We start from the raw sequence: 60,216 nt of genomic DNA on the forward strand, positions 1-60,216 counted from the left end.
TATTACACAGTTTAGCTTCAACTGCTATTTTTTTAAACCTAAGGCATCACTAAAGAGTTTGCTTTTATCAATAGAAACTCTGGTTATGGTTTTGTTGTGGTATTTGTTTATTTGTTTGTTTGTTTAGCCTAATTATGTGGCCCATCTCTTCTAGGTGACTTACAATCAATAAAAGCAACAAGACAAAGTATTAAAGCATTAAAATAATCAGTATTAACACAAAATTGACTTAAAAGTTAACGAAGGTGGCAAGGAATTGAGAGATGATACTTCTACTCTCTGCCTAACCAGGGATCATTCCTTTTTTTATTATTAAAAACAAAACAAAACACACCACTAGAGAAATGCTTAAATATATGATTTCAAAAATAGGTCTCAGTTACTGCCTTTCCCATCTTTCAGAACTGCAGTGTCTAGCAGAAACCAATTCACCCTAAATTTAATCTCCATTTTGAGAATGGAACTAAATTGAGACCTTGTAGCTACATTTACACGTGTTTATACTTTCTGTCCTTCCCCATCCACTGGTCCATGTATCATACAGTCCGATGAATAATACCGAAGAATTTCAATATGCGCTGTTTTGTGATGGGTTTATGCTTCCCAAGGGATCTTCCCAAAGAATAAGCAAACAAAAATGCATGCAGTGCTGAGATTTTCTAGCCTGTTAATTCCAGCGGAATCCAATCTTGGAGATGCTCACTCCTTAATAAACATGAACACATGTTGCATTTGACTGTGCACACGTATTGATACAATTTCTTAGCAGCCACATTCTAGGGCAGAGCAAGGTCAGGGTAAAGCATCACACTGAGTGGGAGTAGCCCCAGGTTACATATCCCTGGCAAACACAATGTGAGTCAGAGGGTGGATGGCCGAAGTATGTGAGAATTGCTACGGTGCTCTCCTTGTCTCTGGCTCTAACAACTTGCTGCAGTATCATCTTTCATAATACCGAGGATGGGAAAAGCAAAATGATATGTATGCAAAGGGCATTTCAGATTATTTTTCCTACAGTTGACAGTGCTGGGTTTATTCGGCATATGTGCCTGGAATATGCAGACTGCTCATTTTGCAGATAGCCTGTCAGCAACTGCTACGGGCTAAGCATTTAAGCAGTTGCAACGTGGCTAATGGCTTCTGTGCCCAATGCTTAATGTGTTTTAGACACAATGAACACATTACAGCTGCAATTTCTAAAGAGCTTATTGGAAACTAGAGAACCCTGAATCTGGCCATATTCAGGCATCCTGCTAGCTTTAGATTTGCCACTTGCCTTCCCTTTATTTAACAACTATATTTGCCAGCTGAAAACTCTGACAGAAGCTTTTGTACTTTGGTTATCTGCTTTTTTAAAAAAATGGGCCTGAAATAATAATTTAGAGCCTAAAATAACAGGAATGAGAGTGAAATTCAACCCCCAGAAAACAAATGTTTCCAATGAGCTGCATTTGATGTTTGAAGGCTTTTAATGTAAGAAATAACTCCAAATTGCACATATCGATGCAATCCAGAGGGAAGTGTTGGTTTTATTTCATGTATTGGGAATGGTTTGGGTCTGAAATTATCTGACTAGCTTTGGTGAAAAGTCTAATTGTTTTATTTACTGTAAAACTAGCTAGAAGGAAATATGACAAAGAGTGTTGTCCCACTCCTGTTGGCCGTTATGGCCAGTTTGCATATTTTCTGTTGCTGTCATTTAGTAATAAAAGATTGCATGACATTCCTACTGCAGTTTAATGAACTATCTATTCCTCTATCATTGATAGAAATTGATAAAGAATACCGGTGATGCTGTATTTACTTAAGAACATCAAAATGTATGTCTAAATCAGCCTCAAGGACAACAGAATGCTACAAAAGTTGGGGGGGTGGGCTAAGCTAGTTCTCCAAAAGCCATATAAATGTTTCTAATTAAATGGCATCCAGTTGCATATTTTTCATCCTCCAACATTGCTTTCACACCAAAGCACTTCAAAAGGTTGCCAGGAATCTTCTTCTTCTTCTTCATCATCCTCATCCTCATCATGAACTAAAAGAAGGAGGAATGCTAATTAACTTCATCTGCTTCCTGCCTTTCCTCTCAAAACATATCCTCCCAGCTGTTCCCCCCTCCCATAGGAATAGAGTTAAACATATTTTCAACCTTGTTCTTCCATACAAACATCAAGACTAATTTTGTTTGTAGAGGTTTGATGTCCTATTTTGTTTGATTCTTAAGGAATCCTTGAAGAACATGTCAACAACTTAAAAATAGCTGTAGAAAAAGATTTCTCTGGCACAAAAAGTAAAATCTAAGGAGTAGTGCGATGGCCTAGGGGTGGAACTCTCACCTCACAATCAGGAGGCTGTGAGTTCGATCCTAGGTAGAGGCAGATATTTCTCTCTCTAGGCACAATGATAATATAGCTGCTGAACAAAATTCCGCATTGGTGACAGGAAGGGCATCTGGCCAATAAACACTCTGCTAGCTCCATTCAGTTGCCCAGACTCCTTCTCGCAAGGGATTATGGGGTCATTAAAAAAAGATGATGATGATGATGATGAAAAAGTAAAACCTAAACCAAGAAAAACTTTTGACTTTTGAAAGACATATTGGAAAATTCTGCTGTGTAATTTCCAGTTTAGTTTGTATCCTGCACACTCCTATTCAATTCCTTTATCTACATCAGAGCAAGCACAAATATCAGTCTGTTCAGCTAGAATATATGTGTGTGTTTGTGTGTGTGTGTGTGTAGATGTAGATGTAGATGATGTAGATGTATGTATATAAATTAAACATCGTAAGACCTGAAAACAGTTAATTGACAAAATAAGATAAAAGTCAGGCAAAAACAGGAAGAGAGCTAAGACATGAACAACAGGCAAGAATTTACATTCTCTTTAGTAGAAGGCACAGAACTTTCCAGAGACACTGGAAACAGTACTGTGAATAATTAGCATGGGAATCCCAAAATGAGTGGTCTTTAGTTACTCCAGTTTCAACCCTTTTATATAGAGAGCCATAACAGGATAGAGATAGAAAGGAGAAGACAGGGCTATCCTTCCTCCCTTCTGCCTCATGAAGTAAAACAATACAATGAACAGGAATGATGCATCCAATAATAAGGAATAAGAGAAAAACATAGAAACCCACAACAGCAGCTTTGTTAATGCCAGACAAACTACTGATAAATTCTAGCGGGAGCCCTGAACCATCACAAACCAGTGTTATTCTGCCAGTTTCTTTGATAACTGCCTCTAAGAACTGAGGCAAATTACCTCTCCCGTCATCACCCTTCCTGCATGCTGTGAAGATGGAGAGAGAACATTACAATGATGAGAGATCAGAGAAGGGAGCAAAATCCTATTAATGATGTGCCTGGAAGTTTCAAGAATCACTGGCTCCTTTTTAATGTTTCATCTTGGATTTTGGGGAGAGAGGACAAGAATTCCTGCTCTTGCTCTAAGGAGCTTCACAATTACATTGATGAGGAAACACTTTAATAAATTCAATTAGAGAGAAAGCAACATTTTCTGCTTTTACTTGGCAGCCTTTTGGGAAACAGAAAAAGAACCCATGTGCTGTCAGGACTCTTGTGGGGGGGGGGGGAAAGTAATAGGTAAGGAAAAAAGCTTAAATTTCATCCAGACCTCTTTAATATTACTGAAGCCATTTGAAGGGAAAATTCAGTTTAACCTTTTATGTAATAGAGCCAGCTCAATAACGCAGCTTAAGATAAGTGGACATATTCCCTCTTGTGGAAATAGCCCTTCAAATAGTTTTTGCAGATGAAATTTCTTTTAACCAGGGTCAGAGGAAAATGAAAAAAAAAAAGGAAATGGTCTTCATGGGGGGGGGAATCTGGACACATTTTTAAATTTAAATTACTATCATCCTTTTTTAATTTGTGGACATGAGCAAGAAACACTTTTGTATTTATGTTAGAGAAAAGTAATCCAAATGTAGATGAAATCTGAAAGAGGACTGCATAGTCTAACCCATTTTCTCTCAACTATTAGCAATAGCAATAACACGTAGACTTACATACTGCTTCACAGGGCTTTACAGCCCTCTCTAAGCAGTTTACACAGCCAGCATATCACTGCCAACAATCTGGGTCCTCATTTTACTGACCTCAGAAGGAGGGAAGGCTGAGTCAACCTTGAGCCGGTGAGAATCAAACTGATGGCAGTCAGTAAAATAACCTGCAATACTGCATTCTAACCACTGCACCACCATGTCTCTTTTTACATGGCATTTGGTGAGGAAATTTTAGGACTGGAATCAGGGAATAACAAGTCTGTCTCAGAAAAGAGTAGCAGTTGCAATCAGACCACTCTTGGTTGCTTCAATGAGAACAGTTCTTATGCTTAGGTCATCTTCAACACTCCATCATAATGGCTTGAATGGAAGATGAATAGAAACAAATGTCACACTTTGTTCACACTATCAGCAAATTGTGACCCACTCCTAGGGCTGATGTAACTTCTCCACATATCAATCAACTTAAACAGATTGATTATTATTTTTCAATATCTCAGGTTACATAACCTGTTCATTTATTTCGCTCTTTCATCTAGGCTTTCTCCCAATGTACTTACACAATAATTTTTCAGTTTCTTTAATCAATCCTCCCACAATTTATAATATTAATTAGTTTTTCTCTGACTGACTGTCTCCTGTTGGATCTAGCACTCATGTTTCGGGTCAACATTTCATTGTATCATTTGGCATATGATCTAAAGCTTATTAGTTTATTTTAGACTGATTTCATTTCTTTCCTGTTTATAAATACTATAAAACAGTACTGTTTCCACACTTTGCAAAGGAGCCTGGATAGCTCAACAGACAGAGCACTGTAATTTAACACCAGCTGTCTGCAATTAAAGTAAGATCGAATCTCGCCAGGCTCAAGGTTGACTCAGCCTTCCATCCTTTCTAAGGTAGGTAAATTGAGGATCCAGTTTGTGGGGCAATAAGCTGACTTTGTATAAATATACAAAAGTATGAAGGTATTGCTTAATGCACTGTAAACCGGCCTGAGTCTCCAGAGAAGGGCAGCATATAAATCAAATAAAAAAAAAAGTTTCATGTGAAAGATGGCATAGAGACAACATAAAAGATCAACAGCCGAGAAGCCAAATCATTCTAGACATGGTGTCTGCAACCTGCGGCTCCAGAGCCATATGTGGCTCTTCATCCCCCCTGCTGAGGCTCCCTGTCTACTGAAACCACCACTGGCTGGCCCTGCCCCTTGTCCTCCCAGACACTCCTCACCTGAGAAGATAAGGGCAATGGCGGGGGATCGAGACTCACTCCATATTCCAGAATGGGAGTGAAGCACCCCTGTACTTGCAATATCTCTCAGGTGCTTATTCCAGCCATTGTTGGTGCTGCGCACACCTTGGTCACTCGGGGAGATACGCAACTTGCTGTCTGCCCCGCCTGGCTGTGGCCAATACTCTGCATCGTAATGGGCTCCAGGAAGAGGACACTATCTCCCCCATTGTGAAGCATGCTAAATTTAACTGTGCTGTGCAAGGCATTGTGAGAGCAGCAGGCAGGCTATGGAGGTGGCAACAGCAGCAGTTTCAGCCACAGCCAGGCCAAACCAATGTTTCAGGGTGGAGGGCAAGTTGTGCATCTCCCTGAGCAACCAAGGTGTGTGTAGCACCAACAAGGGCTGGAAGAAGCACCTGCAAGATATGGCGAGGAGTGACTGGGAGGGGATGGCGGGGGGCAGGGCAGCAAGTGGTGGGTTCAGCCAACAGGGAGCTATAGCAGGGGGACAAAAGAGCTTCATTTATCTGGGAACCTGAAATGACTCTTGATTTTTACCTTTTGCAACCTTCTGACAAGCAAAGTCAATGGGGAAACCAGATTCACTTAACAACCGTGTTACTAATTTAGCAAATGCAGTGATTCACTTAACACAAGGTATCAAACTCAATTTTTATTAGTTTATAATATAAAATACAATCAAAAGCAAATAATAGGAAAAATGGGGGAGGGAAAAGGGAATAGAAAAGTGTAGAAAAGAAATGAAAAAAAGAAAAGAAAAGGCATTGACTTCCGATTCCCTTTGTTTGGTGCAGTAGAATAAGATAGTAAGATCAACCCTCAACTTTATAACTTTATATAATAGTATAAAATAGCCATTTCTATAGCAACAGATTTATATAATCAGTAAAACCCCAAATCAAAGTTTCATTTTTTCTACATCTAGTACAAAGTCCAGAAGGGGTTTCCAAGTTGAAACAAAAGTAATTGTTTTTCCCCCTTTAATTCAAAGCAGTCAGTTTAGCCATCTCTGCTAACTCCATCAACTTCTGTAGCCATTCGTCCATTGTGGAATTAAAGTGTTCTTCCATTTTTGTGTATAAAGTAATCTTGCTGCCATCAATATATATATAACATCAAAGTTCTAATTCCCCCCCCCAAAGTCCTTTTCCATTAAACCCAAAAGTTTCTAGTTTTATCTTTACATTCACTTTAAGAATCTTCTGTATTAGGACATGAATCATACTCCAATATCTCTTTGCTTTATTGCATAAGTGCCTACCATAAGTGATTATTTTCCCCTTTCTAAATAGTTCGCTATAATGTGTAAGCTTGGGCAGCTTGCTGCTTGCCTCTGAGTTAAAAGCTTTATAAGCATGTTAAAAATATTGATTTTAGTTCAAAACCAGAGCAAACACACTTTTTTCTTTCTCTGGAGAAAATCCTATTCTTTGCTTACTGATTCCCCCCCCCCCCAGTTATCAATCAATAAATAAGCAAGCCTTATTATTCCATGATTCCTTTATTTACTGAAAAAGCCTTCATGAGGAATTTTACCACAAGCATTTTAAAAGTTCAAGTATACAACATCAATCAAATTTAACTATGTGTGTGGGTATCATTTCCTCCTGTCCCCCCAAAATTATACCTTTACATGTTGATGGGACAGGATTTATTTTTGAAAAATCCAAATGCATACATACATACATACATACATACATACATACATAGATACATACATAGTCCATGGCATAGGGCCTAGCTATCTCCGAGACCGCCTGCTGCCACCGACGACCTCCCATCGACCCGTGCGCTCCCACAGAGAGGGCCTCCTCGGGGTGCCATCAGCCAAACAATGCAGGCTGGTGACCCCCAGGGGGAGGGCCTTCTCTGTGGGGGCTCCCACCCTCTGGAATCAGTTGCCCCCTGAGATAAGGAGAATCCATGACCTCAGTGCCTTCCGCCGTGCCCTTAAAACCTTCCTTTTCCAACAAGCCGAGCTGGCCTAATTCTTTTTAAATGTTTTTTAATTGTTTGGTTTATTGTTTTAATTAATGGGGCCAAATTTATATATATTTTTTAACTGTATTTTAATATTTGTATTTGATGTTTTTATTTGGCTGTTCACCGCCCTGAGTCCTCAGGGAGAAGGGCGGTATACAAATTCAAAAATAAAATAAAATAAATGTATATGTATTTATTTATGTATTTATGTATAGAATATAATAGTATAGAATAACAGAGTTGGAAGGGACCTTGGTGGTCTTCTAGTCCAACCCCTTGCTTAGGCAGAAAACTCTACACCACTTCAGACAATGGTTATCCAACATCTTCTTAAAAACCTCCGGTATTGGAGCATTCACAACTTCTGGAGGCAAGTTGTTCCACTGATTAATTGTTCTAACTGTCAGAAAATTTCTCCTTAGTTCTAAGTTGCTTCTCTCCTTGATTAATTTCTACCCATTGCTTCTTGTCCTAAAGGTGCTTTGGAGAACAGCTTGTCTCCCTCTTCTTTATGGCAGCCACTGGGATATTGGAACACTGCTATCATGTCTCCCTTAGTCCTTCTCTTCACTAGCCAAGCCATACCCAGTTCATGTAACCGTTCTTCATATGTTTTAGCCTCAAGTTCCCTAATCACCTTCGTTGCTCTTCTCTGCACTCTTTCTAGAGTCTCAACATCTTTTTTACATCGTGGCGACCACGATGCAGTATTCCAAGTATGGCCCTACCAAGGCATTATAAAGTGGAATTAACACTTCATGTGATCTTGTTTCTATGCCTCTGTTTATGCAGGCTAGGACTGTGTTGGCTTTTTTGGCAGCTGCTGCACACTGCTGGCTCATGTTTAAATGGTTGTCCACTAAGACTCCAAGATCCCGCTCACAGTTACTACTATTGAGCAAGGTACTACATACCTGTGGATTTTGTTTTTCTTGTCTAAATATAGAACCTTACTTTTTTCACCATTGATTTCATTTTGTATGTATGTAAGTATGTATGTATGTATGTATGTATGTATGTATGTATTTAGTGTGCTGCCATCTCATTTAAATTTTTTCTGTTTTAAAACTTATTACTGTATGAACTTGATTTTTTCCATTGATTACAACTTTCACCAGTTTTCATGGAACAGACATTAAATTGGCTGGCTAGTAATTTCCCAGGTATCCCAAGCTCCTTTTCAAAATTTGACACTATATTAGGTATACTACCTTTCAGTCCTCTGACATGAAGCCTGATTTGAGGAGTCAATTGTATGTTTTTGCTAGGAGGTACACAATATCCATTTGAATTCTTTAAGAACTCTTTTGGTGGATGCCATCTGGCTCCTGGAGATAAGTCACTATGTAGCCTATCATGATGTTCTATGATATTTTCTCTTGTTATCTAAATTGGCTTTAGTGGTTCTGATTCTCTTCCTAAGAAAATCAATACAGGCTCAACTATCTCCTATATCTTCTGCAGTCCAGACAGGTGCATAGAATTTATTAAGTTTCTTAGCCATTTCTATGCCTTTCTTCAACATCCATTAACTTGATTTTCATTTAATAGACCAACTATCTCCCTGGCAATTTTTCTGCTTTGATCATGTTTTAAGGAATTCTTATTGTTTCCCAGCATTTGTATTCCTTCTTGTTTTCCTTGGCTAAAGCAAGTTTTCTATTTCCTGAGGAAAACCTTCTTAATTTTTATAGCTTCTTGATCACTATGAGAAAGCTATGCTGCCTTCACATGTCACTGAACCTTCTTTATATCATAGAATATATTCAACTGAGGTTCACTTATTGTGATTCAAAAATAACCTCCAGTCGTTATGCACAGATTTGGACCAGAAAGATAGATGAGTATCTCCATATTTAATACTTTTAGGAAAATACTGCAGGAGAATATTAAAAATTCTTAATTCACATCCCAAATTCATCTCCAGAAGTAGGTTTTGACCAGGCTGAAGTTTTTATCAGTATTGGGTTGAACTTACTTTGTTGTCACAGTGGTGAAAAATATCTATTTTTCAGTAATGTGCTTTGAGAATATAATTGTATCTATAATTTTTCCAAGTTCAAGCATTTGATGAGAACATCAGAAAACATATACTAAATAACAGTAGAGGTTTGCCTAGTCCAATCAACTTTACCATGAAAATTTACTAGGTAGATATAAAGCAATAATTTAATTTGCATAATCTCAATTTAAAAGCCATTCATCCCACAAAATGGTGGCAACACTTTGTGAAAAAAAATCCACATTGTGACTGTCAATTGTGTTTAATTGTGCTGCTGAATATGCATAGGGCAATTATTTGATATTTGTATACAGTAATGATATTGTATGACCTTTCTTTCTATAAGGATATTAATGCAGAGCATACTTTTAAATAATTGATGTCTACATTAGAACTCCTGGAAGGGGAAAATAGTTTTTGATAGATTTATCAACTCTTTATTAAAACAGTATTTTTTCCACGGAGAAAAGAAAAACCACACAAAGATTAGGAGCTGATATTGTGCATGAGTAGTAAATCAATTTATTTAATAGGAACTACTTAATCTCAGAACTCAGATCAAAATCTCAGTCTTGATACTGATTCAGTCATATGAAATATAGCCCCTGGTGTGACATTTTTTCAGATAATTTTGCAAACTTGTTTGTTTTGTTCTTTATATATTCATATTTCAATTTTATATTTTATTACATCTATCTATCTATTATCTATCTATCTATCTATCTATCTATCTATCTATCATCTATTTATCTATCATCTATATCTATCTATCTATCATCTATCTATCTATCTATCTATCTATCATTATCTATTGTCAGAGTACACAAAAAGTGATGAAAAGATGTTAGAAATAATGAAACAAAGAAAGGTGTGTGATAACAAAACAAAAAGGAATTTATTATAAATAATATTATTTTAAATAATTTTCAGGATAATTTATATCACTATATTTGTTGTAACTTCATAGTTGACAGATATGTTTTTGAATGTCTATGGCAAAAACATGTGACAGTTGTAATTTTAATTTTAATAGTGTATTGTTATTTTTCAGCTTCATAGAATTGATTGTATAGATTATGGTATATTCTTGAGAGAGAAATGAATTTGTTCATGTTCAAATGCTTTCAAGATGCTTAAGCTTAATTTATAACAACAAAGCATTTAATTTTATGGACTACTTAGAAGAGATTCTGGATTTTGGGAGCCTTGAATATTTGCTAGGAGTTTCTTAATGCATGCGTAAATAACAACAACAACAACTGTTATCTGTGAAAAGATTTAAGTAATGTTTTGCTTCCCTGTCCAAGTTTTAAAAGTAGCTTAAAGTAATTTTTAAAAGTTATAGGTGAGACATATTGAAGGTTTCTTATTAATTTACTATAAAATTTTTACTAGTTAGAGCTGCATTAACAAAAGAATGGTTAAATGAATAATGTGCTATTTTTTCCTATTATGAAATGTTTCTCTCTTCTTACACTATAGAAGCAAAATGAAACCATCATTTAAAACATTGGTGAATTAGCTCTACATGAACAATTATTTTCTCTATATGCTATTTAATATTATTTTTAAAAAATGACCTGAATCTTGATTTAATAAAGAACAAGTTTTACCTGCATGTTATCTGTAATTGGTTTGAAGATCTATTATATGAACTTAGGTTTTTAGGCATATTTATAAACAAAGTATTCCTAAAGCCAACTAATATTTATTTTTAGCTATAATTTGAAGAAAGGATTAAGATCTGTATCACCTGTCCTGTCTAAAATTTTATATTTCCTGTATACAGATGACAGAAGAATTACCAGAGAATAACTGTTTTCTATCAAAGTCAAACAATGGTTGTAATTACCAGTGATCTAGGTCTCAAATATATGTCTATGGAGATTCTCAGTCATCCAGGTCATGATTGTTCCAAAGGTGCTTTTTCAAAAGGTAACTGGACTTTCTGGTTTTTCTTTGAAGACATTTTGCTTCTTCAGCTCTTGGTGAAGAGAGCTGAAGAAGCTTCTTGCATGAGAATGGAAACATCTTCAAAGATAAACCAGGAAGTCCAGTTGCCTCTTGAAAAAGTCTCAAATACATAAATAAAAATAAATAAATTATATTGATAAATAAGAGCAGTGGGATAAATGACAATAAGCAGTAATTTATATGTTTATTAGAACCTAGCTTGTTTACAATTCTGGATTACATGAATATGTGGTCTTGATCTCATCCATGTGCTTGCTAGTAATAGAAAAAAAAGAAAACCTTATATCTTTGTTAATATGATTTTGTTTCATTAGTGGCAATTTGTAGGGCTGACCAAAATTGTCTCCTAGATGTCTCCATGCTAATTTTAGAGGAAGGAAGGAGAAGTGGGGATATTGTTATTGTTGAATTTTTGGTAAAGCAAATAAAGGTTAAGGTTTTCCATGTCTAGCTGTATTTGTCTCTAGGGGATGGTGCTCATTTCCATTTCTTAGCTGAGGGAGCCAGCATTGTCTGAAGACAACTCCTTGGTCATGTGCCTGGCATGAGCCAAGGAGCACAGAACACCGTTAGCTTCTCACCAAAGTAATACCTATTTATCTACTTATATTTGCATGCTTTCAGACTGCTACGTGGACTGGAGCTGGGGCAGGTAATGGGAGATCACTCTGTCACATGGTCTCAGGGGTCATATCTAAGCTGTTGTCTTAAATCAGTATCTTAACCACTGAGCCATCATGCCTATAAAGCATGTAAAATCCTCCTAATAGCTTGAAAAGACAACAGGGAGTTCTCCAAAATTACCTTCTCCAAAATATTGCATCCATTAATGTTACATAAGACTATTTTCTCCTTCTCCTTCTTTCTCTGCCATATGCAGAGTAATGCTTATAGTAAAATTAGGAAGAATGGCACATAATCCATCAATGAAATCAATTCCTTAAAAGGATCCTCCTTTTTCCAGTGGGACCACCAATTGATAGTACAGTGGGAACATTTTACATGACATAGAAGATACAATTCCATAGAAAAAAGTGAAAAATGTTATAAATATGACATTGGAACAATGGTATGTGGATGCAATTTCTAGTCTCAAATTAGGGATAAATCCTCTCAATATTTTACTGCCTCACTAAATTGTATCCACTAAATAAAGTCACTAACTGCAGTTCAGTGACAAGTATGACAGACAGGTCTTTTGCATTTAAATAATAGTTTATTGGAAAAGTGGGGTGGGGGGGAGGGAATGACCTCAGGCTTGCCAGTTAGCCTATTAATTTTTTTCTTCCACAAGCACTCCTTCCAAAATTATAATTCAATTCCCATAAGCTTAAAGCAACAGCATAAATACAGGAAATATTTATCTTATATTCATCTATTCTGACAACGCTAAGGAAGAAGACTTATGGATTTTTAGGGTTGACACAATAGTACATGCCCTCATGCTAGAGATTAGTATCTGACAAAGTTGTCTACAAGAAATATCATTCTTTGACATTTTCATTCCTACTTAACTCATAAATTTTACATGGGTTATAGTAGGATTTCATTCACATCACAACAGCAGAAAAAGCCAGAAAGAAAAGCACATTGTCTTGACTTTCTAAAATATTTCTCTTTTGTTAGTTACCATCAAATATGATACAAGCCATGGTTTCCCAAACTGTAAGTTGTACTTCCCTTGGGAAGGTGACACAGAGTGCAGGGAAGATGTGAAGGACCTGCTAGTTGTATTGTTGCAATAAATCAACCATTCCCAAGATTTTATGCAATTTAGAAGAGGTGTATACATTAAGATCACAGTAAAGGGAGGTATAATGGCAAAAAGTACAAGAACCCCTGGTATAAATGATTAACTGGATGCACTCTTCTATAATCCAGTGCAGAGCTGTCTAAAGGGCTACTTAATGCTTTAAAATCATCTCTTTTGACTTATGCCCCCCAGATCTGCTCTTCGGTGAAATGATTTTCAAGGTGGCTTACTAAAATAATGAAACCATCTCACATTTTTTCAGGAAGGCAGTGTACTTTGCTGAGCTCAATGGAGTCCATTTAATCACCAAATCATAACTCCTCTCAAATAGGAATTGAATGTGGTATCATTCAAAGTAGTTTTGTATCAAAATGACTGTGTTTCCAGTGCTGTCATTTCCTTTTTCAGACATGTCTATAGAATTCTTCTTTTAGGCATAACTTAAGGTCAGGCTCAAGGGATGTGGTGGCTCAGTGGCTAAGATGCTAAGCTTGTCGATCAGAAAGGTTGGCAGTTCAGTGGTTCGAATCCCTAGTGCCGTGTAATGGGGTGAGCTCCCGTTACTTGTCCCAGCTTCTGCCAACCTAGCAGTTGCTTGACAACAAGAACGCTGACTAGGGATTGGTTAGGAGGAGTGGCTAAAAACAAGCGGGAGTTCTGACTGTTCTGATTGGGTAGTTAGCTGACAGCTCGGAGTATAAAAGAGCTGTCATCTACAGACAAGCAGTTCTGTTACGTTACTGTTGCTGTTGGTTCCTGTTAATAAATAACGTTAACTCATGCCTCAGTCGCCTTGTCCTTGCCTCAGCTATACAACATAACAGAAAGCATGTAAAAATGCAAGTAGAAAAATAGGGACCACCTTTGGTGGGAAGGTAACAGCATTCCATGTGCCTTTGGCATTTAGTCATGCCAGCCACATGACCACAGAAATATCTTTGGACAGTGCTGGCTCTTCAGCTTTGAAATGGAGATGAGCAGCGCCCCCTAGAGTTGGAACAACTAGCACATATGTGCGAGGGGAACCTTTATCTTTACTTTTTAAGGTTAGGCTACACAGGGGGATGCATTGCCTGAACAGTTTGCCCATGGTACTTTAAATGTAACAGTAAAGATAATATTATGAATAGGAAGCTGAATTTGAAGATTTTAGCTGAAGTCCCTTTATCCTTCTCATCTTTCCTATTATTTATTCCTTTAGCATCTTATGACTATCACTTTGTTGTTTGTATCTTATGATTTAAGTTGATTGTTTTATTTAGTATCTTATGACTGTCACTGAGGGTTGCATCTTATGATTTATGCTGTTTATGATCATGATTTATCACTTGTTGCTTGCACATACACTGAGAGTTATGCACCGGAGACAAATTCCTTGTGTGTCCAATCGCATGTGGCCAATAAAGAATTCTATTCTGTTCTAAAGATTATTAGTTATATTCAGCATGTTTTACTCTGCTCTGTGAAAACTTCACAGAGGAGGTGTTCAAACAGAAAAATGGCAAAAGAAGGAATAATCCCTCTTTTTCCCCAGTCTAAAATTGGTTGGTGTTAACATTTTAAATTATTCATGGTTCTTTCAAATCTTCAACAAGTAAACTTAATGCAAAACACTGCTAGGCACCTACATCCACACTATTAACTATGCCTATAAGTTTACATTAGCATTCTTTTTTCAATTAATATTTCCAGTCTGATGTCTTAATTTTTAAAAAAAATTACAGTATGAGTTGTCTAATTACCACTGCATTTTAATAGAATTTGACTTTCAGTGCATTATCTGATACTTAATGCATACCTATGTCTACTCCAAAGGTTACTCTGTTTCCCCCAAAATAAGACATCCCCTGATAATAAGTCCAATTGGGCTTTTGAGCGCATAGCAATAAGGCCAAGCTCTTATTTCAGGGTTCAAAAAAATATATGACAGGGTCTTATTTTCGGGGAAACATGGTACAAACTGATTTTTTGAGAAACTCCTTCTCTGTAATTTTTTTTTAAAAAAGAAATAGTAAAATGTTAAATGTATGACCACAGTGCCAAAAGAATAATTTATTCTGATGAAAAGAAGGCCTTCCATTGTGTTTTTCTCATTTATTTTCTCAATCTAATGCTGTGGTAACATTTTTTTTAAAAAAATCTTGAGCAATAACAGATCACATTACATTGCAAAAAGAAGCAGAACATGATTAAATAAAGATTTTTATTTCCAGACTTAATGGAAGGATGGAGTAATACCAGACAGATATTGCAGCACTAAATGAATACTTCCACTAATATAAATAATCAGGAAAAATATCCACAAAGGAATGGAATAAATTAAGATGTTGTACAACAGCAGCTTGTATGAGAAGTTAAAATAACATGGATACTAAACTGTTTGAAGCCAGAAGGAATGAAGCTGTTTGAAGCTGGTACTATCCATGGAAGTACTATTTTTTAAAGAATAAATTGTTTTCAAATACCCATTTTATAGAACAATAAGCTGAATATAAAATGTCAATGCTTGTTGCTTTGCTTTATTTATTTATTTATTTATTGCAAGCTATCTTGAATCCCTATGGTTATGTAGCATTGTAGGACGAAAGCTGTGTTAATCTGTGTTAGCAAAAAGGAGTGTGGCAACATCTTTTCTGGAAAAAAAAAGTTTTTAGTCAAAAGGAAAAGTTGTTAGGAGTATCCTCATGGTGAGATGAATGGCTGTATAATTTCTTGAAACAATCATATTCAGACAAAACTGCAAAGTTATTTTGTCCATTGGATTTAAAAGAAAACAGCGCGAGAAAATTAAAGCCAGACAAGTCAGATCTAGTACAATATTATCCGATCTAGTGCAATATTAATATTTCAGGATTAGGGTGTCATGGTCGGCTCAGCAATTCTTAGCAATTTTGTGTGCTTTAGAGGAAACCTGGTGATCAGGCAGCCTAATGTTTTAAAAACATTATTTTAAATATTTGCATAAGGCTGTCTGCTATTCTGCATATCATAACATGTTTGTGTGTTTGAGGGAGGAACTAAACCATTGGAAGTATGAAGCTATGGATTTGTTGTGACCCCGACTCCCGAGCCTGTCCTAACAGAGGAAGAGGACTCAGAAGGTGATGGGGAGGAACTGATAAGGCCTCCCTCTCCAGGACCCTCCTCTCTGGCAATGCCTCAGGTTCCATCTGAAGGCCAAGAGGAACAGCCTGGGATATGCCAGGAGGAAAGTATATCGGAACAACAACAGATAGGGAGCGAGGATGATGAATCCTGGCTTGATCCCAGGCAGTGTCGGAGGGAGAAGCGTGTGCAGCAACGAAAGAGGCGTGGGAGGGCCAGAGATTGAGCTGAGTCACTGAGCCACACCCCACAAGGAATAAAAGTGGATGTGATTGCTCTTCAGGCTTTGTGACGGTCAAAGTTAAAAACCTGAGAATCACATCATGTTACCTGAAATCTGGCTTGTACATATTTGGATTGGACCTTGGCGAACTATTGCTTCGTGGATTACTTTTTGCTACTGAATCGGACTGAGGATAAACTCTCTCTTGCTTACTGTAAGTGAAAACTGACTTGGCAGGCATTTCGCAGTTTACTGCCAATTATCTGCAAGGGTTTCTAGTCTGATTGCTTAATAAAATCTTGGCAGGCATCCCTGGTTGTGTGTTTGCCTGTGTGGGGAAGGGGGACAGAACAGGATTAAGAGAAAAACATTCTTCTTTCCTTTTCTTGTTTTTTTTTAAAATATGTGTAGTCTCTTGGGATACTACAAAAAAAAAAAAAGATCTTCCAAAAAAGCCAAAAACAGATCCACAACTATGCAAACGTTGGAAAACCTTGTATTAGAACTAGTGCTTCTTTTTATTAGTTACATTGAGGCCCTAAATTTTCTCTGCAGACTATTGGTTTCCTCAACATATTATATTTTAAGATTTGTCACTATATTTTCCTATTTAAGACACACAGATACATTTTGCTCAGTATCATACCTGCATTTGTGGAATTGCTGAGATTTCAAACTATCGCTTAGTCTTAAATATGCCAAAAGAAAGCCGAAATGGAAGAACTGAAGTATGAGAACTATTTTAACCATCAGCATCTTCACCACTGCAATTTAGCACCATGAAAAAAAAAATATTACTGCTTACTAAATCAAGGCCATTGGTACTTTCAAATAGATTTTTTGCCCTAGAAGTTGAATATAATTTTTTAAAAATAAACAAATAAAATATCTTATTTAAACAATGAGCTTCAGATATTAAAGCTACCTAGCAAGATAGAGAGTTATGTTGTCGTTAAAACAAGTGATTTTTTTTTTTTTACAAATACGTAATAGAGTTCAAAAATATATTGCCTATTAATTATAAATGATCGATGCATGGGGAAGTAATTTTCTTCTATTTTCAATACCTACACAGGGAGACCATAAGGTTCAGGTAATTATAACAGATGACAGACGTTAACATTCATATAGAAGCATGCTAATGTCAATGCAGAGAGCTGACATCCCATTATAAACAGAAGTTCTTCCAAAGGAAGGAAATGCTCAGTGTGCATTTCTACTCTGTGCACATTTCAGAGTCTGAGTGCCTGACAAAGATGCCTTGTTTTAGCATGCACAAAGATGGCTTTGAAGCACTCAAGGGCAAGGTGCTTGTTATATATGAAATGCCTGTGGGTGATCAATTATTAAAGGTACATTCTTCGTTAGTAAAAAGATGTCATAATAGCTTGGCATGAGGTGAATATTCTTATTAATCACCTATGGTGCTTTGAGGATAAATGTCAAGTTGCATAACCATCTTAGTGGAGAAGATTAATCTTATATGGTATGTGTATGTAGGTGTGTGTGTTTCTCATATGAAATTAATTAGCTATTTCATATCAAGAAGTACACATTTTCCACCTTTAATAATATGCATAATTTAGCAAACCTACACCTATGAAATGAAATCATTAATTAAAAAAAGAACCAAAAGTGTGATTTGGAAACAGCTGGAGTAGCTTGGTTCCAGAAATAATGACTTTTTCCCAACCCTCAGTGGCTTTGAGTCTTACTCATTTATCCAACGTGCATCATTTCCTTTTTATTAAAAACCATAGTATTGATAATTTGTGCTAGATTAATATTGTATATTTCTCCTTGAATAGGATGAGTGTCAGGGTTCCAAGTAACACCCCCAACGAAAGAAGACTTTGAGGCTAGAAGTCTGAAAGATCTGTGTGAGTGACAAAAATAATGTTCCCAATACAGTAACATCAAAAGTTATGTTGTCCTTCTTTGCCATGGGTGAGGTGCCTTTGAATTACGGTTGGCTCCTGGTGGGTGCCTACAGGTTTCTTTGGCAAGGGTTTTTTAGAGATGGCTTGCCATTGTGTCCTCCATAGGGATGAGAGAATGACTGGCCCAAGGTCACCTTGCTGGATTTCAGGGCTAAGGTTGTACTAGAACTTATAGTCTGCTGCTCTCTAGCCTGGTGCCTTAACCATTGGACTAAACTGGCTCTATTATTGCACAATATGCTTAATTTCACATGCTATAAAATAATGTTTAGGATAATCTAATGCACATTAGAGCCTACACGGAAAAGGTTGATGCCAGATGTTCATGCTGGTTTTAGAAAAGACCAAGGAACAAGAGACATAATGTTATATTTACTCTCTTAAAAATGGTTTAAGCTTACCCCAGCTTATCATTTATATTTAGCCTTTGCCATTGATGCATCAGGTTATTATTATAGATTTTTCTTGTTAACTGTACAAGCATTAATGATCCAGTTCAACGTACTCTTAAACATAGCCAACAAACTGAGATAAGGTGAAAAGATTATTTTTAATATTGAAACTTTCTCCCAGATAACCTTTTTGATACTTCAATATTATGCTCTATTAGGTAAACAGTTTTGGTACAGAAGATAATTGCCCAGGAATTCCATGATAAATTGTGAAAGTATTAAGTAAGCTATGCTTTTTTTCCAGGTTACATTTTAAAGAAAATTATTTGTAGGTTGCAGTTGCTTAAAATTAACTTGAGGAATATTTATTATCGTGGTGTTAAATAGATTCAGCTGCACTTCTGCATTATATGATACTGTATATGAGATTTTTAATGCCATTTCTAATGAGGTTTTTGGAGGTTGTTTTTGAAAAAAATAGATATACAAAGTCTGAAATTCAAGGTTTATAAAGCACAACTAATATAGGAATATCCTTTCTTGGCATCCTGGTTAGATGGGACAGCTTGTTGAAAGCAAAAATTTTTCAGTACAAGTATGTCTGATGTGAGATCAATATGGAATTCAGTGTTGCAGATTTAGAAAACTTTATTTTTCATTCTTGATATTTATCTGAGTTGTTTCCATACTGTCCTTAAATGTTAATGGGTTAAATTATTCTTGAAAATCCATTTAAATTTCACCCTAATTGTTGTCTTCCCATTCCTTTTACCATTAAACCAATAGTGCATTCCAATTTTTATATCAGTTTCTAATTATTTGGGGAACTTTCTTGCAAGTTTTATTTAAATGAGGAGGAAGTTGTACTTTGGATTGCATTTTTACTTGGATAGCATAAATATGTAAACATTTAATATATAAACTTCCAGAATTAACACGTAAAGGTTTTTGAATTTTTCAGTGATGTTGTCATTTGAAAAAAATGCACATAAGAATGCACATATTAGAAAAAATTCCATCCAATGATGTATGCTAGAGAAAATAATATTGAAAAGTACATACATATGGGGGAAATAAATGTGATCAAAGTATCAGAATAAATGCAAAGTTTCGTGCATGTTCAAAATTCAGACTGATGCAGATGTTGGACAGTAACAATGAATACACAGGGAACAGTCATGAATCAGTCTGAAATGTTTTTATTCATTTTCTAAGTACACCTTGAAATTGCTTGTCTTGCCATCCCATTGTCATGACCTACTGTAATCTGCTAAATCTATTTTTTTTCTAACGAAGTTATAAAGTTTATACAATTAGACTAGTGTTGTTGGCAGAAGGAAGAGGACAAGAAGGGAATCCATACAAATCCACAGCAACAAGGAACAGCGATTCTAACCCGAAAAGGAGAAATTCATTCCGTTAGCACTGACCGCAAGGATTTTGATTAAGAATTTCCTCTCCATACAAAGCAGAATTAATATCAGCATGTCAGGTCCCTGTTGGAACTCTGCCATTCTGAGGGGGGGGAGGAGGCTTCATGGGTTGAATGTTTTGCATGCTTTCGCTTTTTCTGTAACTGCTTGAGAGTTTGCAAGGCGGGTGGGGAGGGAAATCAGCCATCTGCACAGGCTCCCTCTCAGCCATTTCCAGTCTGGTGTTCAAGGTTGTGGCACTCCGAGGATGACCTTTTCTCACCATCCTACCTCAGAGTTTTCAAAACATCTTTGCAGCATTTTATTGGTTACGAATGGACATGGGGTATTGGGTGGGGGTGGGATGAAAGGGAAAGTTAGCCTAACACTTTGTACATGAATTTCAGACCCCGCCTGACTTCTCTGCAATCACTAAGTAAAAGTTTCTTTTGAAATACAAACCGCGTCAAGAGTTTTATTTTCTTGAGAAGGTAGCTGAGGCAGGTCCTTACACAACAGTAGATCCTGTGAATAAAGAAAGAACTAGCCAGAGTTGAAATGCTCCCAGATCGAACCGGATCGCCCGGTCTGGTAGTGATCTTGGCCGGTGGTTCAGCGATCCAGTAGCGATGGTGGAACAAAGCTCCACCCACCTGCCCTGGTGTTATTACTTCCTGGTTTTAACCAGGAAGTAATGTGTTTGTTAACCTTCTGTGCATGCACACAAGTTTTGCACATGCGCAGGTCTTTGCGCGCACATTACACATGCACAGCATGTGTGTTCCTGAACTGGTAAGGAAGGTAAGTAGATTTCACCCCTGGAACTAGCTATATGGAGTCATGGTAGATGTTAGTATAGTTTTAGATGATTTAAAAGTGTGAATGATAGGTTTGAATAGGAAGCTGCACCAACGTACAATAAACTTATACTACCCATATCTCCATTAGTATTACTGTACAGAAAAATGTGTGTACAATTCAGAGCTCAGTCTACAATTCTCATTTCATCTGGGATCTCCCTCATCATGCCAGCTTCCTAATAATAGTACAATAGTTGTATGCGCTCACTTATGCACACAAAGGCCACATGCTGAAATTAAAACAGTGAGAGATTAAGTGTTCTATATTGGTAGGAGAATTTACTTGCTACTTCTGAGAAAGTTGGGTTATGGAGTAGCCGTTTCCAGCTTCTTACTGCTACTGGTCCAGCATCCATCATTTGAAGCTTCCAGTTCAGTTTTCCTAAGAGAAGAGCTGGTTTGACATTCTTGAAGCCCTCTTGATAAGGAGTAATCGGAGAACATGGAGTTCCGCCGACCTCACCTTGTGTAATTTTTCAGAGATTCCATAGGAGAGAAATAACAGCTGTCATCCAGAAACTGTCAGGAGTTCCTTTTAAAAGTTACACCAAGTGCAAAATTAATTAGAATAAAAGTATATTTGAATATGAGTCAGAACAATTACCTGGGGTTAAAGTGAAGATGATTATGTACTGCTGACTTTATTTCTTTGGTCTGAAAAATAATATAGTTTTGTTTTTTGTTTTTTTGCAAAATAATGTATAATGCTGACATTTTCAGGATATTTTTGGATTGACCTTTGGGCCAATCTTTTTCCAAGCTACTACATGTACTAATAAAAACCTGTGAAAAACATTACTCTGTTTAATAAAGACCACTGTTAATTATAGACTGTAGACTCAACTAATATAAACTTGCTATCAGTTCCATTTCAAATAAAGTGTTTCACAATTAAATTAAACAGTAATGTCCAGCAGGCACATCCGCAAAATATATGCTGTTCTTGTTGATGTTATTCCAGCTGATTTATTTTAGTAATACATGACAATTTCTCTGGAGTCACATACCATCTAAAAATTATTTTTATATAGTTTTTTCTGTAATTTGGATGAAGGTTTGATTCTGTTAGGAGGGAAAGGAAGGCTCCGTGGGAGTTGGTGCATTCCCAAAGCAGTAGATACAAATAGCTTGGAATTTGAAAAAGAAACAGCATCTGTTCCAAAACTACTTATTTGTTACTGAACTTAACAATGGTTGGGAATTATATTGTACAATGTTGTACCATAAAGGTAAAGGTTTCCCTCACACATATGTGCTAGTCATTCCCGACTCTAGTGCTCATCCCCGTTTCAAAGCCAAGAGACAGTGCTGTCTGAAGACATATTTGTGGCCATGTGGCCAGCATGACTAAATACCAAAGGCACACCGAACGCTGTTACCTTCCCACCAAAGGTGGTCCCTATTTTTATACTTGCAATTTTTATGTGCTTTCGAACTGCTAGGTTGGCAGAAGCTGGGACAAGTAACGGGAGCTCACCCCATTATGCAGCACTAGGGATTCAAACCGCTGAACTGCTGACTTTTCGATCTACAAGCTCAGCGTCTTAGCCACTGAGCCACTATGTCCCTCTATGCTGTACCATACGTGTTCCTAAAACATATTGATACCTACAAACTTTTAACATGATTTCTAAATATTTCAGTTCCACGATAAAGTCATGTATGTAAGATGGACAACTATACAGAATTTTCTAAATAAATTTACAAAAATAAAAATAAAGGCTTCTAGTTGATTGTAGCTCATATTTTCTCTCTACCTTTTGGTCCTGTAATGTTGAATATTAACAGAATAATAGAATGTTTAATTTTTCTTCCTTCCTTTTTCTTTCACAGTAGATTTCTTTCAGGCCTTTCCTAATGTCTTCGTTCCCTGCTTTCCTCTTCTTCTGTCCTTCATTCTAGCAAAGCTATTATGTTTTTTTAAAAAAAATAATTTTATTAAGGATTATATTATACAAGTAAAATTTATACAACAAAATAAAGATGTATTTAAAAATCTAAAAAATGAAAGGAGAAAAAGAAGAAAAAGAAAAAAAGAAAGAAACCACCCCCTTCTTCCCCAGCAAGAATAGTCAACGTTATCACCACCTCTTAACATAAAACTAAACATCTTTTCATTCCATATCGTACTACAGTTTCTATAAATTCATCTCAAAAACCTCATAGCTCCTTATTAAAAAGCAAAAGTCTAGCAGGGGTTATCAGAAATTATATTATAAATTTTAAGTTAAAAGTGCTGTGCAGGCACAGTGCTTAGAATGCAGAACTGCAGTCTAATTCAGCTCACTGCTAGCAGTTGGAATAGAATAGAATAGAATTTTTTATTGGCCAAGTGTGATTGGACACACAAGGAATTTGTCTTGGTGCATATGCTCTCAGTGTTCATAAAAGAAAAGATACGTTCATCAAGAATCATAAGGTACAACACTTAATGATAGTCATAGGGTACAAATAAGCAATCAGGAAACAAATCAATATAAATCGTAAGGATACAAGCAACAAAATTATAGTCATACAATCATATGTGGAAGGAGATGGGTGGTGGGAACAATGAGAAGATTAATAGTAGTGCAGACTTAGTAAATAGTAAATGAATCTCACCAGTCTCAAGGTGGACTCAGCCTTCCATCCTTCCAAGGTCAATAAAATGAGACCCAGATTGTAGAGAGTGGTAGGATGCTGCCGGTTTAACAACCGGTTACGTGATCACGCGCTTCGCTGTGCACGTATGCACAATTTTAAAAATAACCTTCTGTGTTACCACTTGGGAGTAACACAGCTGAGGCGTGGCAATCCATTCTGCGGTGCCAATCAGCTGAGAAGATAAAGGTAAGTAAAGTTCAGGGGTGGGGGTGGGGGGAGACCTGATCATTGGAGCAAACCAGTTCACTCCCAGTTTATGGTCGGAGCTACCGGTTTGCCCAAACAGGTCCGAACCGGTAGAATCCCACCTGTTAAGGGTAACTACTTCCCTCAGCTTAGTATGCAACGGACCGGACAGCAAAGAGATAGGTTGCTGGTTAAACACACAGATACTCACGGACTCTGAATGGTAAAAAACCATTCTTTACTCTTAGTGAAAAAACAAACTTGGTTTCTCAAAACAATGATAACACGTCTTCGAATAATCACTCTCCAACACAAAACATAGTTTGCTTACAGTTCTCTTCAATCACACACAGTCCCTCTTCAGGAGATCAATCATCAAATAGCAGGAGCAGGAGCTCCCGGGCTTCCTGCCTACTTTTATGGCTGCCTGATCATAGCACAGCCAATCATTCTTATATCATTTAAAGTCACAAACATAGTTTTCTATATATTACCTACCCAACCGTAGGATAAATATCCAACACCACCCCTGAATTGTTGGGGGCAATATGTAAATCACTTAAAGAGTGCTGTAAAGCACTATGCACTATGCACTATGAAGTGCTATACAAGTCTAACTGCTAGTCCTACTGCTATTACAGTATACTTTCCCTTTAAATAAATCCCATTCCCATTTCCTCTCTTCAAATAATCAAGATTCAGACCCAGTCAAAAATCAAGTAAACATTACCAGAAATATCCATTGTCATCCAGCTCTAATCAATAAAGTATTAAACAGCCCCTCAAACAACAGTCCATTAATTTAGTCTTAATCAGATACATTAATTTTGCCTTCTTTCTTCTTTCTGCTGGCAATCTTTAAAATTTCAAAGAACATTTTAGTGTCTGTCTTCTCATAATCTCCTTCTCTCAGAATTCTTCAGCTTTATCAAAACTCCTTTGTACTTCCAATGTAGTAACTCTAGCAAACTCCTCTTGTAGATTCAGTTTAAGGGAATAATCCAAATCAGTCATCTGCTTTATTATTTTTATTTCTTTGTCAGTTTTGAATCAACGTGTAACATTTCTAAATTCATTGTTTTCATCTCTTTCTTGTAAACAGTGATTTTTAATTCTGCCTGTAAAGCAGTTTCAGTTTTATTCAATGGGGCTTAATCCTCTGCAATTACACAAGCAATGCTAATAAAGAGTTAAAAAATTCAAAAAACCTCCTGTCACTGAGTCAAACATTTGAGTCACACACTTCCAGGGGGGCCTAATGTTTAACTGATGTTCCTCTAAAACAGAAGAACACATTGTGGGTGAAAAGCACCATATTACAGGAATTGGACAGCTGAAATCTTTCTGGATTTAAAAAGAGATCTTCAGATTAACCATGTGCTCAGCTCAGCTGCATTTCTGCAAGCAGATGACAAAAGCTATGTTTTGTGCTTAGCTTGCAATTGGCTAATAGTAGCAGGATGTTGTCATACTTATAGCCATTAATGTCACTTATATGGATTCTAAGTTCAACTAGCTCATGTCTTAATCATTTGGACTTAATTTTTTTTAACTCATTGGCTTTCTTTAAAGATTAAGAAGAAAGAAAAGCTTGATTGAAATCACTGGGTGAACGTCTTTCAGTTCTTAAAAAACAGTTTAACTAGAAATGTAAACATTTCTATATTTTTAATATAAAAGAAATGGGTGATTATTGTTGGCTTTGGAAAGTTTCAGACAGATTGGGGACTCAGATGGACTTAATTTAAGCTGTGGATGTTGATTGAAAGGATTCTTTTCCTTGAGAAAAACATCTGTTTATGTTCTGTACAGATAAAAAGCCTTTGAATATTAGAGTTACTGGACACCATATGACTACTTTAAAAGAAATGTCTGGCAAAGCATTTTCTGTTTGCACAGAAAAAGATAAAAATGGTAAAATAGTCTTACATTTTGCTCTATTTCTTGAACTTGGTTTACTCTCTCCTCATGCGTTGAATTGGTTCTTAATTTCTTGTGTTTATTTTATTTTATTTATTGTTTTATTTATATCTACTTTTATCCTACAAATAACTCAAAGTGACAAAGATATCCAACAAAGATAATCAAGCAGCGAACACCTAGAAGCAAACAAAGGAATAACTAAAAGCCAACATGGGTTTGTCAAAAACAGATCGTGCCAGACTAATGCATTCTTATTGCATTCTTTGACAAAGTGACAAAATTAGTGGACCAGAGGAATGCTGTCGATATAATTTACTTGGACTTCAGTAATGCATTTGATAAAGTAGACCATAACCTACTACTAGATAAAATAGAAAAATGTGGGTTAGACAGCATCACCACCAGATGGATTCGTAACTGGCTGACCAACCACACTCAACATGTAGTCCTCAATGGAACTGCATCTACATGGAGGGAAGTATGCAGTGGGATACCCCAAGGCTCTGTTTTAGGCCCAGTACTTTTAGGCCCAGTAATTTAATGGAAAGGAGGGGGTGACATGATAGCAATGTTCCAATATCTCAGGGGCTGCCACAAAGAAGAGGGAGTCAAGCTATTTTCCAAAGCACCTGAGAGCAGGACAAGAAGCAATGGGTGGAAACTAATCAAGAAGAGAAGCAACCTAGAACTAAGGAAAATTTCCTGACAGTTAGAACAATTAATCAGTGGAACAACTTGCCTCCAGAAGTTGTGAATGCTCCAACACTGGAAGTTTTTAAGAAGATATTGGATAACCATTTGTCTGAAGTGGTGTAGGGTTTCCTGCCTAGGCAGGGGGTTGGACTGGAAGACCTCCAAGATCCCTTCCAACTCTGTTATTCTGTATTCTGTAAATCCCCCTCCTTCTATTTCATCCCTCTGAGATGGGTTGGGCTGAGAGTGAGTGATTGGCCCAAGACCACCCAATTAGTTTTCATGGATATGGCAAGTATAGAACTCATGGTCCCCTGGTTTCTGGCCACTATTGTTTCTCCTTCTACATTTTAGCTACAATAGTCTCTACCTACCACTGTGCTCTTTGTGGTTTCTTCTATGCTTTGGACTGATACTCCTCCCACTTTCTGGCTCTCACACCAGGGTAACAATCTTCCCTCAGTCACCTTCCCCTAGTTTCTTCTGGTCTTTAGATGCTTTGAAAATATTCTGCTTGGAGTTCAGATGGAGTGTGTTCTAGCATCAGCCCAAGCTGTGTTTCTTAGAACAGTATTCATAGCAGCAGCATATAATTCTAATTACAATAATCAGTCAATACACAATATACACAGCTGTAGCAGAGCCCAGATGCATTTCCTGAATTGTCTTGTACCTTTTCTAAGAAGCCTATTATAGCATTCTTACAAGCATACATGCACTGTTAGGTATCCAATAGAGCTTAACAGGCTTCAATAATTACTAGGGTGAGGTATTTATGTGAAATAAAGGCTATAGGTGAAGCTAAAGTAATTGAAAGAATTTGAAACAGCTGTAACAACTTAGTTTATAAAAATTCTTAATGACCGCACATATTCCAAATTACAAAAGCTCAAGTTTATCTCAGGTGTGGATTTTATTTTAAATTTATTTAATTGCTAGGACCTAATAAAATTTACTTAAGGGTCATCATCTGCAAAGAGACCAATTACATGTTCATTCCCTTTATCTTCAAGCTTTTCATATGCTGATTATATCTAATCAGGGGTTTTATAGATAACATGAATAATTGTGGGTGAAATGGACAGCCCCGATTAGTGCCCCTACTTCATTGTGATATATTCCTAATTGAAGGAATTTATTTCAAAGGAAACTAGAAATTACATTTCCCTTCCAATATTTTCAGGAAAAACTGTGTGACATATAACATACGTGGGCTATGTCAACATCCCAAGTATTGTGCTTATTTAATTGGTAATAATACTATTTTTTTTGTAGTAGTAGTGGAATCATGCAAAAATACACAATAGGAAGGCAGGCTACCAATCAATTCCTTCTCTCTTCATTATTCAAACCTTAATATGCTTGGAACAGAAAAAAAAAAAGATTATTGGAAATTCCTGCTTCAACTGCTACTGGGCTTTCCAGATAAATATAATCTCTCCAATTGCTGACAGTAAAACAAACTGTATCTATCTTGGAGACAGACTTGTTCATTGATTCAATAATAGTAATTGTGGATTATACCCTGTAGAGGACACCAGTCTCATATATCACTAAAAGTGAAACCAGAAGATGGGATAGTTGATAGCCATTGTGAAGTGATGAACCACTTCTTTGTTGGTTAGTTGGTTTGTTTCTGGGCCAATTAATCAGTAAAACCAACATAGGCATGCATGACAAGCCACAATGACACCAAATGACAATATGCGCATCGTGAAGTCATCACACAATGACTTGTTTTTTATATTTTTATCAGGACATCGGATCAAAGTATGCATTACATGATTGCAATGGTGGTACCATTTGTCCCTCCATCCCATCCCCAGCATATACTAGAAAGGGGAGTTCCCTGTGGTTTACTTAAAAAAAAATGCTATTATGATGCTCAAGTAGGAAAGTGAATTTAGACTAGGGCCATGAAACCTGGGCCCATGCAATTCTAAATATCACTTATTAATGACTGAGATGATTGCAATTTAATTTAGCAACTGGTTGTGCATAATGAAGAGAATGACCTTGATGGAAAAAGCTGTTAATAAAGCAATGAGCAGACAAACTTTCAAGAAGCCAAGGGGGGTATGAGAGAGGTATGAAAGTGTCTGTAAGGGACATCCTACAAATTCACATGATGATAAAAGGAAAGGCAGGAGAAGCATATTCAGACTTCCAAGATTCTGATACCCTGTTTCCTCCAAAATAAGACATCCCCTGAAAATAAGCCCAGTCGGGCTTTTGAGCGCATGGCAATAAGGCCAAGTGTTTATGTCAGGGTTCAAAAAAATATAAAACAGGGTCTTATTTTCGGGGAAACACGGTATCATAACTAATCTTAATTCTATATTCAACATTGTGTTGACACTGATTTCCCATCCCTGGAGTTATTATTCCAAAACTTTTAAAGAGTTGATTATTGGAGCAATAATTTAAAATCTTTTGATTATTTTCCTTTTCCTCAGGGCAGCGTGTATGTGTGTACACACAAACACACACACACACTTGCTGAAGGTAAACTGGTCAGATTTAAGTCAGATTTGTGACAAACATCTTAATCAACAGATTGATTAAAGCAATGACGATTTCCCCATTATTTATTGATAATTTTGCTGGAAGAACTAGGTGAGCACAGTTCAAAAATAAGCATAACCTGCCAATAGGCAGAACAAATGCTCAGAAAAAGAAATAACACCGAACTAAAATAATAGATACAAAAAAGAAGCATTTGTGCCAGACATTTTATGTTTATTTCTTTAGCAATGCTAGCAGCTTTAGCATAGTTTCTCACAAATCATTTTGGCACAGTGCTGGCTAAGCCAAGTATTACATTTTTTATAGTAATAAAAAGGAGAAAAGTGCATAACTATTCCTAGACTGTATTATGTTGTGTGGATAAAAATACTTTCAAAATTACCAATTTAGACTGTTCCTTGCTAATGATTTAAAAGAAATCCGTGGAACTATTCTATTGCAGAATTCACCTATTGTGGCAGTCAGCATCAATAAATAATTTTATTAGTCTCCATCGTTCTGAGGTGGAAAAATAAGTACATTAAGTTTAAGAAAACTGCATGAAAAAACCCATGATTTAGAAAGAGGAATATGCAACAAAGTATGTTAAGTTTGGCTGAATATAAATAAATCATTATTAGAGTTAGTGGGAAAATCATACATCAGGTAAACCCGTTCACTTTTGAACAAAATACAAATACAAATCTCTGTATTGTGGAATGATACTTCCAGAATCTGGATGGAAATTATGACAGCTTTGTCACTGACAAAGAACAAATTTCAATAGATCCCTTTGTCCTTCAATGAGTTTATTTATGGAAAACAGCAGAATAATTGTGTTTCTGTTTGTACAATGGCAGAAAAGTTACACTATATTTTTCTGTGTCATGTGTAACCCAATTTCTCCACTATTTTTTTCTGTTGATATTGCAGAGTCACACCTTTCAGTAGTTTGAGTGTACAGATGTTTAATTTGTCATTAAACATCATCTTAAACTTAAATCACTTAAACATGAGCCAGCAGTATGCAGCAGTAGCCAAAAAAGCTAATATAGTCCTTGATTGTATAAACAGAGGCATAGGATCAAAATCATGTGAAGTATTAGTACTGCTCTATAAAGCCTTAGTAAGGTCACACCTGGAATACTGCACCCAGTTTTGGTCACCACGTTACAAAAAAGATGTTGAGTCATTGGAAAAAGTGCAAAGAAGAGCAACTAAGATGATTAAAGGCCTGGAGACAAAAACATATGAAAAACAGTTGCAGGAATTGGGTATGGCCAATCTAGAGAAAAGGAGGACTAGGGATGACATGATAGCAATGTTCCAATATTTGAGGGGTTGCCACAAAGAAGAGGGGGGGGGGGTCAACTTATTTTCCAAAGCACCAGAAGGCAAGACAAGAAACAATGGATGGAAACTAATCAAGGAGAGAAGCAACCTGGAATTAAGGAGAAACTTCCTAACAGTGAGGACAATTCTGAAGCTTGTAAAGGCTTCATCACTGGAGGTTGAAAAGAAAAGACTGGACAACCAGCTATCTGAAATGGTATAGGGTCTCCTGCTTGAGCAGCGGGTTGGACTAGAAGACCTCCAAGATCCCTTCCAGCTCTATTCTGATTGACAATAGGAACCACTACTTTCCTTCCCTAACTCATTTATCTACTACATTCTAATATGATGTATAAAGTCATTGTATAACGTACAATGGCTTTAAACTATTTCCAAATGGAAGAATAAGGGTAAAAGTGAGGTTTTAGCACTGAATCACAATCATTGTAGTATATTATAAATCTCTAGATCAAAGACTTTGTGACACATTCTGAATTTTAGAAAAGCTTTTTTAACAGGTGAATTGAAGTATTCTATATACAAATTCATTCATGTATTCTATATTAAACAATTTATTTTAAATTTCAAATTTAATAAGCAGTACTAGGGTGGGCAATCCTTTTGTTACTATAGTCTACCTTTTCCTCCAGCAGCCCAGTGTATCTAAACAGAAGAACCAGAAAGAAGTGGAAAAATAATCAGGAGGAAAAAACAAGTACAAAGAGGAAGTAAAAAGAATGAGGATACAACCAGCAGGATTAAGCCTTTAGTATGGAAAAAAATATAAGATGTATTAAAAGTAGTTGGACATTGCAAACAAATAAAAACAAATAACTAGTTTTAATTTTACTATGACCTGATTTTTACCCAATGTACCTTGGATTGTATACAAAAGGCTTCTAATCTTTTAAACTATTTATCTTTAAATTCCCGCCTCCTTAACACGTGATTCGTCCGAGGCCCTGGTTGCGGCCTGGGAACAGGCCGTGGCAGAGATCTTGGATCGAATCGTGCCTTTGCGGCCTCTGATCCGACGCATCTCCTGGGTGGCTCCATGGTTCACCCCAGAGCTCAGGGAAATGAAGCGCTGGAGAAGACACCTGGAGGGTGGTTGGAGATCTTCCCAATCCGAATTTGACCAAACACAGTTAAGAACCCATATTAGGTCTTATCTTGTGGCAATGGAAGCGGCGAAACATCAATATTTTGCTGCTCTCATTGCATCTGCAGAAAACCGCCCAGCTGCTCTGTTTAGAGTAACCCGCTCTCTTCTCAATCATGGAGCGAGGGAGGACCCCTTGCAGGGCAGAGCTGAGGATTTTGTACAGTTTCTGCAAGATAAAATCGCTCAGATTCGGACTGGGTTGGACTCTAACTGGGCAGAGTCTGGGGAGGCGACAGGGGCTTGTCTTGATGGTAGCATCTGGGTTGGGTTTGAGCCTGTTTCAATGGATGAAGTGGACAGGATCATGGGTCAACTGGGTGCCTCCACGTGTTTATTGGACCCTTGTCCCTCCTGGCTTGTTTCTGCAGCCAGAGAGGTGACTGGAGGCTGGATTCAAGCAGTTGTCAATGCTTCTCTGAGGGAAGGGGTCTTCCCCACCACACTTAAAGAGGTGGTGGTTCAACCCCTCCTCAAGAAGCTCACCCTTGATCCAGACTCCCTTAACATCTATCATCCAATCTTCAACCTTCGCTTTATAGCGAAAATTTTTGAGTCCATGGTGGCACAGCAGCTTCTGCAGTTCCTGGAGGAAACTGACTACCTGGACCTGTACCAATTGGGTTTCAGATGCAGTTACAGCACGGAAACGGCATTGGTCGCCCTAGTGAATGATCTCTGGCAGGCCAGGGATGGGGGTTGCTCCTCCATCCTGGTCCTTCTTGACCTCTCAGCGGCTTTCGATAACATCGACCATGGTATCCTACTGGAGCGACTCAGGGGATTGGGGGTAGGAGGCACCATTTTACGGTGGTTCTTCTCCTACCTCTCGGGCCGCTCGCAGTTTGTATGGACAGGGGAGAGAGATCCACCCTGAGGCCCCTCACATGTGGGGTGCCTCAGGGGTCGGTTCTCTCCCCCCTGCTCTTTAACATCTATATGAAGCTGCTGGGTGAGATCATTTGTGGTTTCGGGGTGAGGTACCATCAATATGCTGATGATACTCAGCTCTACATCTCCACCCTGGATCACCCTAGAGATACTCTTTCTGTGATGTCCTGCTGCCTGGAAGTGGTACGGGCCTGGATGGGAAGAAACAGACTCAGACTCAACCCATCCAAGACTGAGTGGCTGTGGATACCGGCATCTCGTGATCTACTGGCCCCGTCACTTGTGATGGAAGGGAAGGTCCTGACTCCCTCAGAAAGGATTCGCAATCTGGGTGTCCTCTTGGACTCATGGATATCTTTAGAAGATCATTTGATGGCCATGACCTGGGGGGCCTTCGCTCAGGTACGCCTGGTGCGCCAGTTGCGCCCTTTCCTATATCGGGATGCCCTTCCCACGGTCACTCATGCCCTTGTTACGTCTTGGTTGGACTACTGTAACGCCCTCTACATGGGGCTGCCCTTGGGATGCACCTGGAGACTACAATTAGTCCAGAATGCAGCCGCGTGGGTTGTTCCGGGGGCTTCTCGGTACTCCCATGTGACACCTCTCCTGCGCGAGCTGCACTGGCTATCGGTGGTCCTTCGGGTTCGTTTCAAGGTGCTGGTGCTCACCTATGAAACCCTACATGGCTTAGGCCCGGGTTACCTGCAGGATCATCTCCTGCCATCCTCCCATTGTCCGGTGCACTCACACAGAGCGGGCCTCCTCAGGGTGCCGTCAGCCAGACAATGTCGGCTGGTGGCCCCCAGGGGGAGAACATTCTCTGTAGGAGCGCTGACCCTCTGGAATGGGCTGTCCACCAGCCTCAGGACAGCCCCTGACCTCCTTTCCTTCTGCTGCGAATTGAAGACGTGGCTTTTTCACCAAATGGGCTGAATCTGTTGGGGTGATTTTAAATAATTTTAATTAATTTTAATTAATTTTAAATTGATTTTAATGTTTATGTAATTTTTTGTTCATTCTTGTAAGCTGCTCTGAGTCCTTCAGGAGAAGGGCGGCATATAAATTATATACATACATACATACATATATACATACATACATACATACATACATACATACATACATACATACATCTATCTTTTGGATTTTTCAAAATATTTTGTAGTCTTGAAGTGATCCTAAGAATCCTTTGCCAAAAATGGCAGAATATTAAACTTTGATTGTTTATGTCTTGCCTCTGAATTTACAGCTTACTAAAACCTTCTCAGAAATATCTTGACTCATTTTTCTTATTCTGCAAGCTCAGAGAGTGAGGGTTGCTGGAATTTGTGCTTTACAAAACACATCTCTTTAATTCTAAACTATTAATTCTGGCAAACAACCACTTGCTTTACTGGCTGGTTTATTCAATTAAAAATTTGAGTCAATTACTTAAAAAAGAACAACCTCGTTAATGCACACGCATATGCATACACACATACATCAAATATGTTCACTCATAAATGTAGAACTTGTTTCTTCCTTTTGCTGACATTATAAAAGAATTTAGAGATGATGACATAGGACAAAAAGAAGCTCGCTATCAAGCTGTACTGGAATCCCTGCAGTGTCCATTTCTTGACCTATTCTACCTTGAAGGGCTGACAGATATTTACGTTAGATAATGAGATAATTCATTATGTTGGGTAATGAAAAGGACACTGTGCCATATGTTAATCTACCCCGAGTTGTGTATCCTTTTCCATTTCTAGTTCTCACTTGGAACATTTGGTATACTTCATAACTTAATTTAGAAAAATACAAATGTGCCGTGCCATTATTTATTTAATTTATTTTTGTTCCTCCTCTTCCCCTACATGGCCCAAAATAATTGGTCCAATATCTGCAATTGAATCCTTTTTACTTCTATGAAACTAACTGCTTAAATCAAATCAAATCAAACCTTTGTTGTCAATGCACAACATATGTACCATGAATTTAGCAGTCCATGGAAACTGTTGTTCCCTGCAAATGACAGCATTGTTGTTAAAAAACAAACAAACAATGAAAATGTAGCTCTGTGTTCACTACAGAGTGTATCAGTGGCTTATGTATAGTATTTTGGACCAATGTCTCCGTAACACAATGGAACCCATTTATGTTCCATAGAAACAACTATGTCAGAATTCACAACTGACATTTCCAATGTGGAAGATAATACTCATGTTTAAGTTAACACAGAAAACCCTTGATTGTTCATAGTCCCCAACTGATACAAAGAATGGCTGGATACCTGCAGTATTTGTTTCTGATTCATCTTATTACCACCTATATTATCTGGTAGATTAGTAAACCTGCTTTTATACACATGTATAACAGTCTTCAAAAAAACTGACAAACCTGTTGAAAACAAGACTACTGGGGAAGGAAGGTGCCTGCCTGCTGGTTATGGTCCAAAGAATAATATGACAAATATTTCACTTTTTCTGATAATGTGAAATAATGTTAAACATGTTAAAAAATAAATTGCTTTCTTTATTGTTTATTGGTCAAGGATGTCCCCATTTGACAACATCCGGTTGTGGGCACAAACCTTCACTAATGACCTAGATGCTGATATCCCAATTCAGGATTACTGTATCTATTACTGTATCTTTCTACTATTTAAAAAGAGTTGTGGAAATATCAATGTTGATATATTATTATCCAGAAGTTATTAACTTCCAAAAATTATTCACATGTTTAAAAATATAATCTCTCATGATTCATCAGTAGGGTGTAGGAAGATTGTGTGTGATGCAGAAGGCAGCTTTGTTTCGTGCATGTGATAGCAACAGCAATAGCACTTAGTCATATACTGCTTCATAGGGCTTTACAGCCCTCTCTAAGCATTTTACAGAGACAGTATAATGTCCTCCAAAGTCTGGGTCACCATTTTACCGATTTCAGAAGGATGAGTCAACCTTGGGCCAGACAGGATCAAACTACAGCCTGTGGGCAGAGTTAGTCTGCAATATTGCATTCTAATTACTCTCTTTCCTTTTCCATCCATTAACATGCCAGATGGGATAATTGTTATTGTTAATGGACAGAAACTAATTAAGGAGAGACCCAACCTAGAACTAAGGAGAAATTTCCTGACAGTTAGAAAAATTAATCAGTAGAATAACTTGCCTCCAGAAGTTGTAGTTATTCAAACACAAAGAAGAGATTGGACAACCATCTGTCTGGAATGGTATAGGGTTTCCTGCTTGAGCATGGGATTGGACTAGAAGGTTCCTTCCCAACTCTGTTATTTTGTTAGTGGAATACTGACCTTCCAGAAGACTGATAAATCTACATTCACTCAAATAAAATGAAACCAGATTATTGTCATGAAACTGTGCTACGTTAAAACTGTAAGCATAGCACTAAACATTCCACTCTAGAGGCAATTTGATTTATGTTGATAGACTTTTCTGCCAACTCAATGACAAAACAAATGCATATTAATTTACCCATGAGTATTTGCCCTTATTCTCTACTTTCGGCCAATAGGACATTGACAGGCATTGACAGGCATTGAATGATGTCTGGTCTGTTAGCAGTTTGCCAGATGGTGAAGAAATGAAAAGATGACAACAAGTAGCTCACTGATTCACCAAAATGCATTGCTTGGCACTTCTTTGGTATAAGTCACACAATTCCTTTATAGATAAAAATATTCTTCCTTCCTATAAATTATTTAATAATTCAGCTACAAAGGTTATGTGCGGTCTCTACATTCATAGAGAGAGAGTCTGACAGGGATGCAGTTTAGCGCCATCTCTATTTAACTATTACATCGTTATTATTTTTTTCAGATGAACTATCTCTCTCATCAGCCACCAAAATTGACATAGAAACATATCATAATTCTCTTATATGCAGAAAATGCTTTCCACATTTCTATCAGCCTTTAAAAAAAAAGACTATTGTGTGCTGGCTGAATATTGCAATAAAGAAGCATTTGATATTATAAAACCAAGATATAGCAGTGTAAAACATATATTTGGAAATTAAACAATTATCCAATTAAGAAGATAAAATTATTTAAGTATCTTGGGATTGTATTTCATGCTGCAACCAATATATAAGTTGCTTAGGGAACATACAGTGAAATCCTACTCCCTAAAAGATCTGCCACAGCTGTTCAAACTTTTTTATACATATCAAAAGTATTATTATTATTATCTCTTTTATTCATTAAACATGAAACTCAGTCAACTGAACATTTAAAAATGTATCAGAAATATAATTGACTGACACTGATGGTTGATACAGGTTGCTGCCAGCATCCTAGGTATCAACCAATTATCTTCTTAAAATGTATGATGCTTCAAGTAGCACAGGTTTTTGTAGTTCCGCTGGTGTTATTGCAGGAAGCCGCAATTTATTGATGTATTTTATAAAATTCTTGGACATGGTATGAAGTGCCCCGATGACAATGGGTATCACTGTTACATGCTTCATCCATATTCGTGTAGTTTCGATGGCCAGGTTGCAATATTTCGTGATTTTTTTCCAGTTCTTTTTCTTCGACTCTGGCATTTCCTGGTACAGTGATATCAATAAATTGTATGCTTCAGTTTTCCACCAAACTGTGATATCTAGCATGTTGTGTTCTAAATGATGATCTGTGTCTGTTGTTGTTGTTGTTGTTGTTATTACTGTAACTATAATACAATAAAATCCATATACATCTTTTGCCTCATTGGAAAGAGTTCACAAGCTTTATAGGACCATATTTCAAGTCCCACATCGCCTTTCCAATGTGATCCTATGTCACAAGTCTGGCATCAGTAAAAGTGCATTCAGTACCTTGATACATCTTTGGTTACCAAATTAAATTGCTTTCCTTCCCAGCAGATCAAATTCCCTGGGTCCTTTCTGATAATCATGTTTCAATTTGGACCAAGACAACACAATAAGAAACTTTTAGCAATTAATTTAATTCAAGTGCACATCCTAGGGCATAACCATGTGGTAGAAGCAATCAAACAATTCCTTAAAGACACTGATATTAAGTCAGATGTGATGGAGCTTCCTAAAGGTATTTTGAATTAGCTCTCACACCACTTCCAAAATTGCTAGATATTTAAATCAAATTAATATCTCCAAACTGAAGAGGGCCTTAGTACAATTCAATGCATTTAGAGAGGATTGGATTCAAATAAAGGTAATTGATTCAAATCTAGTGTATGCCCATGCATAAGAGGAACCACTAATGTCTTGTTATACTTGTTATAATTCTTTACAGTATAGAATTATACTGTTATATAATTCTATACAGCTAATCCTTGACTTACAATAGTTCATTTAGTGACCATTCAAACTTACAACAGCACTGAAAGAAGTGACTTATAACAATTTTTCACACTTACAACCATTGCAGCATCTACTTGATCACATGATAAAAGTTTGAATGCTTAGCAACTGGTTCATATTTATGACCGTTGCAGTGTCCAGGGGCTATGTGATTAATTTTTATGACCTATTGACAAGCAAAGTCAATGGGGAAACCAGATTCGCTTAATAACAGTGTTACTAACTTAACAACTGCAATGATTCACTTATTGCAAGAAAGGTCATAAAATGGGACAAAATTCACTTAACAAACGTTTCACTTAGCAACGTAAATTTTGGGCTCAGTTGTGGTCATAAGTCGAGGACTACCTGTATTGATATCGGCCATAAGCTCATAAACCCATGCCTAACCCAATTCCCCAGCTATTTTGGTTGGTGTTGCATTATGTTGTTATTTCTCCTTGCAATTTTTATAGGGCCATGCATCTCAGGTTCATGGCTATCAGCATTAAAATAAAATATAAAGAAACTAGTTCTGTGTCATAAAGAATTTTATAAAGAAGAACTAATATCTTGAACAACAATCTTCCTACAGCACACATATGTTGACTTGTTCATATATATAGTCTAAAATATTAATTTTGCTTCAACTAGTACAATAATATATGCTTATGTAATGTTTTTGTTCCATTCAAATAGAAATGGATGATTATGGTGATTCTAAGAGCAATCAGCTGCTGATAATTTTTTATTGAGTTGAATATGACTCAATAAAAAATATCAGAAGAGAAAACTGAACTACTATAGATTGTGTTTGTATACATGTTAGATATGGCTTTAGTGCAAACTTTTGTGACATCTGGTATGTTATAATTGTGTCCAGGCACCAAAAAAATCCACAATTGGTCATATTTTTCATAGCAGGGAAAGGAATGTGCCTCTTACTAACAATGACAGTCCCTGAAATATCAAGTGTAATTGGAACAACATTTTTTGCAAAGGTGTTTTTTAGCCAAAAATACAAGTATATTAAAAATAGCAGTCATATATCCACATAAAATGTCTAACGCCTGTCTGCCTTTAGTGATTTCCCTTAGCATTGTTGTTTCTCCTGCTAATTGGCTCTCATGACTTTCATAGAGTGATTCTCTAAGGCATAGAACAATTAGAAAAGCAGCCTAAAATTATTTTAAGATACAGTATTTCCGTTCCTACTCAAGGGCTTCTTATTTTTTTTTCCAGCCAGAAAAGTAGAGTGCAATAAAGTTGAATAATATCTCTATTCTCAGCAAGAGGGATAAATGATATAATCATTACAGAATTTTTAAAAAATCCACTTAATACAAATAGTTTCCCAACAGACTATCACAGCAGGTTGCATCGTATAAAATCCTGACTCAAGCTGGAACAAGCTAAACACAGCTAAACCCCAAGGCTGTGCTATCCTTGTTAGCTCTCTTTAAATAAGCCCAGGTGCCCTATAGTCACTCCAGCAAAACTACTTTTATTTTTAAAGGGAGAAGATTCACAAATGGAAGATAAATATTCCAGTGTGAGCTACCAGTTATCGGACGGTCAGGAGAGATACAATACAACAAACACCCTAAAATAAATATTATTTCCTATTTCCTTTTCACTACTTCTCTTCTTAGATCTGATAGGTATCAGAAATTCTTTAACAATATATAGAGAAAAATATGTATGTCTCCTTTCAGGAGATTCCAGAATTAATGGGCCAGACCCTTCAACTCACCTTCACCTGACTTACCCAATCAAACCAACTAATTTCTAACACAGTTCTCCCCATCACCATGGTTACTGGACGCAAGGCACAGAGGTTATACAATCAGACAGGAAGTGTGTTAAGGGAACAACTCTGGTGAGGGTGTATGTGCAACTTGAGTTGTATATTATTAAGAGCACTATACAAATGAGATTTGGGCACGCAATTTGGAGCTGAATGTTTGGCAACTACTTCTAATAGTACTATTTCTAGGAAAGGTAAAAAAAAAGTGTCTTTGCAGTAGGTCTTGTTAAAACTATGACTAGAGCCTAGCTATATTTAATGTTTATTAGGATTGTCTCCCCCTAAAACAGCAGCAAATTCCTTGCAAATAGGACTAATTTTCAAGCAATAGGGTGGAAAAGTTCTTCCTGAGATGGGTTATTGATTATTTCCTTATAATATAGTTTGATAAGTGGCATCATGGGTTGTGAGATGACTATATGAGGTGCAGTGCTAAAGCAATAACACAGTTATGTCAACACACTAAAAGGGAGAACCTTATTGTTTTTTATTAGACTCTGTCAATCCTCAAGGACAAATTTAAGGGATGTAGTGAGAGGAAATTTAATATTTCAGTGGTATCTGTTTTTCTGAAATGATCCTCTTGGTTCAGTTCTTAGCTCAGGACTGGCAGAGAGAAGAAATCAATTCGGTAGCTGGAAAGAGTCACACAATAAGAACGAGTGCTACTAGTTTGGAGAAAATAGACATGTATAGTCCATATATTAAACCTTCAACTGCTTGCTTAAGGATTTTTATGCAGACACTGGGCATTGTGTTTGGGACATTAACTCCTAAAGGAGATAAAATCAATATATATATAAAAAAACCTGGAGGAACTCTACTTTGTAAACTAGATGAATACTGAAATTCCTCAAGAGAATTGGACCTTAAATATCCTTTTATCTCTTTTCTTGTGTCCCGTTGTATATACTTGGAAATTATGTAAGAAGTGGATTTTTATTTTTTAAACTGAGGGAAATCAGAATATTCAATACTGAGTTTGAAGCATGCAGTTTGTTTCAGTCGCTGCTTTGCAAATCTCTTGTGGCTGTATGAACTAACAAAAATTAATACTGTTAGAAAATCCATAGACCTTCATTGGAAGTGAGAATTAAAAACAAAAGCAAACTGGTTGTAACTTCATTATCCAACTGGATAAATCACAAATGAACAGTACTTTTCCACTGCATCTCAATGCCCTTTCAATTCCACTTGGATGGGCTAGTAAAACAGCCCCACCCCCCTTTTTCCCCTACAAAAGTTATCCATTTTGATTGAATGCTGTTTCTTTTTCAAATAGAAAGTTTTAGTTAAAATCTAAATCCAAGAGAAAATATATGAGGCAACTTTTCTTGCTTGGCTTTTAGATATGATGTTGACCTCTAAGATACTGGCTTGCTGTTATCTGCAAATGTGCTAAACACCCTTCTCAACTAGATCTCTTATAAAAATGTTGAATAGCACTAAGTCAAGCACAGAGCCTTCAGAAACGCCACTTAATACTTCCTTCAGAATCTGTCTTTGGATATGGTTGCTCAACCAATTGCAAATTAACTGGCAAGGAGTAGCCTTACATGTTAACTGTCAGGTTATCATGAGAGACCTTTCACTGAAATCAAGATGTTATACATCAATAGAATTACCTTGGTCAGCCAGACTAGTGAAATCTGTCACTAAAAAAGAAATGAAATTACCTTGACACAGCTTCTTCTTGACTCCTCATAATAGCAGGATTCTTACCTAAGTCCTGTAGACAATTTCTTGACAATTTGTACTAATATCTGTTCTAATTAAAACTGAAATTAACTAATCTATAGTATATTTCCCTAGGTCTTTCTTTTTCCCTTATCTTTAGAGTTCTTTAGAGAAATGTCTACTGGCATTTCATCAGTTCTCCAGTAATTTTCAAAGCTTAGCCAGCAATTCTGAGATCACTTCTTCCTATTCCTTTCACACCATGATATGTAATTTGTCTGGGCACATCACTGTTTAAAACCTATTTATCAAATTACTTTTCAGTATTTCACTGTATTCTTAGGAATGTACCATATTTTCCTGGAAATTAAAAATATTTATCTTCCAGATGTTTAATACCAAATGAGATCATTAGTCTTCTAGACTTGTGTGCATGTGCAAACACACACAGACACACAGATAAACACAGATAAATTTGATTAAAAAACAAAAAGCAAAATGAAATAATTGTGAGGCTATAGCTAACACTAAGACTTTTTAAAAGAAATATGATTCTTCTGCCTTCAAAAATACTTACGTATTTGAACTTGAATATCTTTCTAGTTTAAAAAGAGAGAGGGCTTCTTCCTAGATTGTTTGCCTATCTTCTTTTATAATATTCTATAGGATGAAAAGAGTTTTTCTTCCTTTTTTCCCTTTTTATTCTCAATTTCATTTTTGACTTGTACAGCCTTCAACATCATGGTGCTATGTTGTCATAAAATCCAACTGAGGTAAAATTGAAAGTTAGTCTAATATTTCAGCTTTATGCCAGTAGTGGTATGGTAGAAAATCAGAGATTCAATTGCATTCTCAACCTCATTCATTTTTCTATGCAGAATATAATCATTATTCCCCAGCACTTTCAGGGAAGAACAATTATTCTTCCAAGCCAAATGGTATTTTTTTCAAGTGAATCCCAACTCCTGATGACTTTGTGGCCATTTTCTTGACAACAGAATGATAGTGATTGGCCACTACTACCTTTTGGGGGATTTCTTAGTTTGGATCATAGCCTTGAGATGTCCTGGTGATGTCTTATCCAAAAATGGGTTATGGAAGCCTGCATGCTACTGAGTGAGAGCCACTTCATACTATGTTACAAGTAATGTACTAGCTTCCAATGTATTTCCAAGTACAATTCAAAGTACTGGTTGTAAGTAACAAAGCCTTTTGTATCTTGGGTTTTCAGTATCTGTTTCCCCCCCCCCAAAAAGAGTTAGGAGGGATGTTAAAGGTCTTCTAATCCAATACATATTCAGTGCTGTATCTGCTATAGGCTCTCTGACTAAAGAAGGCCCAACTTCTGTTTCAAGATCTGCAATGGAAATTTTATATGACAGCCTGTCCCACTATCTGACAGTTCATACAATCATGAAATTCCTTCTGATCCCAATGTGAAACAGTTTCGACTTTGTCATTGCAAAGTCAGCAGTTTGGATTGTCAGTGGATTTTTTTATCTTCGCTTTCATGGCATTAGTTTGTAGTGCTTGTTCTTGAACAGTGAGTATTAAACCTTCTGTTTCTTTCTTGATGGTTCCCCTCTTAAGCCATGCCCATGTCAAGTTGTCATCACATATTATTATTGTTGTTGTTGTATTATTATCCGCCCAACTCTGGTGGACTTTATTGTTTTCATATATATATATATTTGGATAATTTTAAAACATTCCAAATCTTGACTGCTCTCTTTTCTTAGAAAAACCTTATGGCATGGATAAACATTTGCTCCAAAAGTAAGGACCATTTTACTTCAAATACTTTACTCAAGGGCTACTTATTAGCAGATGTGACTGTCTTGAATAAATAAGCTGCCATCTCTACATGGAGGCAGAAAGTTCGTTTGTTTTATGTTATGCATATTCTGAAGAGCAACCCATGCTTGCTTCTAATCCTAATTCAATAAAATGCTACTATGTAGGCTGGTCAAACATCTGTGACTGCAGTGAGTGATTTTCATAGATTAGCCAATTTTTGCACCATCATGCACTGTCATGTGAAATCTGAATCTAATTTTTCCATATCTTTAATTTATCTTTTTAATTTAAAAAACATTTTTAACATTTTTAACAATGAAAAATCCTAAAGGTGGTGGCTGAAACAAACAGCCTTTAAACAAACAAGAAACAGAGCAGAGCAGCTTCCTAACAGGAGAAACCTTTACAGTTAATTAACAGTTTGGACCTACATTTGATTGGCTATCTTTCCTGGTTGCTAAGGAACACTCATACTTAACAATTTAAAGCTTAGTTTGTAAGAGTTAGTGTGATCTATACGAATGCTATTCAACACATAACAAATCATGCAGCTGTGCTTTTACATTGTGACTTCCCTCAACAATGTCCAATTATTCTAATGCTTCCCCAAGTAGCAGAGGGGAAAGGAAGTGATTCTTTTGCTGATGTCTATTCTATCCTGTCATCATTGGTTATGAAGTATCCCTTTATGATGAAAGAGGAATGGACAAATTGTGTGGTGGGAACAGTCCCAAATTTCTCCAGGATATCCAATTGCTTATGCACAGCCGTGCATCCAATAAAACCCACTGCCATTTATAGTGTTTGATGTAAAATTAAAGACTATAATCAAACTAACAGATTCTGAAAGCTATCCAAGCAAGCAAACTAAAACTGTACCAGGCTGCTAGATGTTTATGAAACTATTTTCATCTGAAACATCTAATGACAATGTTGTTATGACACCTCCACTAAAATCTGTCAATGAAGAAATACCAGGGGAAAAAAAGAACTCTCTTTTTTTGTCTTTTCTTCAAGGTCTCAGTGTGGCTTTATGGAGTGAGTCATACAACTAATGAAGTCCCCAAAGTGTGAGAACCTTTGTATTACAATTGGCAGCAGCCCTAGACTTTAACTGCTCTCTTCTGCCATACAGATTAAAAATACAAAAGCACAGATGAAGCCCATGAATTAACAATAAACTGCTTATTTGAAATTGGAATGTAATTTTATGCTTAAAACATTTCAAAAGTAATTAGGTTCAAATGTTAATACTAATTTGGTTTAATGTGTCAGGGTTGTCTTTGTTTTTTGTGATCGCATTGTATTTTATATCCAATTGCTATCATTTCATTTCTCAGAATGAATTTTGACAAAGAAAAAAAAATCTTGGTATTGTGATGCTTTTCTACCTGTCAGAGGATAGTTCTGTTCTGAGAACTGTGCTGGTCACCTGTTTGCTTCTGAATGCAATTCAAGGTGCTGGTTGTCACCTTTAAAAAACCCCACATGACTAACAACCAGGAAATCTATAAAATAAAATAATCCCATATAAAATATGGGATTATTTTATCCCAGTGGTCTCTACTATCCAATAAGATTGGGAAACATAGGCTTTCTCTAGGACCCTTCTTAATCAGATTGTCATTTTCAATCTTCTCAGTTTTAAATCCTCTTCTTTAAGAGACCATATTTTCCAAAATCAGATTAGCTCATACCATGCTAGGTCGATCATTTTGTGGGTGCAGAGTTAATGTAAATGTAGTTTATCACATCAATCATTTTGATTTGTTGACTTTTTTTTTTTTTACAGGAAACCACCCTTTGTTTATATAAACACATAAGACCTAGTAAATAAGTAAATATATAAATAAATAAATTTGGGGTGGCTCTGCAAGATAGTCAGCTGTGTTTAGAATCCAAATCTTTAATGCTGAATCTGAGTGCTAAAACCATCCAAGAAAACCATAATGGAATCATAGAGTTGGAAGGGAAGGAAGGGAAGGGATCTTAGGGTTTGTTTACTCCAATCACTGGCTGAATGCAGGCCTCACTACTACCATAATTTAATCTTGTCCCTGCTTTCTGGGACAAGAAAGAATAAGTCCACTCCCCCTCTCTCTACTAAACAATAATTTAGCTGTCCGAAGACCATTATCAAATGACCGCTAAGTAATATTTTATTTAGGCTAAATAAGTGCACATTTGTTCTTCCTGAGACTTAGTTTCCAGACTTTCATTTTCTTGGTAGCCTTTCTTTAAACTTCTGATTTCTCACTGCTTTTTTTGAACAATGGTGCTCAGAAATGTATACAATACTCTCTGACTAGGGCAGAGTGAAGCGAGACAATTACTTTTTCTAACAAGAAATACACTTTTAAAAAAAATTATATACCTGGATATATTATTACAGAGATGATTACTATAAAAGGTAATTTGCATGTGCTCGGATTTTTTTTAATTTCATGGAATGAATGATTTGTATTACAGAGTGAACCTTGGCTCCAAGCATGCTACAGGTACATATCTCTTAATCTTAATATGAATTCCTTTACCTTTAAAAAATGCACCAGGGTCCTGAGCAAGGATTCTGTAGCAAAATCAAATTTCTAACAGTCAGTGTAAAATATTTTGGTGAAAAATTGTCCAGAAAGAATCATCCAGAGTAGAAATACAGACTAGAAGCTTCTCTCTGAAAGCTACATTGCTTAGGTAGCAGCCTCCCTTCTCTACTTGTTCATCAGACCTTAGTATAACAAAAAGTCTTTTTATTTTCCATCCCAGACAATTATATATTGATTTAATTTGCCTCCAGTTTAACACTCTGATTTCCATTTCTGCAGCAAAGTAACCTCACCTAAGCTTTTAATCATTTAAGTAGGAATTGATTTGCAGTTGGAACTGCTTTTATTAAGCATATATTATACTTTTGCAATAAAGCTTATAATAAAGTTTGTTTGCTAAGATTCTGTGCAAGATATGTTTGGTTTTGGCTTGCAGGGTAAATTTGATAACCCACACTGACTTCAAGGTCAAAAGGTTCTCTTAGCATGTATATTACAAGATGTGATCTCAGTTCAGTCTGAAGGCATCTGTTGTACCTGTCATAGACCTTAAAGTGTCTACAATTGAGAATAATTATTTATCCTTCTTGAAGAGGGAAGTTTGTTTGAATACAAATCATTTGGATTAAGATATTGCATTTCTAAACCCAAGATATTGCATTTCTAAACCCATCAAAGTTACAGGAGCAAATCTCAACCCACAATTCTTAAGCATTATTCAGTGAACATTTTTTTATGAAATCCCAATGACTTTGTGATCAACAATGGACAAAATAATGCCCACATCTCTTCTGTAGTCACTTTTCAGCATGGGAAGGAGAAGGAGAGAAATGAGATTAGGTGAAAGAAAATACTAGGATGTCTACAGAGCTTTTTATACCGAGCTGCTACTAATATATGCCTTGCCATAAAATCATGAGATATGTAATCTAATCCCAGATTTATGAATGGGAAAAATATATGTTTTACCAAAGCTCCATCCATTACTCCTCTTATCCACCTCCCCAAGCTAAATGTGATCTTTGACCACAAAAATGTTGTTGCTTATTTATTTTGTTTTGTGCATTCTGTTGGTTACTAGCAACTGCCTACAATAGTCCCTGAAATTTTATGCTTTTGGAAAATAGTGTGCCATTACATCCTTCCTAGAGCTAAGAAAGAGTGACTGTCCCAAGGTCATCCAGGAAACTTAATGCCTAAAGTTGAACTAAAGTTCACATTCTCCCTTAGCCATTACACCAGACTGACTAATTTGACTTTATTTGAAGATTGATGAGTGTTAGCAAGTTTTTGAATTCTAAGATTCCAAATGTACAATTAAATTGTACATTTTCAAATGTGTTTGTTCTCCATCATTCTGCGTTATCAAAACTTACCTTGACATTTGGAGGTAAAGTAACCTTTTTCTCAGTATCTTATGGAAATAACAAAGCAACGATAATTTCTTTTTCACCCATTACTTTTAACTAGGGCGTATCAATGCCCTACGCACAACTAGGGTGTATCAATGCATGGGAGACAGTCTAGCCAAGAAGTATAGCTACACATACCAGTAGTATCTCTAACATACTAGCTCGTTGTAATATTACATTAACTTGCAAATCTGAAAGTACATTTCTCCCCCATTGCCTTTGAAACTTGGGAGAGTCTTTTCTGGAATGCTTGCCACTCTCACATTTTCTCTGCCCACTAAAATGCTGCTCATTCAACTGTTACCCTCAAATTATCTCTTCCCCATCTTCCAAGGTCATTCCATTTCATATACAAAGCAGTCTTATGGGAAACTGAATGTGGATCCTCCCCTTTTATGAGGTTCAGAAATGGCCAAGATGGTTCACTGCTTGTAGTGGGAAGGCTATCAATGGGGTGCATCCACTGCTTAGTTCTTCCTAAAAAGGTAAAAGTTTCCCGATCCAGTCATGTTCTAACTCAAAGGAGCAGTGCTCATCTCCATTTCCTAGCTGAGGGATCCAGTGTTGTCTGAAGATGTTTCCATGGTCATATGGCCAGCATGACTATTTGTTGAGGTGCACAGGGTGCTGTTACCTTCCCACTGAAGTGATATTGTTGATCTACTTGCTATATGTTATATGCTATAATGGAAGAGATCCATTTCATTTATATTTTTTCCAATCTGTCACATAGCTTTAATCTTCACAGGTTCTTAATCCTCAAAGGTAAATGCACTTTAATTTCTAAGCTAAAACAAGGGCTCCAAATATATTCTTTTTATAAAGATATATAACATATATTGCTGATGTGAAGAAGACAGTCACATGGTTCTATCAGTAATTTATTTTCCTAATACCACTGAACTGGTACTATTTATCTACCTGCTAGGTTGGCAAGAGCTGGAGCAAGAATGGGAGCTCACCCTGTCATGCAACACCTGGTCTTGAACTGCCAACTTTCTGATAATTCACTCATTTTAAATTTGGTTGCCCAAAGTTGACCCTATAATATGTTAATCTGCAATTGCAACACTGTAATATGAGCCAGAAACAAAGTAATCTCAATGAAAAGGAATCTCAAGAAAACAAATTGACTTAAATAGTTAACTATAGTATATACATTTTTGCATTGCTTGGGTAGACTGAAAATAGAGACCCATTCAATGTAACTTTATTGATAAGTGATGTATTACAGCATTGTTAAAACACCTTGCATTTTTTAATAGAGGGCAGAGCAGGATAAAGGAATATGTCTGAACAACACAAAATAGAGTGTGTGTAGGTGTGGGTTTATATATCAACAATAGACCTAAATAGCATAATTATAACCAACAGAGAAAGTGGCAAATATTATAGTACAGATCAATCATGCCAACCAATCAAAATTACAATTTCACGGCAAATAAAATTGTGATTGCAGTGCTGGCAACAATCTTTCCTCAATTAGTTTCCATCTGCAAATTTGTAGAGCAGAGATCTGTGTTTCAATCAAGTCATCATTCTTTGCATAGACAAGGTGATAACTAACGTCAGTCATGAACATCATTTCCCATTAAGAATAATTATATTTTATCATTCTATTTCTAACTATCTTTGTACTCACATATCTTTGAAATTTGATGGACGCTCCATTTCTGTACATTTATTTATTTAAATCTTTTGCGTTATGCTTACCAGTTAAAAAACAATAATTTCAACCTCCAAGTTCTCTGAATTAAAATACTTTCTCAAATAATTTACTGTTTAGAAATATCTTGACAGGTTTCTTTTATTAAAATGCTTTAGATATATAATAACAGAAGAGATCTGTTTCATTTATATATATTTTTTCTGATCTGTCATATAGTTTTAATCTTCAATGTTCTTAATCTTCAAAGGTAAAGGTACTTCAATTTCTAAGCTGAAATAAGGGCTCCAAATATTTTTATGAAGATATATTATATTATATTTTCGTAGGTCTTTATGTGTATTTTTCTCTCAGTCAGTTTTTTCCTATGTAAATCAAGATATTTATACAGCCATAGTTCAGTGAAATCTCATTCACTAGTTTCTAGGCTTTATCAGACATAAGTCTCACGACAGACAGCAAAATGCTGGTTTGATGTCTGATAAAGCCTAGAAACTAGTGAATGAGATTTCACTGAACTATGGCTGTATAAAGATCGTGATTTACGTAGGAAAAAACCTGGCTGATATACATACATACATACATACATACATACATACATACATACATATATGTGTAGGTCTTTGGTTATTCGGGTCTTCTCCCACGTAAAATTGGAAGTGTCTTGGCGACGTTTCGATGAAGCACGAAGCCGAGAACACCAGCCTGAAGATGACGAATGAGACTTCATCGAAACGTCGCCAAGACACTTCCAATTTTACGTGGGAGAAGACCCGAATAACCAAAGACGTACATACAAACACCTGCGAAAACCTGAGAAAACACACACACACACACACACACACACACACACACACACACACACACGTCTTCTCAAGAATATATATATTCTTTTTATAATTAGGGTCTAAATATAAAAGAAATCTTCTCCCCCAGTTCGTTACTGTCCATTTACACCGCTCCTGCACTTTCTTTGTTGCCTCATATGTCCCAGCTTCACAGCAGCCATGATAGCTGCCTCTTCTCCTCATTGTGGATAAGAAGGAAAAAGCCCTGAGTCGAGTGGAAGAGTTGTGGCTCTCCGCAAGCTGCAAGGCACACCTCTTTCCTTCACCACCCCTACAGGGTGGCTTTAGCTCCTTTCAGAGCTCTCCAAAGGGGTGAACTTGGCGCAAGAGCGCGGAGACCCTCTCCTCACATCCAATCTTGCTGCGATGTCAGCCAGAAGTCAGTAATTTATTTTCCTAATAGACGTATGAGAAATGCAAGAATTACTTTGCATTTGAGTAGCCCCATTTCTTTATTAAGAAATGTGTATAGATTTTATTAAAAAAAATTATTATTGCTTGCAACAATAGATTCTAATTTAGCACATCTGATTTACTGAGATTCTTCAGCATATTGATTTCTAAGTATCTTATTGACTTTTGACTGATATTAATGCATATTTCTTCTTTCTGGATCTTAGAACCTTCATTTATAAAAAAACTAATTTCTTTTTAATAGTTAATTTTCAATACTGCCAGTTTTCTATAATTATTTAATTCTTGAATAATAATTGTCAGCTGTTTGATTTGTTTAAATAAGAGCACTGCAGTATTAGTAGCATATACATTCACATCATGTTCATATAAACATTCACAGTTGTTTAGCAACTGCTTATTATTTTGAATTAATAATTGCATAATCTACTAATCCATAATAATAACTCTATAATTAGTATATATTGTAAAGGAATTAAAGGGCATCCTTACCCTTCATATATCTATACTCTACATATTTAGTTATTACAGTGTTATCTTTACAGTATTATACAATTAAAATATACCAGAGCAAAAACTTATATTTATTCAAGATTTTTTTCCATAGAAGCCGATTCTAACTGATCAAAGGTTTTATAAGCATTACGAGTGAAAACAGGCAAATGTGAACTATGTTTTTGTCATATTCATAAAATTTGACATTTTTTTCTAATGGAATCTTAGACTTGGTTTCCTTTCACAAAGCTGCATTGGTCTAAATTAATATATTCCTTTAATTAATAATTATTATAGAGGTAAAAAAAATCTTAGCATGTTGATTTGGCAGAGAAATTGGTCTATAATTAGCTTCCTCTGTTGGATCTTTATTTAATATGACCATAATTCTCATGCCCTGCTAGGTATCATGCGCTTCACTGCCTTTAAGAATGTCATTATATAATTTACATAAGTTAAGGACTTAGTCTGTCTTTAAATACCTTCTAAAAAGAACTCCTGTAACTGGACTCCTGTTCTCCAATTCTTCTTCCATTTCAAGTAGAACAGGAAGTATGACTTCTGACTGAATCTCTATGGTTGGAGGATAGAATGGGTCATCTTCATCCTTTTTGTATGTAAATAATGATAGAGAAGAGATGGATAATATTCTTCATGTGGCAGACTTGGTTTTTGTTTTGTGTTTTTACTGCTTTTTGATTTGTGTGGGGAAACCAAGAGAAAACTCACCTTAACAAATGTTGTGATCAATAGAAGCAAAGGCTCTGCTTTCAATTGCATTGAAATAATTTGAGCAACTTTGAATTTAACCAATAAATTTATTTGGTAGACTGATAGAAAAGATGCTTGTGTCCTTAGAAAAGAAAGAGCTGCTATTGTTCCTTAAAAAGAAGAGCTTCATAACAGTGAATGTTGTGTTTGGCTAATGTATTGCTGCAAACACAAGTGGGCACAGTTTATTCAAAGTTACACACAGTCAATAAATGGAATTCATGTCTCCATAAATCACCTGTATTACATTTCCTCTCTTCCTGCATATAGTCTCTATAAAAAACATACTAAAATGCAAAAACAGGCTATCATTATTAAGCACTTTAGAGCAACTATGAAGTCAGCAAATCCAAGTGGGTCCTTTTAGAGGCCAAAAACCCAGGATACAAGATTGTTCACTTTGCCACGTGCTAAGGCTAATGCATGTGACCCTGCTGTTTGTGTGATTATAGTAATTGTCAGGTGATAATAATTTCTCCATTAGAAATTTTGTTCATCAGCACCCCTCTGGGTGATTTATGTGCTGTGGAATCCAACTTTTAGAAACATTAGTTTGAATACACATTTGCAATTTGTGAAAAAGGCCAAGATGAAGGTAAATCAGAACAAACGTCAGTGCAATGATGGCTTCTAGGGAGCTTGCTAATACTGTCGCCAATTTGGTATGTCCCTCTCATGTGTTGGACAATTCTCATAATTCCCAGTCAGCATACTCAAAGCACATTGTAATGAGACACATCTGGAAATCATCAGCTTTGGGGAAGCTATGATATGGGATGGCTGCTAGTGAGAAGGTTTCCAGCTCATAATATTTTACATCCGAGATAGAGGAACCTGAGGTTTTTTGGTGAATACCTAGTTTACCCAGCTGAAGATAAAGACTAATGAGATTAGCAATTATCTAATCTTCTGCAAATGTTTATTTGTATCTCTTATCTTCACCCTTGTTGCCAGTTACTCTAAATCAGGGGTGTCAAACTGGCATCCCATAGGCTGGATGAGTCATGCACAGGCTATGCCCCCCCCCAGCTCAGCAAATGGGAAAAACATCTCAAAATGTCATGTGACAGCAAAGTGATGAGGCGAATTTGACACCCATGCTCTAATAGATAAAAACAGGTACCCTTCCTTGTACTTATGCAGACACAAACACACACACACATACAAACACCTTTGAGTTAATGTTGACTTTGGGTGACTGCCTAGACAAGTCCCTACAGTTTTCTTGACAAGGTTTTTCAGAAGTGATTTGCCATTGCCTGCTTTCTAAGGTTGAGAGAGACAGATTGGCCGAGTCACCCAGCCATCTTGTGCCTAAAGCAAGACTAGAACTCAAGGCTTTAGTTTCTTGTCCAATGACTTAATTACTACACAAAACTGGCTCTTCATAATCTACCCTACTGGATATCATCATGTAAGAATGACAAATTAGAATCAAATAAAAAATGGAGAGGTCTTCTTAAATTTAGAGTGTAGCAAAATGAGAGGCTGAAATAACCTCCACTTCTGAGAATGTGCATATTAGCCAGCTCTGGATATATATTGATAAGGAACCTTAAATAATTTCAGTGTTTGTATTCTATCAATCATCAGCCTTAAGTATAATACATACTATGTACATTTCAGACCACAAAGATTTTCCACTGATGTTCAAGATTTCTGTTCAAGTTTTCATTTCTAAAGTGAAATTTGGAAAACTTTTTTCCAGTATGGCAAAATATCCTTTGCATTTAAAGACAAACTAGGAGTCCCCAGCCATTTTCCACTGGCAAAATGGACATTTCCCATCCTGTTTCATTATAAGCTGAACTTATTTGCAAAGATACATTTTATTTCTTTTTCCTCAGTTTTCTATTTTTCTAGAAAAAAGGCAAAAATAAACCTGTTTGATAAGGATCTTGCCTCCTAAAAATCAGTGAAACTGCCATTAAAGAAAGTGCTGACAGCAAAGATTGCATTGCTATATATTTTTCTCCCCTCTAAATGCTAGACATCTATCATTCAGGTAGAGCACTCAATTTTTTTGGCTAGCTCAGCTGTTTTCCAATTACTTTTTACCAATATGTCAAGCTTTATTCATCACAGCACTTGCTGGCATGGGTTTTGAAGTTTGAGTGTCTGTTGATGTATGTGTACGGTGATGATGATACAGGATCTTCATGACACCCATGATTCAAAGAAAGTAAACACTCAACATTACCATTCGAGTCTGTTATATTTATTTATGTTTCTTTCAGTTTCAGGATATTGAGCTGAATCTGCTATGTGTCTGCATATGTGAATTTTCAACGTTCTGAAGAACAAGGTCATCAAAAGGGAACCATCAAAAAGCAAGTTGTTGGTAGCCATTGATATCAATGACCCACTCTTTCTTATGTATGCATGAACTCATATATGATATAAGTCAACTCATATACACAAGGGGTGGGATTTCAATCATACATACTTATTACTATAACCATGTTTCTTGTATCTTTCAATTTATATTGTTTTTATTTGTTTCCTAGTACAGTTTGATAGCTTATTAATAACCTTGACTATCACTAAGTGTTGTATCTTTTTATTTTTGATAAATGTATTTTATTCTCCTTATGTACACTGAGACCATATACACCAAAGACAAATTCCTTGTGTGTCCAATCACACTTGGCCAATAAAGAATTCTATTCTATTCTATTCTATTCTATTCTATTCTATTCTATTCTATTCTATTCTATTCTATTCTATTCTATTCTATTCTATTCCCTTCATGTTTTTGACCCCAGCCTTATGGATGCCCCTGCTAAAGAATATGCTAAATTACAAGACTGGCCAAAAGTATCAGATAAACATTTGCTTCTAGTCAGAGCAGCCCAACTTTTCAAGAATCGGCTAAAGCTGTGCAATAAATTGGAAAGCTTTTGGAAAAATTCTCTGTGATTTTCGTACTAATTATTTTCTGGATGTTTGCTACTCAGAAGATATTCTTATATAAGATATATGAAGAACACATTTCATGTACTTATACTTGGTGTTTTAAACCTACAATATTATACAATGCAATAGCAAAGCAAGGGCTAATTCAACATTTGAGAAACTTTTTTAAAAAAAGAAAATCGTACAAATGAAATATCAGTAGGGATACATTGGGATACTATGAAGAGTTAGGCATATTGCATCTATTTACAGGACAAATTATAAGCTTAAAAATAAGGAACATTATTTATTTAATTTTAGCTGCCAAAATAATAGCTCTGCAACATTAGAAAACTGTAGATAACATAACTCTGATTTAATAAGGCCTCTTCAATTGCTACATTAGAAAAAAAAATTCAGACAAAGATAAATTAATGGGACACAGAGTCCGGAACCAACATTTTATCAAATTTGGATGAATTTTATGGTTTATATCAATAATAATAGACTATAAATTTGGTATACTTTACACATATATAGAATTTTTTCATATGCATAATACCTGTCTCTTTGTCAGTAGATGTCCTTGATATTTTATTTGATATTTTTTTATATTTTTTCTTTTTTATTTTTATATGTATCTTTGATTTATGTAAATATATTTTTGTTTGATTAAACTAATAAAAAGATAAAAGGGGAAAAAGATATGCACCAAATCTTTGTTACCAGGATTTTATTACTGAAATAGTATGTTTGATTTCAGGATAGTAGATTATATTGGAGTTTTGATTTGTAATGTACAAACTGTTACCATTAAATTGATATATGTAATGGTAATTTGATGGATTATAGATGCATAGCAAATAAACATTGCTGACAGATGAGCATCATTTTTGTGATGACAAGACATTTGCATTTCTAAACTTGCGAGGTAGAAGAAGCTGCCAGATCCTCTGCTATTATGCTGCTATTACTCACGTGATTTATAATAACAAAATATCATTCTAATAAATCTTAGCCTGAATACATGAAATCCCAATTTAAGGGTTGCATTTCGAGAGAAATAGAGGCTTCTTTTTCATTTTCAAATAGAAGCTTCTTTTTTCAAAGTCTTTGGGTGTGGATTATGCAAGATGTCAGCTTTGATTGAGAGATGTAGTTTGCATGTTTCTTGGCTCTATTTATCTGAAGATGAAAAAAAACAAACAAACAGATTTTTCTATGTTTTTATTGCGGATGAGGAGACTTTTGTCCTTCAGGCCCAGTGGTAGTTCAGGGTGGATCGATGATGATGATTTTATTGAATGATGTTTCTTTGTACTCTTCTTCAACAGCAAGCTTGAGAGAAGAGAGGTCCTCATAAGTTAATGCTAAGCCAGTTGAGGCTATTCACAGGAGGTCTCCTGGAATTTGACAGTAGAATGAAACGTTTACTCTTCACAAAATGCTTGAAGAGGTAACAAGTTTTTACCTGACCAGGGAATTTCTAGATGACTGAAACAGCTTCCAAGGAAGGAAATTGGAGCCAATTTATCAGTACTTTGGGTGAGCTGATCAGATGTTATGAGGTACAAAAGCAAGATTTAATGATAGTGAAAGTCAGCTTGGGTTATGTTAGTTTGTATGGGTATCGTCTTTATTGAAATAGTCTAGACCCGTAATGACGAACCTATGGTACTTATGCCAGTGGTGGCACACAGAACCCTCTCTGTGGGCACACACGCACTGTTGCCAGCTGCTCTTCCAGGTTTCATCACACACATGTGTGCCGGACAGCTGGTCCAGCAATGCATGTGTGCTGGCTAGCTGGTCTTTGCACTCTCCAGTTTCAGCACTCGGTGCCAAAAAGGTTAGCCGTCACTGGTCTAGACATAAGGAAAAGCTAACTCAATCTATGTAGTTTATCACAACTTTAATTTTCAGCCCCATAGATATCCAGTAAATTTGCCTCTGGTTTGGGAGAGTGGCATTAAGTAAAATGATGTTATTACCGAAATTCAATTTCCTATTTGAAATGCTCCCAATATATATCTCTGAAAAGGATATGGAATTATATCAAAAGAAAATCGACAAATTTTGTAATGGTGATAAAAGGTCTAGGATAGTTAAAAAATTATGGTATCAAAATCAAAAGGAAGGAGGTCTTGGGATACCTAAATTGATTAATTATTATAGATTCTTTCAAGTGAGGACTGTAGTTAAAATAATTGTTGGTTGAAACGAATTATGGGGAAAATTGGAGTTGGGAGAAATTGAAAAATGGGGAAGAATATATTTTATGGAGAATATTGCAGAAAAAATTAAAGTTAGAAATGATTTGTTAAATAGTTTGTTGAAAACTTGGAGTAAATTTGACAGAAAATTGATTCCAGACAGATTACAATTGGGGAATTTGGAAGATGGGTATTTTCCCATAAATTTAAATAGGGAGAGGAAACAGGTGTTAAAAGAGGAAAATCTGGAAGGAATAAAAGAATGGATAAACGTGGTAAGAGATGATTTTAAAAAAGAGGAAATATATGAAAAGTGGAAATTGAATTGGTGGGAGAAGATACAGGTTAATAATTGGAATAAGAAATATAAGGATAAAACGAGGGCAGAAAGGTTAAAAATGGAATTTGAAGAAATAGTATCCCAATTAGGAATGGAAGAAATTGGAATTAAGGGATTGGTTAGTAAGGTATATAAAATTATTAATTTGGATAGTAATTTACAAATGGTGATGAAAGATAATTGGGTAAAAGATTTAGAAACAGATATTACAGAACAGGAATGGATTTTGAATTGGAATAGTAGAATAATGAGGACCTTATCGATAAGAATAAAGGAGCATACTTATAAAGTTATCTGGAAATGGTACCTGTTCCCAATAAGATTATATAAATTGAATAAAAGTTCTAGCAAGTTATGTTGGAGATGTAAAGTGGAGAATGGGACATACGAACACATGTGGTATGGATGTCGTAAAGTGAAGAATTTTTGGTTACGAATAGAAGAATCTAGTAAAATAATTAAAAAGAAGGTAAAGTTGGGAGTAGATACCATCCTTATATTAAAGTTGAATGACAAGGTATTAACAATTGATGAAAGAGAGCTTGTAAGGATATTGGTCATTATGGGACGAATTGTGATTGCAAGATATTGGAAATTGAATATTGAATACAAAATAAATGAATGGTTCAGAGAAGTTTGGAAAATTGCTCTTAATGATAAGTTAACGTGTGATATAAAATTCAAAAGAGGACTATTGAAAGAAAATATATTTTGAAGGATATGGCAACCATTTGTGGACTACGCAATCGGGAACTTGGAAGAAATAATGCCAGTGCCAATGCAAAGAGAATTTTGGAAGACCTGAAGATAAAGAAAAAATTCCTCCGCTTCTCCCTATTTTGTATTATACACTGGGTATATAAGAATCAAGTTTGGTTGTTAATTCAAATTCATTGAATCCATATGTATCTAACAAATTCCATTAAAGACTTATTGTATTCTAAATGGATTGTGTGTCAAAGAAATATAAGGGTGGGGATTTTCAGTTCTTTCTTTCTTGTTGTACAATAAAAATGAATAAACATGTGCATACCCAACAGTACTCTGCTTAGTTTTCTATTCTATTGATCAGGCCCATGAGATGGACCAAAGACCAAAGAAGTTTTGATTCAATAAGGCACTTTACTACCTATTCTTATCCAACATAAAGAAATTCTTTTGATTAAGAATTTGACATAATGGAAATTTAAAGCCCATACCCTGAAATGACTGTCACTGTTAATTTGCAGAGCTTCTGATCATTCCACTTCTTTATTCTGATGATCACCTGATAAAAGCAAGCAAGAAAGCATTTTATGTTTTTCTAGTGACAAGAGCAGTTAAGGAGCATGCCTATTTTGGAAAAGAGAAGGCATTGCATATCTTTGTTTCTACTGAGCCATGGGGTGGGGTGGGGTAACTCTCAGTGGCTTTGTGGATGACCAGGGCAGTCTTTGGTATAGTTAACCTGCAGCAAGTACAAGGCATTTGAAACTCTTTCCATTTTTTTCAAAAAGTGGACCAAAAAGTCCACATAGTCAAAAGTGGATTTACTCACAAAGTAAGCTGGAGCCAGATTTAGTTATTTTTAAAGGAAACCCATTGAATGTACCTCTGTTTGTACAGCCTTATCCAGAGTATATATTTATTTATTAGACACATTGCTTGATTCACAATGGACTCAGTGGTTTATTGTATGCATTAACATAGTCATAATAAGCGTAATACATGTGTATGTATAATATACGGTGTTTTCCCGAAAATAAGACCCTGTCTTATATATTTTTTGAAGCCCGAAATAAGTGCTTGGCCTTATTTTCGGGGAGGTCTTATTATTTTGGGGCATGTGGAGCAAGACGGGGATCCTCTTACCGTCTTACCTGATTTCCAGCTCTGTCTCCCTAACCCTAATCAAAGGAAATGGCAGGGACCGGCTGCACATGGGTTTAAATATTTTCAGGGAGGGCTTATTTCCAGGGGATGATTTATTTTTGGGGAGGGCTTATTTTTGAGGGAGGGCTTATTTTTGGGAAAACACGGTAAATATATATAATACAATAACTACAGTACAAATGTAAGTTTACATTCAGCTGTTTATATTTTAATTTTTAAAAAATGCATATGAATCTGTAGGTTACTGTATATATGGAGAGATGGGGAAATAACAAATATTGAGAATAACTACCATGTTTCCCTGAAAATAAGATCCTGCCTTATATTTTTTTGAACCCTTAAACAAGCACTTGGCCTTATTGCCATGCACTCAAAAAGCCTGATTGGGCTTATTATCAGGGGATATCTTATTTTGGGGAAAACAGGGTATACAGAAAATACAATATATTCTGCCTGGGTAGATGTTTTTAAAGATACTTTCTGGAAATAGTGAATTCTATCTGTTATCAGTCCTTTCTATCTGCTAAATAGATAGTGGGGATTGTCATTTAAATCTTAGATTATGTATGTTTCCCTGTTGGTGTGTCAAGTATACAAGGTTTTTCATAGTTTAGCAGCTGTGTTGTTTACTGTTATCTGATGTGATCCAAATTCTATTTTCAAAATAAAAATAGTGCTATAGGGAGATACAAAATGGCTCGGATATTGTTCTGAATATTTCATGTTTGACACAATTTTTTTCTGTTTTGGAGATTTTCTTTCAAACATGACATTAAACAAGGCTCGTTTGGGCTTTGTTCCTTTCTTGCCTGCCACTAATGTTCATGGCAAATCATGGTAGATTGAGCTTGAAAACCCATGGCATGCTTTTTGCAAGTAGCAAAAATCAGGGTCAGAAGAAAGGATATCAAATTCTTTTCAGCCTCAGGAATGTTTAAGCACTGGGGATAAACGTTTAATACCTGGGGATAAACAAAACACATTTCCTCTGGCATCCCTATAAAACTTATCTTTTCAACTATCTGTTCTTAAAGAAGATTCTATACAGAAGTAGTCATTGTGGAGGGAAAAGGCATCACATAATGGTAAACTAGTTTGAATCCTAGCATGTGATAACTTTGGTTCAAAGACTTCATGAATGTTAACATATGCTAGGATTCAGACTAGTCTAGAGGCATTCAATTTAACGAAGGTAGTGCAAAATATTATGTGCACCTACATGGAACACAGTGTTCTAGCAATTGAAGTTTGAACCCACATATGTGGGTAAGGATCAGGGGTGAAATGCTACTGGTTTGGACCGGTTTGCCCAAACCGGTAGTAATAAATGCTACCAGTTTGGGCAACAGTAGTAAAAAAATGCGACCAGTTTGGGCAAACCGGTATTTCTAATGATCAGCTGTGCCACACGATTTATATTTGCTAGAAAGCAGGAAATCCTGCTTGCATGCACACACATGCAACCCTGAATGTGCGTGCAAAGCGAACCGGTAGTGAAGCGAACTGGTAGCAGACTTCAAAGCATTTCACCCCTGGTAAGGATTCAGAAAACAGATTTTTGCCAACTTATCAGGTGCCTGTTTGGTGGAACAGTTGTTCCATCTCTAAACCAATGAATTTGGTTTAGAGATGGAACACCTGTAGTCTTTGAAGATGGTAGGGAGAGTGAAAAATCATAGGCAGTGCACATAACACTCAAAGGGCCAGCAAAGGGATTATGAGAGAAAGGATCAACATTAAGCTGGGAAAGGATAGGCAGGCATTGAATTCAAGTGTAACAGGGAATGGTATGTGGAAATGACCTTAGGAAACAGGAGGAAGACCTGCAGTCTAGGCAAAAGTCAGAGGAGAGGCAGCTAAGCTCATGAAGGAGTGAAGGCATGGCAAACAATTCGG

The 60,216-nt window shown here is 36.3% G+C and overlaps 1 long non-coding RNA gene across 1 annotated transcript; it reads right to left on the bottom strand.

Moving 5' to 3' along the window:
• Nucleotides 1–16,705: 16,705 nt before the first annotated feature.
• On the bottom strand, nucleotides 16,706–41,234 carry LOC148114878 (uncharacterized). The gene is made up of 2 exons (XR_015733338.1): nucleotides 41,054–41,234; nucleotides 16,706–21,582 (listed from the first exon to the last, which is right to left on the bottom strand). It is a non-coding gene; the product is annotated as an uncharacterized LOC148114878 (long non-coding RNA).
• Nucleotides 41,235–60,216: the final 18,982 nt, after the last annotated feature.

Source organism: Pantherophis guttatus, chromosome 3 (assembly GCF_059756535.1).
Source record: "Pantherophis guttatus breed Tessera chromosome 3, ASM5975653v1, whole genome shotgun sequence".
Taxonomy (NCBI): Eukaryota; Metazoa; Chordata; class Lepidosauria; order Squamata; family Colubridae; genus Pantherophis; species Pantherophis guttatus.